At 39.8% G+C, this 72,089-nt stretch overlaps 1 long non-coding RNA gene across 1 annotated transcript; it reads left to right on the forward strand.

Annotated features, from left to right (window-relative positions):
* Positions 1-16,365: 16,365 nt before the first annotated feature.
* LOC131812652 (uncharacterized) lies at positions 16,366-53,732 on the forward strand. The gene is made up of 3 exons (XR_009346427.1): positions 16,366-16,542; positions 50,644-50,721; positions 51,306-53,732. It is a non-coding gene; the product is annotated as an uncharacterized LOC131812652 (long non-coding RNA).
* Positions 53,733-72,089: the final 18,357 nt, after the last annotated feature.

A 72,089-nucleotide genomic window follows, 5' to 3' on the forward strand; every position in this document is an offset into this window, starting at 1 on the left:
ATGGTAGTCACAGAAGACCAATCAAAGAGGGAAGAATGCTTGCTCATGTAATTCACAATAAAGGAATGTATATGTCAACACTTTCCACAAAATATTTCCTGCTTCTCACTTTTCCCCCACTTTGTTGTTACTAGACATGCTCACTGCTTTAACCAAAAATAAATAAATAAATAAATTGGAGTGAAACGTGTCATTTCCAGGCTGAAGATCCAAGAGGCAGGGTCTGATTTGCCACATCCCCTGCTATGGTTAGTATGGAAGCAGAGATGACCACATGGAACAAAGCCCTATGTCAACCTTTGCTGGGCATGTGTATGAGAAAGAAATAAATAATTATTGGGCTAAGCCACTGAGACACTGGGGTTGTTTGTTCTGAAATATAACCCAACCTATCCTTCCTGTTGTGGTATATAGGCTGGAATTAAAAATTATTCTAAATTAAGGCACCACCTTCTTAGAGTCGAGGAACAATGACAATCTAATTAATACTTAGAAGTTGACTTGTTGTTTATATAATCAGAACAATGGGAACTGAACAGTGCTGTTAGATGCCTGGAAAAGTGTAATGAACTGCCACTCACTATAATTGAGCATACTTTCCAGTGATTGCGTTAGACCCACCTGCCAAACGCCATAGCTCATTTATTCATTTACTCATTCATTCATTCATTCATTCAACAATATGTATAGAGTGCTTACTCATGATGGATCCTGCGGATACAATAAGGAAAAGACTGAGACCATCCCAGTCCTTACAAACTGGTTCTTATTATCTTAGCCTCCTTACTCTCATTCTTCTTGATTCCACGAAGATCACGTACTTTACACAAACACATATTCTTTATTGGGACAGTTTAGGCTACCACTTTCCTTAGTTATATTTTTGTTCTAAACATACACCATCAGTGCTTCTGAAACTATAATGTTTCTTTTCTAATCCATTCCAGACCACGGCTTTTGTAAAATGCTGTACAATAAAAACAAGTTACTAGAAAGACATTTCATGTGTTTCAGTGTCAAAGCAATGGTGGTAAGCTATAAAAGTTTCTAAACGATTACTTGCAACTCTGTACTTCTCTCCTTCCAGGTAGACAAAAATTCACAGACCAGCACTGGTCTGTGGACAATACTTTGAGCAGGACTCCTCTGGACAAGCAGGGAGAACTAATACAAACTAAGTTTTCTATTTGCTTTTGTAAAAACCATCTGCCTCTTAATCACCAAAGTGGTAAAGTTTTAAATGCCAAGTAACCTCTTCAGGTTGGCCCCCGAGGCCCATTCAGCTAATTGTTTGTATGATTATTTAGTTAGTATTATTTTAAACCAACTCACTTTTTTATATGGACCAATTTTTTTAATGTCTACTCCACACATGTAGAAAATCCATTTCACTTGCCATAAATAAATGCAACTGAGCAAAGAAGTGGTTTAAATAAGTTGTTACTCAAGTCTAGGGAGAGAGAGGGTGGCCTGCTCTGAGAACAGTTCAAATGTTACTAATGCAGAACTAAAACTTCCTACTTGACCTAATCAGGAGACTGAGAGGAAATTAAAGAGAACTTTTGCTCATTATGCATTTCAGTGCTATGTAATGCCCAGTTATGTTCCATCTAAAAGCATTTTAAGGATCAAACCATAGTTTCTTTATTCTTCAGAAAACAGGGCAATATTTTAACTCATCCCATATGAGGGCCATCCAAGTTGTCCACCATGACTGTGTCTGTCTACAGCCGCCTGTCAGGTGGTCCTAATCACATGGGTAACTGCACACAGGTATCAGATGTCACCACTTCCCCTCCTGATCACCCTGTCTTACAGACCACTGATACTGTAGACCACAGGCCCATTGCAATTCTGAAAGTAATACTCTCCTCAGATCTATACAGTCTTTATGAGCCTTTTTTTTTTTTTTTTTTTTTAAGCAGACTCCACGTGCAATGTGGGGCTTGAACTCACAACCCAGCGATCAAGAGTCCCGTGCTCTACTGACTGAGCCAGCCAGGCGCCCCTGTGAGACTTACTGGACTCCAGTTGTAGCATCTGACACACCATAGGCACCCAACTAACTTGTATTTTCTTCCTTCTTCCAATAATAACCAGTTTCTTTTCCTGATGAGATGAGAAAAAAAATTTTTGAAGGCTGGAATTCCCTCCTCAGGCTCCCTTGTAGCTACAAGGAGGAAAAGTAATTCTTACACACTTATTTTTTACTGTTGTAGTTATTTAATTACAATCCGCGATTTTTTTCAAGAGAACATTTTGCCTGGTACATACACAAAAATATTTACAGAACTTACCAGAGGTTAGATATTATGATTAAATTAGATAATTCACAAAATAAAAATGGCTTAAAACAACAAAAAAAATCATGACCCACAGTTATAATATTGGTCATATCCGATGGACCTCAGAGGTTTGGTGTGGTCTCTCAGTTTTCATGTATCCACAACTTTATCCAACTTTGAACATTACTCTGGCATTGGGGAGCAGAGAGTCTAAGGTCAGAAAAAGAGTCATTCCGCCAGTTGTGAAGTCTTTGTTATTTACTCCCAACTCCCTGGCTTCTGGGTACACATGCTGTGCATAGGAACAGTCTGAAAATTTAAATTTGTATGATATTCCCAGACACGTGAATATGAGCCAAATCTTACAACAATGGAGAGATCCTTCCACAGGCATTTCTTACCTAGTGTTGAACTTTATCAAAGAATTTTTCCCCCCAACTAACAGTTTCAAATAAATGCTAACCATACAGTGTCTCTTCTCTTCCCTCAGGATATACAAACCACAGAATTCCGATGACTCACCCCAAAATAGCTTATGAATATGCCAGGGGCGGAAGGGCATGCTGTTTGGTTCTCTAAAACTTCCTGCCAAACTGAAGAAACTGAACATACACAGATATTTGGGGACTAACTATGAGTAATAATGAGAATTTAATCCCCTTTAGTCTTCTGAGTTAGCAACAGCTTGCCTAAAATGTCCGGTTACATCCTGTTTGCTACGCATGTGACTCCTCGAAAAAATAATAATATAATATTATTAGCACAATGTTTCATTGTTAAGACTGCTATTATCTATGTCAGTGGTTCTCAAACATTGGCAGCCATTTGTACACTAAGGTCATCTCTTGGAAGAACTATAAATTCATGGTTTTATGAAATGAACATGTTATTATTGTGAAATAAATTGCAGGATTCAATGTATGGAATTTTAGGGCTCCACAAGCTCTTAAAAAGGAAAGGCAGTTACTTATATTGATTAAAATCTTGGATGTGAATCTCAGTTCTTACACCAGCTATGTCACCTTTCGTAGGTACTTGAGGTAAGTCCGATTTTTCCCTATGTAAAATGAGGATATTAGTACTATCTATGTTTAAGGCTAGGATTCTAGGTCCCTAGGGTGAGGATTAAATAGAGAATGTACACAAATAAGGAGTACTGTTAAGTAACTAAATTATCTAGTGCGATCTCTTTTCATGAATAATGAATCTGAAGACCAAAGCCATTAATGACCTTGGAACAGTCACACACCCATCTCTGCATTACAGAGCATTATAATGTTGTGGTTAAAAACAGCCCAATTCAGGGGGATATGGGGTATGGTGAGGGCTGTGAAGTATATAAGCCTGCCGATTCACAGACCTGTACCCCTGGCCTAATAATATAGTATATGTTAATAAAAAGAAAAAATTAAATTAAATTAAAAAAAAAAAAACAACAGCCCAGTTCAGGCCCCAGTTTTCCTACTTGCTAGCTGTATAACCTTGGGCAAGTCGCTTCATTTCTCGGTGCCTCAACATTCTTATCTATAATATTAAAATAATAGTAGTATTTTTCTCACAAAGTTGTTAAGACAGCAAAAAAATGTAACATGTCACAGTGTCTGGCATGTACACACTAATCAATAAATACTACCACACCAAAATTAAGAAGTTCTGGTTCTCCCAAAAACAAATTTTATTTTATTTTTTTTTTTAAAGATTTTATTTATTTATTTGACAGAGAGAGATCACAAGCAGGAAGAGAGGCAGGCAGAGAGAGAGAGAGGAGGAAGCAGGCTCCCTGCTGAGCAGAGAGCCCCATGCGGGGCTTGATCCCAGGACCCTGGGACCAGGACCTGAGCTGAAGGCAGAAGCTTTAACCCACTGAGCCACCCAGGCGCCCCTCAAAAACAAATTTTAGAGTAAAATGAATGTCAACAATGCCATGCTCCTTAAAACTAAATCCATAAAAGCAACCCAGACCTAAAATAAATAAATAAATAAGTAAGCAAGCATCCAACTCAAAAATGTGTCGGACACAGTTTACAAGGTGATCAGATTATTTGCAGATGCCTTTTCAGATCAAGGTACGTGTCTTCTTCAATGACGTTTGTGTGTCATATTTCCCGTCTTTTATAAAGGAAGGATACCAACGCACAACTTAATATTTCAAATAGTTGCAGGAGTCACTTTGATTGGAGTTTGAAAGGAATGCCAATATCCAGCTGCCCTTGACATGTGTGGAAGAAGTGTAACGCAGTGGGAGAAGTGCCAGACCCCCCTTTGCAGTCCAGGCTCTGCCATGTGTCCAGATAGACTCAAGCTGCTGGATCTCTGAGTCACCATCTATAAAATGGGGACAGTTTCTGCCTTGTTACAAATGCTACATGGAAACAAGTATGAGACATGTTTCATAAATGTAATATGTTCTATGATATGCATTCTTTAAACAGTTATGGCAGTTATTCAAAACTATTCTGCAAGAGTTAAGGGTCAGAAATATACTTTCCTTTTTTTTGCTTAGTACATACTCAAAGGACATAGAGACTCTCGTTTTAAGGAGCAGTACAGGAAAGAAACAGGAGAAAGACTTTAAGCCCAAAGACAGAAAGAATTTGAATGTTGCCCATCTTGACATGGGATAAAAAAGCATGCAAGACTATATGCTTCCATATCTCTTGACAATAATTAGCACCCATGGTAGGTACTTAAGACATATTTGTTAAAAGAATGGATGAGACGCAAATGAAAGATGTTAGGATTTACTGTGTCCAGCCCTTAGAGGACACCACTGTATCCCTACTCCCACCCATTTCGTCCCTAATTTGAAAATCCCAGAATTAGGCACAGCCATTGATGACCTCCAGGAGTTATATGCCTATAACTGCTAGCACCTGCACAAAAGACTAAGAAGGTGATTATGGTGTAGATACAGAACTTCTCCCCAGCTCATCATTTGTTATTTGTTTGTTTTTTAGCAATAGACCACCCTTTGTCTTTGCATTGTCTTGAAATTTTGTGAGTGATTTCAATCCTGAGTTGACACCAAGGGCTCAAAGGACCTGAGAAACCATACTTCCTACCCACAATAGACGTCATTTCCAAAAATGAGAGCAAAAGCACCTACATGACCTTTTCACTCCCCGCGTTTCTTGAAACACCACAAAAGAATGAATAGGAATGTTCTGTGGTTTGGGATGGGAGCCTGGACAGGTATGGCCTCTCACAGCAACTCGCACACAGTCCCAGAAAAAACTTGCCAAACAGAACTCTGCTAGGGGACTTCAGGGAGCACTGCGATTCAGACTGCTGCCTTCCGGTCCTATCAGACCAAAGATCAGTTGGAGATGCTTCAGGGTTGCACGTGTTTGCTGGCCCAGAACTCTTAGTGCGTCATAGCCTCACCTGACACTGACTCATCGTTGGATGGAAAGCCAAGGCCTAATTGTGTTGGTCATATGTAGCTTCCCACTTGCAACCAAGTGTTCCAACCCCTTGCAGAAAAATTTCACCTTGCTTTCCCACTACACTCTCAGATATTTCTAAGACAATAGACACCGCAGACTTCTGAATTCTCTTGCCACCCTGAGTCTGCTCCTGTCTCTTCTGATGGCTCCCCTCCCCCATCATGGCCCACCTCGGCATCAAACCTGATGAAGCTGCTGCAGGGGGTTGGGGCTCCTCCCTGTGGGCTCTCAATAAATATGCATCCAACTCAGTTGGGTCACTCTCAGAGATAAGAGGCAGCCCGGATGACCAGATTTCCTAAATACATCTGAAAACCCATTACCTGGGGTCAGGGTGACAGGAGATTTTTTCTTTACAGAAAAACCAATTTTCTCAAATGCACAGTGGTAAGCCTCAATACAGATAACTGTGTCTTACTTGAGCTTTATAAAAAATTCAACATATCTGGCACAGGAGCTTAAGATTCTGAGGCAGAAAATCTAAATGGGTAACAAAATTCTCCCGAAGTAATAGGTGGTTCACAGACATCAAAGAGTCAAACCCAACATGAAATATGTATTGGACAAAAATAGCATAGAGCCAGCTCTTGTTTCTTGATATTTCAGGCTGCATGTTTTCCCATCTACCCTGGCAGATTCCTTGTCTTATCAGTTTGTGTACACATTGTGCTTGCAAAGTGCTAGAAACATATGTATTTTGGATTTTTTTTGTTATAGAAATAAAGAATGGATGAATGTGAGATTAGTAAGAACTAAAGAGAAGAAAGGAAAAGGGAAAGAAAAAAGAAAGACTAAACCTGTGGCGAATCAACATTTACTCTATGAGCATAAGCACTTTGTGTTATTTTTGTGTGACTTAACACCCTAATTCTAAAAATGAGCCTCTGAAGCCCGATTCTGTGTACAGCGGGCTGCGTGGGTGGGAATGGAACACCCAGCCCTTGAAATCAAAAGAAAAAATTGGGGAAAGAAAGTTTCACAATACTGTTAAAAAGAATACCCAGGTTATTCAAGGTAAAAATACTGAACATGTGGTAGGATCAAACAAATCTCATTTACCAAAGACGGGCATAGTCAATACTTCTACAATTCGAGAAGGCAAGAGAGGCTCTGGTGGGCAAGAGCACACACAAAAAATACCTACATAAATAAAAGTAGGTGGGCCTCAAAGAATTTAGGAGACTTAAACAAAACAGAAAAAAGAGAATTTTAGGGACCAAACTGGGATTGGTGTCTTCTAGGCGCATGCATGTGAGATGACTGAAATGAATACAAGCCACCACCAGGGAATGAGGAGGAGATAGAACGAGAACCATCCCTCTCCCTTCCTGGAGAAATCAGCAACTCTTAATTGTAAATGATAACATTGCATAATAAATATTTTTTAAAGATTTTATTTATTTATTTGACAAGAGATCACAAGTAGGCAGAGAGGCAGGCATAGAGAGAGAGAGAGAGAGAGAAGCAGGCTCCCTGCTGAGCAGAAAGCCTGATGCGGGACTTGATTCCAAGACCCTGAGATCATGACCTGAGCCGAAGGCAGAGGTTCAACCCACTGACCCCCCCAGGTGCCCCATAATATTGTATAATAAATATTAATGATATCTATTAACAAGTAATAGCTACAAATCCACATTGGGTGGAAAATTATGGAGAAAGAAAAATGTTGGGCAAGAGTCTGGCAAGATCACTTGGGGATAAGTGTGGAAGGCACAGGCCACGTCAACCAAAAAGCAAGTATGTGGAACTGCCCTTGCCCACAGCAGAGGGGGACAGCTCTCTCCTGGGTGCTCACACAGCTCTGTTCACACATAAAAGCCCGAGCAAGTATTCTTATATATCACTGATTTTGTTGTTTTCTTTGCCAATTGTATCATCTCCTGTCATAGTATTAGCTTATAGCAGGTCCTTAATAAACAGTTGTTGAATGAAAAAAAAATTAACCCATGTTATGGACTCTGACAATGACAGACTTTTCAAGCAGCTTAAGTGGGAGTAAGTTCAGCTTTAAAAAAAAAAAAAAATGATACATGCTTAAGGAAAACAAAACAAAACCCTAGAACTGACTGTAAATTTGAGCCTGCACTGGACTATCCTAAACAAGGAAATTCAGTAAGAATAGTCTCCCAACCTGGACAAAGCTAAACTCTTATCTATTCTCTGCACCTGTAACCGCTTGATTTATAAATAGTTTGCCCTTTTACTTTGCTTCATGGTCAGCTGCACAGCAGAAGAAATGCCTAAGATCACGTTGCTGTTGTGACTGATCTTTGCAAGAACAGTGCAGTAGATGAAAGTGAGAGCATCTGTGATGTGACTTGCGAGAGAGAGAAAGAAAGAAAAGAAAAGAGAAGAAAAGAAAAAAGAAAAGAAAAAGAAAAAGAAAAAGGGTGCCTGGGTGGCTAAGTCATTAAGCATCTGCCCTCGGCTCAGGTCATGATCCCAGGGTCCTGGGATCGAGCTCTGCATCGAGCCTCACATCAAGCTCTGCATTGAGCCTGGCATCGAGCCCCACATCAGGCTTCCTGCTCGGTGGGAAGCCTGCTTCTCCCTCTCCCACTCCCCCTGCTTGTGTTCCCTCTCTCGCTGTGTCTCTCTCTCTGTCAAATAAATAAATAAAATCTTTTAAGAAAGAAAACAATAACACTGAAAAGAATTGGGGTACCATGGAAAGAGATAGCGCAAGAAAAGAAAATGATGAACTAGTTTCTGAGAACGTTTGCCCTTATAAGGCAGATGTTACTATATCTTAATATAAGTTGCAAAAACACACTACCCTAATTAATCAGCTCAACAGTATGGTACACAGCCTCAAAATTCGTCATTATGAAAACTATATGGTAGCACTTACTGGTTGATCTGTTCAATATATACTGACCTCCTATGTACCAGCTCTGCTCTATATGCTAGGTGTGCACAAGGGGATAAAGCAGGCAAAAATCTGTCAGAATGAGCCTAACATTCTAGTATAATGTGCATAATATAATGCTACATCAAGGCCAAGGGAAAAAAATCCAAGACAGCATAAAGGAAAGAAGATGAGCTATAGTGACCTGGCAGACACAGCTGGAGACCTCAGTTCTGATCCCGACTTCTTTTTTTTTTTTTTTTTTTTTTTTTTTTTTTAAGAGAATTTTGTGTTATTATTTTTTTTTTTAAGATTTTATTTATTTATTTGACAGAGAGAGATCACAAGTAGGCATAGAGGCAGGCAGAGAGAGAGAGGGGGAAGCAGGCTCCCTGCTGAGCAGAGAGCCCGATGCGGGACTCGATCCCAGGACCCTGAGATCATGACCTGAGCCGAAGGCAGCGGCTTAACCCACTGAGCCACCCAGGCTCCCCTGATCCCGACTTCTATAATGTCCAGCAGTCAGCTGCTCTTGCTGATTCTCTTTTCTACAGTTCTTTTTTTTTTTTTAAATATTTTATTTATTTATTTTACAGAGAGAGACAGCAAGAGAGGGAACACAAACAGTAGGAGCAGGAGAGGGAGAAGCAAGCTTCCCACTGAGCAGGATGCCTGATGCGGGGCTTGATCCCAGGACCCAGGGGTCATGACCTGAGCTGGAGGCAAACACTTAGCCACTGAGCTACCCAGGTGCCCAAGAGCACACTTTTGAAGATGTCACAAAAATATATCCTTATATCTGGTTGGAGAATAAAATACCCAGAAAGTTACTAGCCATAATTCTGCACTCACCCAGTTTTAAGACCTTCTGGTCTCAAAACCTGTGTGGACCTTAAAAACAAAAACAAAGCTGAAAATTTAATTTCCAAGATTCCTTGGTTACTGATGCCTCTCCCCTGGGCCCCACCCCTGACCCCTCATCCAGCACCTGACAGAAGTAAACATAAATTCTTTCTAGAGGAAAGCCATTAAACTTAGGCTTCAAAGAACTCCCACAGATAAGGTGGCAAGGTGTTTATATGCAATAAAACCAGCCTCCAGGCATGCAAATCAGTAGGAAGAATAAATTCTAACAAGTAGTCAAGATATTAAATAAGTGTACTATTTCAAAGAAATAAATAAGTGCAAAAACATGTAAATAATCATTGAAATTAGAAATGCACTGGGGAAAGTATCTAGCCAATATATGGGGTCATGTTTATTCTTGTAGGCTTGTATCAATGACCCATACTTTTATCCCATCTTTATTTTTGACAACTTTATTAGGTATAATTGATATACAACATTGATGTACTCATATTTAAGGTACAATTTGATGAGTTCAGACAGATGTAAACACCTGCGGTATCATCACAACAAATTTTGAAGTACACTATTATTGTGTATTGTATTGTTAACTACAGTTACTATGTTGTACAGCAGATCTCTAGAACTTCTACCACTTGCTGAAGATGTATACACATACTGAAGCTTTTTTTTTGAGAGAGAGAGAGTGCAGGTGTGCACCAGTGGAGGGGAGGGGCAGAGGGAGAGGAAGAACCTCAAGCAGGCTCCACACTCAGCGAGGAGCCCCATGTAGGGCTTGCTCTTATGACCCTGAGATCATGACCTGAGATGAAATCGAGAGTCGGTCGCTTAAACGACTGAGCCACCCAGGCACCCCTCCCATAATGAAGCTTTATAACCCTTGAACAATAACTCCTCATTTTCCCCATCCCCCAGTGTAGTCTCTGCTTCTATGATTTTGACTATTTCAGATTCCCTATCTAAGTGGGATCATGTAGTATTTGTTCTTCTATGACTAATATTAGTATAATGTCGTCCAGGTTCATCTGTGTTGTTACTGCTGGCGGAACTCCTTTTTGAAGACTACATAGTGTTCCATTGTCTTATATATTCCACGTTTTTTTAAGCCATTCACCTGTTGATGGACACATTGATTTTTCCGATTTTTGGCTATTCTAAATGATACTGCAGTTACATGGAGTGTGATCCATATCTTTTCTATGAAGGTATCATAAAATATAATGATTTCCTTAGAACGAAGTTCTTAAGTGGGGTCCATAATGCTTAGAACTCAGGGAGTCTGTGAACTTGAATAGAAAAAATTTCATATTTATTCATTAGTAGAATTTCTTTCCATTTTGAATGTAAACAACAGACAATAGTAGTTGTAATGAACTGACTTTTTCACAATTACGAATCTCAGATATTTTTATATCATATAACAGTTATTTTGCAGATATCACAGAATATTTTATACTCATCTCATTAGAATTATAGTACTCATTATAATAAACCTACAGTGACTACTCTGTTATAAAGTGATATTTTTAGTGTGTACATATTACCAGATCACGATTTTTAAATTTTTAATTTTTGGATACCCATGTTTCAAGATAATTGGTTTATTTTTTATAACTAGCTTCTTTGTAGTCTGGTATATTTGATTTTATCCATTTAAAAAACATTATGTAGAGACATCTGTAGACCTTATCTGACAGCCACAGTTGTCCATGACACAGTAAAGATTAAGAACAATACTACACCAAACAAACTCAGAAAAAAATACTATGACTCTGAAAATTTAAGTTTAAATTAATTTCCTTTTACTAGCGCAGAGGTCCAGAGGGGAAGGGAAAACTGAATGGGAAGAAATCAAAGAGGGAGACAAACCATGAGAGACTCTGGAATCTGGAAACCAAACTGAGGGTTACAGAAGGGAATGGAGTGGGGGATGGGGTGACCAGCTGAAGGGCATTAAGGAGGGCACGTGTGGTGATGAGCACTGGGTGTTACATGCAACTAATGAATCACTGAACACTACATCAAAAACTAATGATGTACCAGGTGGTGGGTATTATTGAGGGCACGGATTGCATGGAACACTGGGTGTGGTGAAAAAATAATGAATACTGTTATGCTGAAAATAAATAAATTTAATAAAAAAAAAACTAATGATGTACTACTATATGTTGGCTAATCGAACATAATAAAAAATTAATTTCCTTTTTATTTTTTAACTCTAAGGATGATCTTTATAAGTCAGCTAGACAAATTTTATTAAGGGCATTTTGTTTTGGCTTTCACGTTTTTATATAGATGTTTGTCACAAATTCAATAATGAAAGAGGAAAGAAATAAAGAGAAGAAGAAGCGGAAGACACGTTTTGCAATCTGTCAAGCTATAAGCTTTTACCTCCTGTCTTAGCAAAAACAAAAAAACAACCCGCCCCCGAAAAAACATTTGAATGCCTTTACATTCTTAGTCATTTCCACATCACTTATCTAGAAATTTCTACCAGGCATATTTTCAATCTCTTGAGGAAGTAAGTTACTTAAACTTACAACCTGGCACATAAAATAGAATTTTCACTTTCAGATGTTTGTCTGAGTTTGGGTATTCCATGGTTTGTCTAACAAGGCTGCTTTATCACATTCTGTCTTCAATCTCTTTCTAAAATGTAGAAATGAAATTTAAATATTTTCCCTTCACACTGATCTTTCACTCGATTTAGCTCCCTCTCTGGCCCTTTTGTCTAGCGTTCTATCTTAGTCCTTGGATTTCTGCATGTTTGTGTCTCAGGTTCAGTAAACTCAGCTGACCCACCCCACCCCAACCAGAACTTCAAAAGAGGCTGGGAACAGCCACACTTGTTCTAGCTGGAACATCATCATTCTAAGTCCCTCCCTGTTTACTCTTGAGATGTTTGGGCCTCCTTTCATCTCCAGTTCTCGGATTCTGGCACAATAACCCAGCTCTGACGTCAGCATCTAACCGCCTGGATTCCCGGCTGTCACTGAAAGTTTTATGCAGTGATGATTCTGGGGCTGTGCTCTCCACACAAATTTTGCAGTTTCTGCTGCCTTGAGGGAGAAATCCCCTTGTCTAGAATAAGACTTCCAATTGCCAGAGGATAGGGATGTGGCCAGCTATTGCTTCTTTTCATACAGTCCAGCAAGGCCTGTATACCATTTGCCACCACTGAAAAGGACTTTTCAATGACCCGTTGTATGATATCATTGACCTTCTCCTGTAACTAAAATAACATGAACCCTCTTGTCACACTTTCATATCCACTTCAGCAAAGTGACATATCCAATAGAAAAGTGGCCTTTTCTAAAGTTTTCTCAGGGGTTAGAAAGTGCAACGAATTACACCTCACAATCCAGAGAAAAACTTCCAGAAAAAAATGTTTCTTACTCATCTTTTTCCCCCAAATCCCTACATCATACAGCAGTAGACCAATCTCCCTCTCTGTCCCTCTCGCTCATTCTCTCTCTGAATCTCAGCTCATTGCTGATTTCTAATTTCCATGCAGCTAGAAAAGAGAATGAGGAAAATCACTATGAATTCATGTGAAGCAATTTCCCAAAGACATGAAGAGACTTACAGCACAATGCATAACAACATGTGTTATGCTCCCTTTTGTGTGGCGAATCATACACGTACCTGCATCTCTTTACTAAAAAAAGAAAAAAAAAAAAAAGCAATCAATGAGCAACATGAAAACTATGCACATGGTTACCTACAAGGGGTGAGGGGAGCAGTGACTATTTTTATAATTTTGACTTGAAATCATGTTAATATTCTGTGTACTCAGGGCACCTGGGTGGCTCAGAGGGTTAAGCCTCTGCCTTCAGCTCAGGTCATGATCTTAGGGTCCTAGGATCAAGCCCCGCATCAGGCTCTCTACTCAGCGGGAAGTCTGCTTCCCCTCACCCCCCCCGGCCTTTCTGCCTACTTGTGATCTCTCTGTCAAATAAATAAATAAAATCTTTAAAAGAAATATTCTGTATACTCAGAGAATAAGCAAAAATTTTTTTAAAATAAAAAAGGATAAGAAAGAGGAAAAAAACACTAAAACTGAAAGCAAGTTGAAACAAATGAATCCAATGTTATTTCAAAAAATAACATCAACAGGGGCTCCTGGGTGGCTCATGGGCTAAAGCCTCTGCCTTTGGCTTAGGTCATAGTCCCAGGGTCCTGGGATCGAGTCCCGCATCAGGCTCTCTGCTCAGCGAGGAGCCTGCTTTCTCCTCTCTGCCTGCCTCTCTGCCTACTTGTGATCTCTGTCAAATAAATAAAATCTTAAAAAAAATAACATCAACAAAAAACCTATATTACAGGGATGAAATGTCAGTGAACAAGCTACTCCAGGACCCTCGTGGCTGCAGCGTCTGACTCAGGGGCTTGGGCCATGCATAAAGCAGGGGTTGAAGAATAGCAAACATGTTCTGAATTCTTAGTAACAGGTTTGTTTTTGAGTGGTATAGGCAAAAGAATTCTGAAATTATTTTATATCTATTATAGGATTTAGAAAATAAACTAATAAATAATAAATAATAAATTAATGTATGGAGAACCATGGTTTTCTCACTGTGGAAGGAAGGACAAACTAATATGGAACAGGGAATACAAAAACCCTGTGAGCATAGAACCAAACTGGTAGTATGGGCTCAAGATTTTTAATACACATATTTCTATACATGTGTATGGGGACATATATATGTATTTGTGGAATTTATGTTTATGCATACATACAGCATGTGTTTATGTAATTTATATATGTGTACATGTATCGCATATGTGTATACATAGAGATTCTGTGAATAGAATTAAGATTCTATACGTAAACCTATACATATAGATGTAAATCTATATGTAGACATTAACTAAGATTCTATTTACAGAACGGCTTACAAGCTATCACAGTAGCAATGAACACCCCTAGTGCCCAGATCTTAATCTCAAATACCATTTCTCACTAAAGGGAACCAGGAATCCCAGTTTCCCTGATATGAGGCTTCATTTAACAGCTCAAACTGAAAATTTTTAATCTACTTTTAAAAGAAATAGTTATGACTAAGGATTAAAGATCTCCAAATGTTCTCCATGTTCTTTTGAAAGGTGTGTAAAGACCCTCAACTTTTAATATCTTAAAGTCAAATCAAATTCCTAAAGTCCTTTGGCAAATAACTTCTTAAAATCTTTAAAGTCCCTACCTTATAATTTGAAACAGAAATGAGCTATTGATATAAGTTTACTGGGCTTGGGGATAGCAAAAATGTCACAATGCTAGCAAACCTAAGACTGTGTCTATACCTATGTCACCAAAGAAACTGTCTAGGAAATAGATAAACTCATAGATAGGTAGCCTTCATGTGGAAAACACATTATTTTTTCTTCAGGAAACTTTTTTTAGATTAGATAGCAGTAACTCAGGAAGATCTGTGATCTGTGAGTTAAATCTGCCTTTAACACTTCTAACCTCTAAGCTTGAGAATAACTAAGTGACCTTTTTTTTTTTTTAAATCCAAGAAAGTTGACCATACAAGGAGAGTTGTACACCTTTTGTTCACCCCAGGCAACCTCCCGTTTTGCATCGTATTTCACTTAACTTTTTGACACCAAATTTACAGTTTCTTTACCAAGAATAGTAGTCTTAGCCAACCAGTATATTGTGAAGAGAGGCTTATCATAAAGGGGGAAAAAAGTATATGGTCTTCTCATAGTTTTCTTATAATGAAGTAGGACCATAGGTTTCAAGGGAGACCTACCTTCAGATGCTATCAGGAAGGAGCCATTCAAATCCCCACTAATCCCACAGCAAAAGACTCAACCTGCTTCCTATTTATAAAGTCAATGAAGAAAGGGGTAGCCAAAGCCCCAAGGGGTAAAATCCCCTACTTGGGAGCCAAAGCACTGCCGTAGGCAGTTAAACCTACATTCTACCTAGTATGACTACATAGTCAGTTTGCCAGCAGGTCGGGAAGCGTGGGTGTCCTGAAAACTCAAAACAGGAAAGAGACCATTTAGGTCTACTAGTTCATTCTTCAGAGATCAAAAGTGAGGTGAAGTGAATTGCTCAAGACAAAACAAAACAGCGGCACACCTAGGACTAAAACCCTACTGTTTGGTCTAGAGTCCAGAATTTTCTCTGGAACAGAATTTGTGTGATGCTGCATTTTTTTTTTTTTAATGTAAGCTGCTTTAATCAGCCAATAACACAAGTTATTAAGAGTATATAAAGAAACCGTTGAAGTAAATTTACCAATTTATGGAAATCATTACAGATGAAAACAAAGGCAAGTGATGCAATGTGAAGAAAATGAAAAAATTCTTCAAGCATGGCATGTTAGCCCTGAAAGAATACTGGAAGGCGATATCCTTCAGGGTTTTTACAAGAGTTTGTCGTTGTTTTGGTCTTTTGTGGTTGTGTTTTTCCGGGGAAGAGGAGAAGTCATTTTGTTTGGTTTTGCTTGTTTACATCCTTTGTGTGTGTGTGTGTGTGTGTCTCGCAATTTTTTGTCATTAACATATAATGTATTGTTTGTTTCAGGGGTACAGGCCTGTGATTCATCAGACTTACACAATTCACAGCACTCACCATAGCACACACCCTCCCCAGTGTCCATCACCCAGCCACCCCATCCCTCCTCCACCCCACCCCAGCAGCCCTCTGTTTTGTGAGATGAAGAGTCTCTTAGGGTTAGCCTCCCTCTCTGCTTTCCTCTTGTTTCATTTCAAACAGCGCCCCCCAGGTACCTTTTCTTTTCCGGGGACTCGGTGTGAAAAGCCCCATGGACTTGAGCCCCTTGTTTTATTCCACGGGAACTGAAGGCCAGACACCAAGGTCTTTCCCTTAGAGGCAGAGACGTTTCTTAACGAAGTAACGAAATAAAGATACTTTCTCAATGCGTTCTTATACTGTTGCAAAGGGAGGCAGAGGGAAAGGAGGAAGGGAAGGAAGTGGGGCGGGGTATCTATCCTCTGCGCCCCCTGCCCCAAGCCCTGGCAGAGCGCAGGCGGGCGGCGGGCTCAGGACGGAGACGGGGGAGTCCCAGGCCCAGCTAGACACAGAGAGGCAGCCGCCCATCACCTCCAGGAGACCCAGGAGGAGGTAGGAGGCCGCCGGAAAGCTGGAGATCCGCTTCGCTGCTTGCCGCTGGGGTGGGAGCGGGAGTGCAGCAAGGTGTGGGCTCGCCTGGGAGCGAACATCTGGAGCGTGGAGGCTGTGCTGCAGGGGGTTGCAAAAGCAGATCGGGTCCCCGCGGGGCTGTAGTTTACAGTAGAGTTAGGATCGCTTTGCGTGTGTGGGGGGGGGGGGGGGGCGCAGGATCGCAGGGGCGCTAAGAAAGAATCTCCGCAGGCCGATTTTTAGGGAATATGTTGTTGAGATATTCCAGACTGGGTTGATATATATGGCTAACCCGGTGGATTGACAAGACACGGTGCAATCTTCAAAGGGCTTTTGCAAAAGGTGTCTGCTCATTGCTAAGGTTTCAGAAATACCAACCTGCACCACAGTTGCTTTGGAAGAAGGATGAATTAAAATGACTTAGCTCCTAATGTTAATCTTGAACCCGAGGAACATGAAAATCTAGCTTGGTGCTCCGATTTAGGAAATGACTGCGCCTGAGTAAAGTTACAGGAAAGAATCATAAAATGGAGGGGTCCTTAAAAAAACCGATCAGGCCCAGCACTCCTTTTCCCCAAAAGTTAAATATTTAAAACAACCAAAACAATTATTTATCTTAAAGTTAATACTTTCCCAGGTATATTAATGACTCATTAATCATTTATATCACACAACACATTTTCATTGACTGTCATGTTCAAAGTAACACAGGAGATTGAAAAGAAAGAGGCAGGAGAGGGAGGGGGAGGGAGAGCGGAGGAGAAGGGGGCGGGAGGAGGGGGAAGAGGAGGTGGAGGAGAAGAAGACGACTGCAAAGAGGATCCTCTAACAATCTGCCAAGGGCAGCGCCTGGGTGACTCAACTGGTTGAGCATCTAACTCTTGGTTTTGGTTGAGGTCTGATCTCATGGGTCTGGGATGGAGACCCTGTGGTCTCTGAGCTCAGCAGGGAGTCAGCTTGAAGATTCTCTACCTCTGCCCCACTCCTGCTCCCTCTCTCTCTTAAATAAATCAGCCGCTGCTCTCTCTCAAATAACTAACTAGATAAATAAATCTTTTTTTAAAAGATTTTACTTATCGGGGCGCCTGGGTGGCTCAGTGGGTTAAGCCGCTGCCTTCGGCTCAGGTCATGATCTCAGGGTCCTGGGATCGAGTCCCGCATCGGGCTCTCTGCTCAGCAGGGAGCCTGCTTCCTTCTCTCTCTCTCTGCCTGCCTCTCAGTGTACTTGTAATATCTCTCTGTCAAATAAATAAATAAAATCTTTTAAAAAAAAGATTTTACTTATTTATTTGACAGAGAGAAATCACAAGTAGGCAAACAGGCAGGCAGAGAGAGAGAGAGGAAGGGAAGCAGGCTCCTTGCCAAGCAAAGAGCCTGATGCGGGACTCAATCCTAGGACCCTGGGATCATGACCTGAGCCGAAGGCAGAGGCTTTAACCCACTGAGCCACCCAGGTGCCCCAACAAATAAATCTTTTTTCAAAAATCTACCAAGAAAAGATCATTCTAGGTCAATGCACATTAATGTGCCAAGCGGACATAAAAGTTCTGTTTTAAAAAAATTAAGTGTGTGATAAAGTTATGACCAAAAAATTAATAAGGAAAGGAAACGTTATCCTTTATATGCTATGAAAATGAAATGATTGGAAAAAGTCTTGTCGGTGCTTCTCATCACACCATACTTCTAAATTTAATTCAGAAGGAATAAAGAATAAAGTATTTTTAAAAGTCATAAACCAACATGAAGCAAATTTAATTATATATTTACTACTTGAGAATAGGAAGGACTAAGCAAAATCTTTGAAAGAAATAACAATAAAAACCACTGACAGGCTTAACTGTAAAAATGTAAAATCTCTTTAGGAAAAAACAAATGAAATTAGAAGAAAAACTTAGAAAAATATTTGCCAGTGTAAAACAACAATATAGAAAAAGTTTATATCTTTACTATAGACAAAATATTAACTCAGTAAGATGGGTCCTGAAATAGAAAGTTGATCAAACATATTAACAGGCAAAAAAATTACAGTTATAGATAAACATTTGAAAAAATATTTCCATAAAACACTGAAACATAATTCATTGTCACAAAAACTTAAATGGAAAAAAAAGAAGACAGATGTAATATTTTATGCATCAATTTATCCTAAAACTTGTATGTTAATATCGTATGCTAAAGAAGTAGAATTAAAATAAGTGCTTATTTTCTGGAAATTGGAAAATAATTTCTGAGGGACCATTAAGCAATAAATACTAAGAATCTTACAAGTATTCTTACCCTGAACACAGTAATTCCATTTTAGCAACTTAATCTATGGACTAGTCATAGATTCACACAGATTTGTGAAAATAATGATTGTTGTTCAGAGACTTGGGAAATGCATAAGATAAAATGTAAATTGCAAAAAGTGGGTTACAATTAATAAAAGCCTCTTTGTACACATTACATACACCTATATGTGTCATAAACGGCCACACTGAAGGCTAGAGGAAATATTCCAGAATATTGAGGGTCATCACTGGGTCATGAAATTATGATTAATATCCCAACATTTTTATAAGGAACACAAATTGCTTTCTTTACCAGCAAAATAAATATAAAATGGAAAACAATACAAAAGAACAAAAATAAATTATCCAACATTCTCAGGAAACCAAATAAAATTCTATAAAAATAAAAAGCAACACTTTTAAATTCTAAAATATTATGCAATTTAAAGCTAAGGATTTTGCAACTTAATCCCTGAGAAAATGATTACTTTCTCTATAAAAAATCACAAGTCTAGCCTCCTCTTCCTCATCACCATATGTTATTAGTGTAAGTGTGTCTTCAAATAAGTGTCTTTTATGATTTCTAGTGACTTTTCACATTCTTTTTGCAGAATTATAGCAAATGGGACATGTTGTTAAGATATGTGAGACAATCATGTAAATTTGAATATGGATTAAATATATTAAAATTTGTTAAATTTGTAAGTTGTGATGATATGGTTTGCACATAAAACATATTCTTTCAATCAGCAATGCACAATAAGTATTTATGGGTGAAATGACACAATGTCTAGAATTTGCTTAAATACTCTAGCCCCTCCACAAACACAAAAGTGAAGGTCTAAATGAAACAAGATTGTAAAAATATTTATAATTCTTGAAGCTGCATAATAGGTTCATGAGAATTTATACTTTTTTCTCTCCTTTTGTGTATGCTTTAGATTTTTCACAATAAGTTTTTAAAATGTCAATGGAATAGTTTGGGCAGCTACTAATAAATATATTTGTCAAATAGGAAAACATCATCCAAGAGAAATCCAATAGAATGACAGCTTTTAAGGCAGTAGGATTTTTCCTCAGTACTTTTTATATTGTTCAGGTGTAAGCTACCACTGGCTTTTCAGTTACTTTCCCTCCCCAACACCTCCTGTTCTACTCCTTCCTGTTAACAACATTTGTCGCTACATGAATACTAGACGTGGGTCAGGAACCATGATGGATATTTTTTTCAAATTTCAATAATCTAAAAGCTGTTTATCCTATTTAAAAGAAACATATTCTCAGGGGTGCCTGGGTGTCTCAGTGGGTTAAAGCCTTTGCCTTTGACTCAGGTCATAATCCCAGGATCCTGGGATGGAATCCCTGCTCAGTGGGAAGCCTGCTTCTCCCTCTCCCACTGCTTGTGTTTCCTCTCTTACTCTGTCTCTCTCTCTCTGTGTCAAATAATAAATAAAATCTTTTTAAAAATTCTCTAATTTATATATATATATTTTTATTTTTTTATTTTTTATAAACATATATTTTTATCCCCAGGGGTACAGGTATGTGAATCACCAGGTTTACACACTTCACAGCACTCACCAAAGCACATACCCTCCCCAATGTCCATAATCCCACCCCCTTCTCCCAAACCCCCTCCCCCCAGCAACCCTCAGTTTGTTTTGTGAGATTAAGAGTCACTTATGGTTTGTCTCCCTCGATCCCATCTTGTTTCATTTATTCTTCTCCTAATTATATTTTTAATAAATAAACAAAAGCACATTATTTCATTTGTATTATTTTAAATAAGTCAATATTTCCATCAGTTACAGGTGGAAATAATTTATTTGTATAACTGTAAAGAAATACCATCCAAAAACCTGGCCCTACCCTGCTATTCCTTGTTGCCACAGCTGGGAGCCAAGTTTGAAAAGTCCAGAAAGAGGAGATAGAAGGATACAGTTCTCTTGTGTTATTTCAATATTTGTCTTTTCTCCGGCCATAGATTTGAGATAGGAAGCAGCACAGAAATATATTATTATAGGAGATGAAACCTCTTGATTATGAAAATCTCTTATCACCTTCAAACTTGATACAAGACTTCTGCCCACATTTGGCAGTTTGTAATCTGCCCTGTCCCAGAGCCCTAAATTAGTGGAGCCACCACGGATGAGAAGCCAACACAAGGGGATTTCAGGCCATCACGCTTGTGTGACTCTAATCCATCTTCTTGATCCTTACTCATCTCTGATCGCCAGGCTCTATGCCCCGCCCTCCATCGTGGCATGTACCACCAGAAGTCTTGATGCTTATGATTTTTCCTATCATTTGTACCTTCAGTTTTCCCCCAAAGACATTTATTTATCATCCTGCTTTCGGTGACTCGCCTCTGCCTGAACCTTGGTTCCAGTGAATTCTCCATGCCTTTCAGCTTTTTTCTTTTTTAAGCTTTCCCACTTTCCTGCTCCTCCTCCAGCTATTCAAACAACACCCCAGCGTCGTCGCTGGGCACAGGTACCTGATGCTTCCAGGGCTAGGGGGTTGTGATACCGTTCACGACCAGCCCTAAGCATGTGATTCTCACAAACTGTCACTTTGACAAAGATTTGTAAAATAAATGCTCATAATATGTATTTGCTGGGGTGTTTTTACCATCACCTTGGCCAGAGAGAAAGGATGTGGGCTTTGCAGTCATAGTGGACAATGAAGCTATTTACTTTTCGGTGCATTTTGAAAGGATAGCTTCTCTCATACCCACTTGGTGCAGATATCGTTTCCTGGAAACAAGGAAAATGAGTAACACTTAAACTTGAAGCTAAAACCAAAAGCTTTGCTTGAATGAGTATTTTCTAATTATTCTGCAACCCAATCTTAAACTAGAAAAATTACCCAGACTAACTAAATCAAAACTTTGAGTTTTACTTATTTTCCCTCAGTTTGCATTCAAACATTGTGTGACTTAAAACTTTTTTTTTTTCAACTACTCACTTATTCAACAAAACAGCTTGTTCCTGTGGACCACTCTATTCAATTCAACCAAATTAGCTAGGCATCAATTATGTTCAAAATACTAAAATTAGGGGCGCCTGGGTGACTCAGTGGGTTAAGCCACTGCCTTCAGCTCAGGTCATGATCTCAGGGTCCTGGGATCGAGCCCTACATCTGGCTTTCTGCTCAGTGGGGAGCCTGCCTCTCTGCCTACTTATGATCTCTCTCTCTGTCAAATTAAAAAACAATAAAATAAAAATTTAAAAAATACTAAAATTATAAATGTGTCATAATAATCATAGATGACAGTTACTAAGTACTTAGTCTGTGCTAAGCACAGCAATTGTCATGCATTGTTTTTTAAAAGATTTCATGTATTTATTTGGGTAAGACAGAGCAGAACAAGAGAGAACACAGGGTTGAGGATGAAAGCAGAGGGAGAGGAAAAAGCAGAGTCCCCAGCTAGCAGGGAGCCTGACATGGGGCTTGATCCCAGGACCCTGAGATCATGACCTGAGCCAAAGCCAGAAGTTTAACCGACTAAGCCACCCAGGACCTGTGTCGTGTATTATTTAACCCTGACAGCAACACTACAAAGTACGGGGGTTATTATTTTCAGCTGCTAAACTGAAAATTCCTTAGTATAGACATTTAGAGATATTTTAAAGTATTATCGAAAAATGAATTACAGGGGCACCTGGGTGGCTCAGTGGGTTAAGCCTCTGCCTTCAGCTCGGGTCATGATCTCAGGGTCCTGGGATCAAGCCCCACATTGGGCTCTCTGCTCAGCAGGGAGCCTGCTACCCGCCCCACCCCACCCCCCCCCCCGCCTCTCTGCCTACTTGTGACCTCCATCTGTCAAATAAATAAATAAAATCTTTAAAAAAAATGAGTTACATTTTTAAACTAAAAAATGACAGGCTGCCTGGGTGGTTCAGTTAGTTAAGCATCTGTCTTCAGCTCAGGTCATGATCCCAGGGTCCTGGGATCGATCAGCATGTCAGGGTCCTTGCTCAGCGGGAAGTCTGCTTTTCCCTCTTCCTCCGCCTACTGCTCCTCCTGCTTGAACTCGCCATCTCTTTCTCTCTCTGTGTCAAATACATAAATAAGTAAAATCTTTTTAAAAAACGACATAAGAAACACATATAGGCAAATATATAACCTTGGAGGCAAATGACCAGAAGACTATATCTCACTCTGAGTTCACGATGGTCTTTGCCACTGATGTCCTATCATAAGAGTTTCATCATTTGTTAGCATTTCTTCCAGGACATGGAAAGGTGTGAGGGAGAGGAGAAAGGAGAGAACAATCCAATTTAAAGTTTGTCAGCTGCTAGATGCTCTGGTAAGAAGTTGGTTAAGGGATAATCAGAAATGACTGATTTGGCCAAGATTTTGAATTCACCATAATCTCCAAAATCCAGATTTACATATCAAATTTGGACACTGAACTAGAAAGCATTCACTTTTGGACACCTATAAAAGCCAGAAGATTTCTCTACATTATCCTATTTAGTAATGACATCTAGATGACATAGCAGGTTTTCATACCCCTGTTTTATAGGTAAGGAAATCAAGTCTCGCAAAGTAATGTGCTCAAGATACCAAAATTGCGATGTCTCTGGGGAAAGTAGCTGAGATGACTCGGAGAAATTGAATTTTGAGATTATGTAGATGTTGGTTCAAATTAGAGCTCTGATATATTCCTGCTGTGTAACCTTGGACCAGCTCCTTACCCTGTCTGAACTTCTGCTTCCTTAACCATAAAATGGAGATAATGATACCTAATACATAGACTTATATAATAATTAAATGAGGTAACGTATACACAGGAGATGAGTTCTTCAAATGATAGTTTGAATTGATAGTACAGATGATAGTTCTTCAAATTCCTCCCCAGTGTGATTTATGTAGTAAAGGGAAAACCCAGGTCTGCCTCAGTTGGGCCAAGACTCTCCCTCAAATGGCAGTCACTGTGCCCTAGAGTAAAAATGTAGAGAAGGACAGAAACTAAAATGAAACTTATGCGAGGAAAGGAAGGAGCTATGGCCAGAATAAGGAGGGTCAAGGAGCTCTCCACATCAAAGCTTCACTCATTTTAAGCAACATAAACCACATTTCTAAAGGAGTTTTCTTTAAAGATATGGGTTGAAGTAGCTCACAAAATCAAAGGAAACTTGAATAGAACAAGGCTTTTTGCACAACCAGGAAAGAGGACTCAGTCATGAAGGCAGATTGGACAGTTTCTTCAGGATACAACCAAGGAAATGAAGCCTCCAGCCATTTTCACTCCTTAAGCCACTCACTAAGTTTCAAGACCCTGGGAGAGAGAATCAGTTAGTCTGTGCTGAGTCCTGTATTTGTCCCACGGTTAAAGGAGTCTAGTCACCTATGGCAGCCAGGTTACTTCAAATGACAGGGAAGGCAGGATTCACCAAGGAAAATTGGAATCCCTGAAGAGAAGGAGTATGGAAGCCTGAGCAGGTGGAAAGAACAGGGTTCACAAGAAAGTATATGTAGGTGATGGGAGAAAAGTCACAAGAGGAAGCCTCTTTTATACCATTGATCAAAGTTTTATAAGTGTTCCTTTGCCTGGGTGCCCCATGACAATGCGGGCTCCTTAAGGGCTGGGGGCTTCTTTGAATATCTGTCCTTAATGATTCCCATAATCAGCAAATCTTAGCAAATCTTAGATGCGTAGAAAGTTCCTATTTCACCACACCAACGTCACCATGGAACAATTATTGGTTGGATCCCATAAACAAAAGAAAAATATTCATTTACAAATAGGGCACATAGATGAATAAAATGAAGGATTAGATGTTGAATCTAAATAAAAAATTTGTTAATAATAACAAAATTAATAAATAATTTAATAATAAATTAGTTAAAAGTTCAAATTCCATTCTCTAGAATTTGTGACTAATATACGTGAGAAAGAAAAAAGATCTTTAAAGTCTGGTAAACAACAGACACAACTTTTACTGTGTACTTTGATATGCACAATAAACTTATCCCTTCATAGTGAGGTTTGTGGGTTTTTTTTAAGATTTTATTTATTTATTTGACAGACAGAGATCACAAGCAGGCAGAGAGGCAGGCAGAGAGTGAGGAAGGGAAGCAGGCTCCCTGCTGAGCAGAGAGTCCGATGTGGGGCTCAATCCCAGGACCCTGGGATCATGACCTGAGCCAAAGGCAGAGGCTTAACCCACTGAGCCACCCAGGGCCCCCATAGTGAGTTTTAAAAGAAAGTCAAAATTTCATTTAAAAAACAAATTCGAGCGGCGCCTTTGTGGCTCAGTCAGTTAAGTGACTGCCTTTGGCTCGGGTCATGACCTCAGGGTCCTGGGATAGAGCCCTGTGTCAGTCTCTCTCTCGCTCTCCCTGTTCTTGCTCAATCTCACTTTCTGTCACATAAATAAATAAAATCTTTCTAAAAATGTGATCCATAGAGAAAGATGCTGGCCCTTTACATCCATCCATGCCAGGGTGAGGACATACTTTATCCACTACCATACCCCAACAACCTGCAACTCTGAGTTGTTTTCTCATAGGAGCATATACGTTTATTGATTTTCCCATACCTTTTGCACATTCCCTTAGTAAGACTATATTTCAGAAGGTTCGAGATAGAGCTTAAAATGTTGGAATACAATCTAAAACATGGGCCTTAAAACTAAATGGCTCATGTGGGAATCCAACTCATATTTATTGACTATGGACACTTGCAATTGATAATAAATGACTTGCCCTTGGTGATATTATATTGCCCTGAACTAACAAAGTCACCTCTCAACTAAGGGTGACATCATAAATGCTCTCTGTCTGCAATAGTTAATTTTAATGTGTCCATTTCGCTAGAGTGTGGTGTCCAGGTTTTGGCCAACCGCCAGTCCAGATGTGATACTGTGAAGCTACGTTTTAGATGTGATTCACATTTAGTCTGTAGACTTTGAACAAAACAGGTTACCTTCCATAATGTGGGCAAGTTTCATCGAGTCAGCAGAAGGCCTTAAGAGCTAGAACTGAGGCTTCAGGATAGATATAGATGTATATGCTGTTTGATCTGTTTCTCTGGAGAAGCCTGATGATACAATATCTTAGAGTGTTTCCAAAGGTTTTGTGAATGGAAAGTAGGTGACTCTCTTTTTTAAATTTAAAATAGTGCAATTTAGCGATTTTTCTCTGATTCTATAGCTTATAAATCTATAAATAGCACATTTTCACTCACTTCCTTGTTTAAAACCCACAAATGGTTTCCCAACCTCCAAAATTCTTAGCATAGTCTCCAACGCCCTGTGTGATCTGCCCCAGATAGGCTCATTTGAGCAGATTCGCAGACATCACTTCCTACCGTTGGATATGACAATCAGTGGTACAAAGAATGCCTCAGTCTCTCCCTGGTGAACAAAGGACTAAAGCACTTATCATAGATGCTCTTAATAGTCTCAGTGGGATATCTGAGTGGATTGTCCTATCACTTGCTAGATTATTTCTGTCCAGACAACAGGGGCCTGCCCTCAGATGCAGATTACTGTCTACTCAGAACTACTAAGTGCCAATGACGAGGCTTTATCATGGGCGCTCATTTCCCAGACCCCTTTCTATAACTCAGTCTATTTTGACAATACAACACCCCCATAGGTGTGTTACAATCCACTGTCCTGGTCTCCTAAGGTACACACCCTGATCCCTTTGATGGAACTCGAGAAACTCCGTGGTGCCTATGAATTATTAGAAAGGACATCTTTGTATCATTAGAAGCACATTTACAGAACTATCTCTCAGGTTACTGCCACAGAAGGCACCTTATATCTACTTTGGATCCTTCTTTATTTTCTTCAGTTTGAGTGAGAAATGTTTTCTAATTCGGTCTAATGTTCCCTTGTGGGGTCTAGAGCTCCCTGTGCCTTGATTAGGTTGTCCCATTCCTAAATAATATGGCCATATGGTTTGTCCCTATTTCTGAGTCATTCTGCACCTTCTCCTAAACCTGTCTAATAACACTCTGTTGTCAAAATACGGAAGAACTGAGGTTATCCCATTCCCACCCCTCAACAAGCAGGGTTGAGAGATAAGCTACTTACTTTTGGGGAAATACGCTAATAAGAAATTCCATAACAGAAAGAGAAATCTGTGGAAATTTCTCAATAAAATTTAGTAATGGAATGAATGTGTAGAAAGTTACAACTATACCTGCATCCATCAGCTGGCTGTGCCACCATATCTTAGGCTATAACACACACACACACACACACACACACACACACACACACCCTCATTATCACCACCATCACAACAACAATGCAAAGGGACAAGGAAAAGGGACAAGTGTCCCATAATCCTAATCAATTATAATCACAGGATTATAAAAAGAAAAATCTGGATTGTGTGACTGTAAGTATTAAATGAATCAACAGAAGAAAGAGGTTCTGTGTAGGACCTAGAAAAAGAGAAGTAAAGCAAGAAGTGGTCAGTGTCTTTCACGCATCATCCAAGGGGGAAGTGACTTGAACCTTGAGCTTGGACCTACCATTTCTCTAGGCAGATAATAAAGATAATAGCTCCCACCCACAGAGTTCCTGCTCTGTGCCAGGAAAGTTCTAAGCCCTAGGCATTTACAAACCCATTGAAATGCACAGCAGCCTATAAGTAAGTGCTGTTATTTCCCCCATTTTCAGGTAGGGAAAACTGAGACACAAAAGATGTATTTATTTCCCTGGCCCCAAAACCAGGAATGGAGCTGGACTTGATTCTAGATACAGGCATCCGGGATCTGCTCTCTAAGATTAGACGAGTAAAACTGGACAAGACAGCTTTCCTTTCTGTTTAGGACGAGGGAAGAGAAAACTAGTGTTTGTTGGGCAAATGTGAGTTGCTGAGTATTAGGCCAAGAGTGTTACATATACTGTGTTGGAAACAACCCCTGAATCAAACCATCTGATCCTCATTTTATGGAGGTATAATGGGCCTCAGAGAGGTCCCTGGAGAATCAAGTACTTTCTTGAGGATTACTTGGGGAACTTGTCAAAATCAGACTGTGTTGGTTTCCTTTCATTCATCTTGATACTAAGCAACAAACAAATGTAGTATATTAAACAGATCCCGGCAAGAAGATGCAATCTTGAGATTATGGTCCATGTGTTTATCTGATATGGACCAATGAACCATTTGATAGAACATGCCACACACACACACACACACACACACACACACACACACAAAACAAAAACAGGAAATTCAGTTCAGCTGTCTTCTGAACTAAGTCAAATTTAGTTGAGCGTGACTTAACAGATTCCATTCTGCTGCTTATATGAGTCAACAGAGAGTGTTATGTTTAATGAAAAAGACGTCTCAGAATCTGCAGAATTGAGTACATTTTAAATCATTCCAATTGTTTGGTTATTACCATAAAAACTTGTTTAGATGTAGGAGAGAGTTAAAATAGAAGTTACAAAAGCTGGAGCCAAAATCAGCATCCAGGAATCTCTCAAGTACAACAACTTACCCTGAGACATTTCCTTCAAACAAATTTACATTTTATTTTAAGGATAAAAGTAGTGGACCTTCTAGAAGGGTCTATGGAAAATAAAGATAAAAATTGAAGACTAAAACTTACTATCCTATGGTGATCATGTTAATATCTGAGGCTGAGATAGTATTTTACAATGCATACACGTTAGATAATATTTCTATGATGCTCTATATATACTTCTGGGTCTTTCTCAGTTAACATTTAATTCAGAATCTTTTCCTATGCTATTAAATATTTTTTGAAATTTAAAGATTGCATAGTATTTATAGCCTAGATATACCACAGGGTATCTTCTGCTGTCAGACATTCACTTCTGTTGTTAGAAGCTTGCACCACAATAAACCAAAGAATCAAAGGTAGCGAGAGTATTGACACATTACTCGGAAAAACTGAAAATAAGGAAAAGAATCAAGCATGTATCATGCCTTTCCAGCATGAACTCTTTTAGAGTAATCAAATTGTCAGAGAGAGAGAGCTTTTCTTTACAGAAAATTTCCAGTTCATGCAAAAGGATTGGTTGAATTAGAAAAAATACCATTTTGTAGGTTCTAATGAAATAATGGCTCTAGGCAATGATCATTAATAAATGTAATAACTAATAATTGTGTAAAAAGTCAATAGGAACCTTGATAAAGAGCGCTCTCCAGAACTACAAATCAATCTTAGAGTCACTGAAAGTGGGGCAAGCAGAAATTATGTGCATACTGATATAATACAACAGGAAGTAGAAAACACCACACACACAGTATTCTTGCCCCCCTCAAAAAAACCTGAAAATGAGCCTGACTAATCAAGCCTCATTCTAAGTGCTAGTTTACAGAAAATAAGAGAGAAAGAGAAAAACATTAAATGATACCATGAGGCAGACATCAGCTAAGTCTGACATTCTACAGGACAAATGACCTAGTTTATTCAGCAAATAAATAGCAGGAGAAAGAGAAAGGGGGGACTGTTACACGTTAACTTCAGAGATGTGACACCGGTATGTGCAATGTGCAGACCCTTCTTATGGATTCTAATGTGAGCAAAACAATTATCAAAAGACATTCTGTAGTCAAGGAAGAAATGTGACCATAAACCTGTTTAATTCCCTTAGACTTAATAATGACATTTGAATACTTTTTGAAGCTTTTATCATATAGAAACATTTGCAAATAAAATAATAAGAGGTCTTTCATTTGCTTTAAAATAGTTCTGGACAGAAAGCAAACAGAAACAGATGAAATAAGAGTGGGAAAATATTAATAATTTCTGAAGCCAGGTAATGGATACACAGAGATTGATTGTCATATTCTCTCTACATTTATATTGGCTTTTCCATAATAAAAAATTTTCCTAAAAATATTTTCCTAAAATATTAAAATGAAAATCTTTGTATATATATGGAAATAAAAATCTTCACATATATATGGCAAAGTTATATATAAATATCATTTCTGTAATATAGATATCATATATAGGTATGCTTCAGGATATTTATCTATCTTTGTTTGAAATTTTTCCTAAAACCACAGAGTATATTCCTAGAAAGAGAATTGTGAGGTCAAAAGGCCAAACTTATTTGAGGTTCTCAAAAAAAGTTTTAGGTGCTCTCCAGAAAGTGTACACCAATTTATGACCCCACCAATGTCCATCACCAGACCATTATCAAAATTGCATATATGTATTTTGAAACATTCTATTTTGATAGAGAAAGGCTATCTTGTTTTAAGTAATCCTTTACTTAGAAAATGAGTTGAAATCTTTGAATTAAAATTAGCCTCTTGTATTTTGTCTTCACTGAATTTTCTGGTTAAACCTTTTATCCATTTTTTACTGCAGTCAGAGACTTTGGGCTTTGAGCTATAAGAATTTTTTTATATACTAAAAATAACAGCCCTTCTTAATCTGATGTCAAATACTTTCACATCTATTGTTTGATTTTTATTTTGTTCATTTATGACTCTTCAAAAGTCAACTTTCATGTAATCAAATCTATAAACATTTGTGCTTTCTTTCATTGCCTTTATGCTTAAAAATTCCTGTCCCCTCCTAAGATGAGGTAAATACACATCTTCTTATAGATTTTTAATGATTTTTTGCTTTTTCATTTTTAATCCATCCAGATTTCATCTTGGTAAGTGGTTTATGGTGTTAATTGGCATTCTTAGTCTTTTTCAAATAGTAAGTGATTTTTTTCTTCATTTTTTTCTTTTCTTTTTCCTTTTTTGGGTTTAAGACACCTCCTGACACATAATAAAGCTCTCCATATACTCTTGTATGTTTCTGACCTTCTTGATAACACAGCTCCCTCTTACTATTGAATTTTGTGCCTACACCATATGATTATGATTTTACACAGAGATATTTGCAAATGACATATCCAATAAAGGTTTAGTATCCAAAATAAATTTTAAAAAACCTTTACAACTCAACACTAAAAAACACAAATAACCCAATTTAAAAATGGGCAGCAGACATGAACAGATGTTTCTCCAAAGAAAACATGCAGCTATCCAATAGACACATGATAATGTGCTCAACATCACTCATCATCAGGGGAATGTAAATCAAAACCACAATGAGATATCACAGCACACCTATCACAATGGCTAAAAGAAAAACATAGGAAACAACAAGTGATGACAAGGATGTAGAGAAATAGGAACCCTCGTGCATTGTTGGTGGGAATGCATACTGTGGAAAACAGTATGGAGGTTTCTCAAAAAATGAAAATTAGAATTATCATGTGATCTAGTAACTCCACTATTAGATATTTACTCAAAGAATATGAAAACATTAATTTGGGGTGCCTGGATGGCTCAGTGGGTTAAAGCCTCTGCTTTCAGCTCAGGTCATGATCCTGGGGTCCTGGGATTGAGCCCTGCATGGGGCTCTCTGCTCAGCAGGGACCCTGCTTCTCCCTCTCTCTCTGCCTGCCTCTCTGCCTACTTGCGACCTCTGTCGTCAAATAAATAAAATCTTTTTAAATAATACTCTTTAAAAAAAAAGAAAGAAAACATTAATTTGAAAAGATAAGTGCACCCCTGTTTACTGCAGCATTACTTATAATAACCAAATTATGGAAGCAACCCAGTGTCCATTGATAGATGGATAAGTGGATAAAGAAGATGTGGTACATATTTTTAATGGAATACTGGTCAGGCATAAAAAAGAATAAAATCTTGACATTTGCAATAACATGAGTGGATCTAGAGAGTATAATGCTAAGTGAAATAAGTCAGTCAGAGAGAGACAAATACCATCATTTCACTCATAAGTGGAATTTAAGAAACAAAACAAAGAAGAAAAGAGACTGACAAAACAACAACAGACTCTTAACTAGGTGGTTGGGGGTGTGAAATAGGTGAAGGGAATGAAGAGTACACTTACAGTGATGAGCACCAAGTAATGTGTAGAATCAATGAATCACGAGACCATACAACCTGCAACTATTATAACACTGTGTGTTAATTATACTGGAATTAAAAAATTTTTAATAATAAAAAAGTGATTAAAAATTACTTTTTTAGGGGCACCTGGGTGGCTCAGTGGGTTAAAGCCTTTGCCTTCGGCTCAGGTTATGATCCCAGGGTCCTGGCATAGAGTCCTGCATTGGGCTCTCTGCTCAGCAGGAAGTCTGTTCTCCTCTCTCACTCCCCCTGCTTGTATTCTCTCTCTCTCTGTCAAATAAATAAATAAAATCTTTTTTAAAAATTACTTTTTTAAAAAAGAGATAAGGTTGTTAAACTAAGGAAATGAGAGAAACAAGTAAAGGGCAAGAGATATTACAGCAGATTCATTTCAGTGTATATCGTCTATATCACTCAATATTTTGTCAGCAGCTATACAAATTCTGTGAGTTCTAGAAGCAATAGCAAAGCCCCTAAGTTGGTGTACAGAATGTTATTTTATTTATTTACTGCTGTATGTTCTTGGACAAAGTAAATAACTTCTCTTATCCTTCCCTACAAAACAAAGATAACATCTATAACATGAGGTTCTTATAAGGTTCAAATGTAGGTGAGAGGTATTTTTATTACTTTTTTAAGAGGGGGTGGGAGCAGAATGAGAAGGAGAGAGAGAATCTCAAGCAGACTCCATGCCCAGCATGAAACCCAACATGGGGCTCGATCTTACAACCATGAGATCATGACCCAAGCAGAATCAAGAGTCAGACCCTTAACTGAGTCATCCAGGCACCCTACAAAAATATTGATAATGCCCAGGATAGTGTGAAAAAAAAGGGGGGGGGGACCACTAATCCATTGGGAAGATGCTAGAGATGTTTGCCATGTCTTTTTCAGTAATTTCTGCAGTAAAGATGTTTACTTTTAGGACAAATGGGTATTATGTAACCTGCCACCTATGCTGAAGAGAGTTAGAAAACACACAGAGAGTCTTCTTTAGTTTGTGGCATCATTAATGGAATTAAAATTTTTGCAGTCAACTTCGACTCTATTTGATCAACTTGCCTGAAGTGTACAATGGACTCCTCACTTGGTGCCTTTTGGACACTACCAGCATGGCTTCACCTGTACACTGAGGAGTTGAGAGTAGAAGAGAAAAAGCCCCCAATATAGTTGTAAACAAATGGGACAAAAACAAACAGCCGTCCTTAAACATACTTCAACAAGTAAGCTTTATATATCCCTCATCTCTAATATCAGAAGCTGTGATCTGTGCCTTTAAAAAGATGGAACCAGCACTCACCAGCGCAGGTAGGACTGAAACACAGCTAACACCTGGGGATGGTAGCCAAGCTTCCAACAGTGATCTGGAGTGCCTGCCCTCCCCACCTCCTGCTTTAACAGCATGGTGCTTACCTATAGCTGAGCACCCCACTGTCTTTGTCATCAAGCCTCAGGTTTCCCCATGCTGGCTTTTCTTTTCTGCCAGCCAGTCTGTCTCCTTGCTGGCTTCCCCAACTTCTGCTGTCCTCACTTACTGTGTCTTGCCTTCCTCCCTAGGTCAACAAGCCCTAGCACGTGGGACACAAGGAGGAGCAACCTTTCAATAAATATACTTGATAAGTAGAAGTGAGTCTCAAATGAACAGAATTAAAAAAAAAAAATGCTACTAAGAAGGTAAAAGATGCCAGACTCAAAAATGGCAGAATGCAGCCTTAAGGCAACCGCAGCCATAAATTAGAGGAAAGTTGAATCCTAGTGGAACAGACTCCCTGACGGCTCACGTTTGCATTTCTCTTCGATCAGAGAGAATAGCTCAAGTGAAAACCATATATGCTTTCCCACCAATAGTGTAAGAGGGCTGGGGCGCCTGGGTGGCTCAGTGGTTAAGCCGCTGCCTTCGGCTCAGGTCATGATCTCAGGGTCCTGGAATCAAGTCCCGCATCGGGCTCTCTGCTCAGCAGGGAGCCTGCTTCCTCCTCTCTCTCTCTGCCTGCCTCTCTGCCTACTTGTGATTTCTCTCTGTCAAATAAATAAATAAAATCTTTAAAAAAAAATAGTGTAAGAGGAGGGTTCCCCTTTCTCCACATCCCCTCCAACACATGTTGTTTCCTGTCTTGCTAATTTTGGCCATTCTAACTGGTGTAAGATGATATCTCAATGTGGTTTTAATTTGAATCTCCCTGAGGGCTAGTGATGATGAACATTTTTTCATGTGTCTGATAGCCATTTGTATGTCTTGATTGGAGAAGTCTCTGTTCATGTCTTCTGCCCATTTTTTGATGTGATTATCTTTTTTGTGTGTGTTGAGTTTGAGGAGTTCTTTATAGATCCTGGATATCAACCTTTTGTCTGTACTGTCATTTGCAAATATCTTCTCCCATTCTGTGGGTTGCCTCTTTCTTTTCTTGACTGTTTCCTTTGCTGTGCAGAAGCTTTTGATTTTGATGAAGTCCCAAAAGTTTATTTTTGCTTTTGTTTCCTTTGCCTTTGGAGACATATCTTGAAAGAAATTGCTGTGGCTGATATCGAAGAGATTACTGCCTATGTTCTCCTCTAGGATTCTGATGGATTCGTGTCTCATGTTGAGGTCTTTTATCCATTTTGAGTTTATCTTTGTGTACAGTGTAAGAGAATGGTCGAACTTCATTCTTCTACATATAGCTGCCCAGTTTTCCCAGCACCATTTATTGAAGAGACTGTCTTTTTTTCCACTGTATATTTTTTCCTGCTTTGTCGAAGATTATTTGACCATAGAGTTGAGGGTCCATATCTGGGCTCTCTACTCTGTACTACTGGTCTATGTGTTTGTTTTTATGCCAGTACCATGCTGTCTTGGTGATCACAGCTTTGTAGTAAAGCTTGAAATCAGGTAACATAATGCCCCCAGTTTTATTTTTGTTTTTCAACATTTCCTTAGTGATTCGGGGTCTCTTCTGATTCCATACAAATTTTTGGATTATTTGCTCCAGCTCTAAATGAAACAGGTTCAAATAACTTCTCAGCCCCGCTTGGCTTCTTTCACTTTTAGTAATGAAATCTCCAGAGGGGTTTATTAGTCTTCATATGAGAGCGATCAAAAGAAGAAAAGAATGGCATAATGGCCGTGTGTGTGTGTGCACTATCCTGAAAATCTATATACCATCTAATACTTTAATTCATCCATTGTATTCCCTGTTGAACTAGATTCATACTTACATGTGTAAGATTGAGTTGAATGTAAACAAAACAGTCCTATACAACCTTCTCTAAAACCACCAAGCACAAACCAGAGCCCCAAGTCGTCTGCCATCCAAACAAATAAAGCCGTAGCCTTTCTTCTCATACTTCAGTTGTGAAATTAGAAGTGCTTCTTTTTTTTTTTTAAGATTTTTATTTATTTATTTGACAGCGAGAAATCACAAGTAGATGGAGAGGCAGGCAGAGAGAGAGAGAGGGAAGCAGGCTCTCCGCTGAGCAGAGAGCCCGATGCGGGACTCGACCCCAGGACTCTGAGATCATGACCTGAGCCGAAGGCAGCGGCTTAACCCACTGAGCCACCCAGGCGCCCTAGAAGTGCTTCTTCATTGTCTTTCCTAATTCCTCAAATTCCTACTAAACGCCTACCATGGGATAAACAAAGCCAGGCATGTGTCCATCCATTTTTTGTCATTAAATGACATAAAATCCATGGTATTACATTTTGAATTCAGCAAAGAACACAAAGCTGAGAGAAACCAGACAGCTATGATGAACAGAACTTAAATTTTAACTCAGGTCCTCTGATTCCAAGACCTTTCCACAAGCTTAGCTTTTCTTTCCTGAAATCCTTGCTAAATTCAGTGAGTAACTGGATATAAAGTTTTATCATCAGTAATAATAACAACAAACACAGGAAGTATCATTATAGAGTATACTTTAAAAAAGTCAGATTGTTTTCGCTTGTATTTAAAATTGGAGGGGCACCCGGGTAGGGCAGTCAGCTAGGAGACCGACTCTTGGCTTCAGCTCAGGTCATGATCTCAGGGTGTGAGATTAGGCCCCACATTGTGCTCTGTGCTCAGTGGGAGTCTGCTTGGGATTCTCTCTCTTCCTCCTCTCTGTCTCTCCCTCTGCTCGTACTCTCTCTCTCAAATAAATAAATCTTTTAAAAAAACTAATAAATAAAATAAAATTGATAATAGATTTCCAAGTAGGAAAAAAAAAAAAAAGAGCAAAATCCAACCGTTCTCATCAACATGTAAAAGCAAAGTGAAGACAAATGTCCAGACTTTGAAGACAAGCAGACATTCCTGAAAAGCAGCTTCAGCTCTGTCTGTATTTACCATCTCTGTTTCTCTGGGTGAGTCACTTCACCCCTCTAAACCTCGGCTTCCTCATCTGTAATGTGATGTTAACATCTTCACTCAAGGATTAAATCAAATACCACATAATTACCCTGAGCATAGCCAGAAAACCATAGTTGGTACAGTGAACTTTCAGGTTTTTAGAAGCAAATTAACAAGATTTGCAGAATGAAGACTAATCAAGTTAAACACATACATTCACATACATAATACACAATTATATATGGATGTGTGCCTGTGTAAATTAGGTGAATGTACACATTATTTAGAAAATATGAAAATTGTTGCCTCTGGGATCAAACATGCAGTACAAAGTAGCAGATGTGTCTGCTCAGCCTAGCTCCTTCTCTTCCTTCAACCTTGCCATCCCCACCCCATCCCTCTCTTCCAATCCAGGTCAGGATTTGACCTCTTCTTGATCTTCTCCAATGGTTGCTGCCTAACCTCCCCATGTATACAGTTCACCTGTGGAGGTGACAAGTGTCCCAGGTCCCCCTGCACCCAGGAACTTAACAGGTACCCACAAGGCTTGGAGCAAATATGATTACATTTACAGATTATTTGGGATTATTTGTGACTTTTCAACACCTTGTCCCACTCCAGGTCCCTACATACAAAACACCACACATCACCATTATCAATTTATATTTGTTTTTGACTTTATAACTTATATTTATATTTGACTCTTGCATCTTCTTCACCGGGCCTTCCAAATGGCCCTTCAGCTTATGTGTCTACACTCTTAATGACAGGGGGATAATTTCCTCTTAAAGATGTACCATATTTGATATTTTGATAACTCTGGAAAATTCCTAATATTAGACCAAAGTCCCCCTTTTTATGATATTAATATATGTGTTTTCTTCTCTTTAATGATCCTTTAAAAATCTTATCTAATCCCTTTTCTATGAAGTCAGATGAATTTCTGTTGGAGTTCTTTTATAAATCAGGTTGTACCACAAGGGCATAACGCTAAGTGAAAGATGCTAATCTCAAAAGATGATAAACAATATGATTCCATTTATATGACATTCTGTAAAAAAGCAAAACTATGTAAGGACAGAAAACATACTTGTGGTAGCCAGGGGCTGGTGGCACCAGTATCAGACCACAGACAGGTGTGTAAGGGAAGTCTTCTGAAATTATTCTGTGTCCTATTATGTTGGTATGTGGGTAGTTACAATAATCTATGCATGTATTAAAACTCATAGAACTGTATGTTTAAAAAGGTAACTATTACTATCTGTAAATTTCAAAAAGAATTATTTATTGACCTCTCACTCTGTGTGTGTCCTATGATTCTTTCATTTTAATCTTTATAATGACCCCATGAGAAAAGTAACATGATTATCATCCCCATTCTAAAGGTAAAGAAACTGAGACACAGAAGCATTATAACTAACTTGCCCAGGGTCATAAAACTTGATAGAGGCAGAGCTGGAATTTAACCCAAGTAGTCTGATCCCAGAACTGAATATCTACACTGTCCTATGCTGTCTCTGAAAGAAAGGGAAAAGGAGGGGCACCAGGGAGGCTCAGTGGTTAAGCATCTGACACTTAATCTCAGCCAGGTCTTGATCTCAGGGTCGTGAGTTCGGGCCCCACGTTGTACCCCATGTTGGGTTCCATGCTGGGTGTGGAGCCTACTTTAAAAATTTTTTAAAAGAAAATGAAAAGGAGCTTCACTTACCCTCTGTCAATGAAACCACATGATCTATTTAAGGAGTAGAACATCAGAGAGAATTGTATCAACACAATTAACTTGCAAATACCACTAAGATCAAACATTTCTGGGCCACAAAAAGTCCTAATTGCTGTTTTAACAACTAATATTTAAACTTGGCAGTTTCCAATTTTTCTTGCAGTGAAATGTCTTATTAATCTACTAAATAAATTGTAAAATCAATTTTCTAATGCCTGTGTACACTGGTGGTAAAATCTTTCCCTAACTGTCCCTTAAGGAATCCTGTTTCTGATGTGAAGAAAATGGAGTACATCAGTTGGAGGCTCAAATAAATTGTTTACAGTTTCAAAACTCTTATTCCACTCCTTCTGCCTTCCCACTCCCCAAAGCTAAATCCTTCCGGATATTTGTTAGAACTAAAACCTCTTAGTAATGAGACAAGCAGATAAATACACCCACGTTTGGTGCCTTGTGGTCATTCTTACACATTCATTTAGGTTTCTCAGTGCCTGCATTCTATATGCCCACAAACTCTATTCCATTCACTTTGCAAAAATAAAGCTATCGCTTTATTTTTGGTAAATGGTATGCTTCAAATTCAGTAGCAGCTGCAGCTGGGAAGAGAGCGAATTATGATGGCTTTTTAAAAATAAAAGTTACAAAGAGGGCCTAAACTTGGTAAGCACAATCTTGAGATAATACAGGTTGCTTAGTTTTGATGTAAAAATTTGGTTCAAGGGGCTCCTGGGTGGCTAAGTTGGTTAGGCATCCGACTTTTGCTTTCCACTTGGATCATGTTCTTGGGGTCCTGAGATCCAGCCCCACATCAGGCTCTTTCTCTCTCTCTCTCTTTCAAAAAAAAAAAAGTAACTAAATAAATTTTTAAAATTTTAATAAAAAATAAAAATTGGTTCAAAAAAATCTGCTTTGCAATTTTTCTGTCCAGTACTTGCTCACGGCGGTTGTAATCACTTCAGCTCCCTACCCAGGACAGATTACCGATGCGGTCATGTACACATTCGCCATTTCCAGGCAAGAATGATCTGAGGTCTCTGTAATATTTCTGTCTCAGATCACCTTCCCTGAAATACTCAAGAGTTTAATGAGCTATTCTCAGCCTATCACCATCATCTTCCGAACTTCTGTAGGCTGAATTCCCTTACTCTTCAGGGACGGCTCTTCTAATAAATTCAACGCCTTATGTAACCTACAATTAAGTTCAAGCAAAGTCACATCAAAAAAGGAATGAAAGAAAGACTGTGGAACCTACTCTGTCATTGGAGTCCAACAGTCCCGGCCCCCCTCATCCTTCTGTCACTTCCCATCAGCCTACTACAAGACCTATTACTGAATCTCTGGTCACCTTTTTTCTACAAAAGGGCTTCAGCCATATTTATCTTTCAGGGCTACAGTTAGAATCAAATAAGATGATGCTGACCTAACTGGGCTCTCTCTAAGTGATAGTTATAATTATAGTCAAGGAGAGAAATCCTACAGATGGAACAGCATTTGTCTATGGCCATTTGCAGCTTTATTTCACAATAGTTCCTCAGGCAAATTTGCCTACTCCCTGCCTCAATATCAAGTTTGATCTTGTTACAAACTCATGGGGCTTTCAGTGTTAATTATTAGTTATGAGCACAGCTCCCATGGAACACAATGGATTTTGGTTGATGAAATTAGGCTTGGGAGAGAAATATTTCAGAGATCAGAAACGGCTTTGCAACCTGAGGCAGCTAGCCGGCAGATTGCACAATCGTAATTCACAGGCGCGAGCACACACGCCCACACACCCAGGAAATGTGGGGGTTCTTGTGGAAATCAGTAGCTTATCTATTATGTGCACTCCGGAGCTGTAAACAAGACCATGTGAGGACTCAGCTAGAATGCTTCCTCTGACTCAGTATTAAACAAACTTCCGAACTGTTAGGGAAGGAAATAAAGCCACTGGACCCCCAAAGACATCCACGACAGAGAGCCAGGGATCATGGGAGTTGTTAATATTTAATTTCTGTCGGAGACAGATACAAGAATTAAAGTAAGTTTTGTCATAAAAACAAAATGTTGCTTAATAACCAAAAGCGAGCATGAATTAGAGTCAGTTGTAATCTTCATATGGACTGCCCTATCAGAAATTTGCATGACCTTTGCGGAATGGCAGGATTTTTAAAAACCTTTGGTGTTTTACTCCATGAGACTCCTAGCACAACTTTCTATTTGGTGACAATAACATTAGTGTCATGGTCTATAATATGATGTTAGCTCAGAATGAATCAGAGACAAAGATCTCACCAGTGGTGGAAAAAAAAAAAAAAAAACCCTAGGTTTTTTTTTTCTCATAGATTCTCGTAGACAGCACAACATGATATAGTGGGAAAGACATGGGCTTTGAAATCAGGAGTGCTCTAACCCTAAGTTTTCTAGCCCTGTGATCTTGGGCAAGTCACATCTCCATACTGAGATCCTATTTTCTCACCTGTAAGATCATGACACTGAGGAGGCTCTTGTTAAGATCAAATCAGATATTAGATGAGTAAGCATTTTGACAAGAGTGATACGAATATGAGGTATTATGACTCACTGCTTTATCCTGTGACTGTCCTCATATCATCTGAAACAGAGTTCAAGTTTAGAAACACCCTGGCATTGTTGTTGCTTGAGGTAAATAACAAGCTCTAAAGCTTACTTCCCTTTTGGGCTTCATGACATTTTGATTTTTAGAAAGGAAAAAAGATGGCTACCGCCTGTAACCGGAAAGCTGCTGTTACAGCTGAATCCAGAGGATACAGATCTTACGTATAATTTCATTTCTGAGTTTTAGAAGACTGAATCCAGAATTCACCAATTATAAAATAAGAGGAAATGGTGAAAGCACCCTAATCCTTACCAATGCCCACAAAGGAGGATGTTTTATTAAGTGTTGTCTGGGTGCTCAGACAGTAAAGGACATTTACCATTTCCGGCAACCCAAAGCTTGACCTCACACTTGGACTTCTGAAGGTAAACTTCCTGAGAGGAAATTAAATACAGAGAACCCCTCCCAGTTTGACATACCAAAAACACCATAAGACTAAATTAATTTTTAAAATTTTACTCTCAAAGTATCAACTCCAACAGAAAATACAGTTTTTTTTAAATTTAGAATAAGAAGTGAAAGCAAAATCAAAGATATTCAAAATATCCTTTTCTTCTTGCCTATGTCCCTATAAAAATTGGCCCTAAAGTAAGATGAACTTTCTTCCTTCTTTCCCTATAATATTTTTACTTAAACCCTAATCGCCAAGGCTTAAAAATGAAAACATTCAACTGAAAGGAAAAGAAAGACCTATAACAGCCACATTTACATATGTGACTTATGTAATTCAAGTCAAATATGAAAATTTTGTACCCAATTCTCATTACTCAAGCCACCCAGGATGATTCAGGTTTGCTTTCTTCTCTGAGGTATGTTGCACCTTTCAAGTTCAATGGACACTCTGAAAGGTCAAACAGAGTCCATCCTTCAGGCAGACGAAACACTGTTCTATTTTTAAAAGACCTCTAGAGAAGGAAATTCCACAAGCTTCCCAGCTACACATTCCAGTGTCTATCAAATTGCACTGTCTGAAAAATTTTCCTTCTCTCTTATCTAAATCCCTCATTCTGAAGTTTAAGCCTGTTGCCTCCTGTCTGGTCCCTGATGGAGATGATGGAGATAGTCTCATCATCCTTCATAGATCAACCTCCTTGCATGAGGCTCTTCTCAAATCCCGCAAGCCAGAAGCCCCTTGATTTCTTTTATTTATTTATTTATTTATTTATTTATTTTTAAATTTTTTATTTTTTATAAACATATATTTTTATCCCCAGGGGTACAGGTCTGTGAATCGCCAGGTTTACACACTTCACAGCACTCACCAAAGCACATACCCTCCCCAATGTGCATAACCCCACCCCCTTCTCCCAACTCCCCTCCCCCCCCCCCCAGCAACCCTCAGTTTGTTTTGTGAGATTAAGAGTCACTTAGGGTCTGTCTCCCTCCCAATCCCATCCTAACACTCTTTGTCGCAGCTCTTAAATCGTTGCTGTTCCTCACCTATCATTTTCTGCCAAGTTTTCTTCCTTCCACCTTGTATTCACTTCACATACCCTTTTAAAAATGATACTTATAAAAAGCAAAGGAAATCAAAATTTGCCAGTAACTTTACTGCACTAAAGAAACCTTATTTTTTATTTTGTTTGTTCTCACCCCTCCTCCGGACACATTCACACATCCTTGTAAATGTTATGTGCAATTTTATTGAATGTACTCCCAGTTTTAAAATTTCTCCTTCAGTTTCACACCCCAGAGCATGTGTTGAGTGAGCTAGCTCATTGTCATAACATTAATAATGCTGGTGCAAAGGTCAGGAAGAATTTCCTCCTTCGTTCAATAAAATTAAATGATGGATTATGTAGTACTGAAGCTCTCTCTTACGTTATAAGAACTGAAAGCATTTGACATTGTCCTTGACACCTCGCAGGTCTTAACAAGACACACAGCCAGCTTATTAGAATGAAAAATATACTTTCTAGATGATCCCCGCATCTACCTCTACTGTGCAAACCTAGGTTGGTTGAGAGAGCTGGACCTCAGGGGAGGGCTGAAGCCAGGAGTGGAGAGTCACCTGGCAAACGTGTGGAGGGGCAGGAGCTGTGGCTACATGGTCACACCTCCTAACATCTACTGGGAGATCAGATCCCCTGAGGACAGAATGCTCAGTCCTAATGGGAATTCATACTTGTGTGCCTTCCAATTTATAGTTTTCTCTTTCAAGAATGTTTCTCCCATGGGGCACCTGGGTGGTTAAGTCGTTAAGTGTCTTCCTTCAGCTCAAGTCATGATCCCAGGGTCATGGGATCGAGCCCCACATCGGACTCCCTGCTCCACTGGGAGCCTGCTTCTCCCTCTCTAACTGTTCCTTCTCTCGCTGTGTCTCTCTCAGTCAAATAAATTAAAACTCTTAAAAAAAAAAAAAAGAATTTTCTCCTCTCCCAGTCTGTGTATCTAATCCAGAAAGTTCATTGTTCAAGACTCTGACCTAGGAATACTTGACTTAAGAGGTTGTCCCTGATACCCTAGACTGAGTCCCTCTTTAGAGCTTCCCACAGCAACTTCTGCCTGCAGCATTTACCACCTTCCTGTTGACTTTGCTTTCTCTACCATTATGGGAGCAGAGATTTCTTGGGTAGGGACTATGTCTTCCTCATCTTTCAGTTTACTCATGCTCATATCGCTTCTACCACCTGAGTGGCTTATTAAATGAGTGAAATAAATATAAAGAGGTATTTAGTAGAGAATGAAGTCACTTCATTCTCTAGATAAGGATAGCTTTCATGGAGGAGTTGACATTTGTCTTAGACCTTGAAGAACAGTCAGGATTGGGGCATGCAAATTTAGGAGAAATGTTATTCTAAAGAATTACCTGAACAAAGGAGCATAGGGAAATAGGATGTTTGGAGAACAGTTCAGTTTGGCTGGAATATAGGGTCTGTTGTGGGAAGAAAATTTTTTTTAAGATTTTATTTATTTATTTGTTAGAGACAGCACAAGTAGAGGGAGCGGCAGGCAGAGGGAGAGGGAGATGCAGGCTCCCTGCTGGGCAAGGAGCCTGATGTGATGCAGGGCTTGATCCCAGGTCCCTAGGATCATGACCTGAGCCGAAGGCAGATGCTTAACTGACTGGGCCACCCAAGCACCCTGTGGGCAAAATTTTTTAACACACCGACAAAAAAAAAAAAAAAAAAAAGAGAGTATATTTGGTCTAAAGGATATATCTTTATAGACAAGGAATAACCACTGAAGTTGTTTTTGTTTAAAGATTTTATTTATCTTTTTGAGAGAGAGAGAGAGTGAGCAAAAGAAAGCACAAGTCAGGAGAGAGACAAAGGAAGATGGATAAGCAGACTCCCCTTTGAGCAAGGAGCCCGCGATGGGGGGACTTGATCCTAGAACCTTGGGATCATGATCTGAGCTGAACACAGATGCATAACCAACTGAGCCACTCAGGTGGCCCACCACTGAAGTTTTTCAAAGAGATACATGACAGAGTAAAATCTATATAGGAGTCGAGTTTTAGAAATGGTTGATACCTGTATTAGACTAACCCTCCCACAGATAACAGTTATAAACTCCAAATTAGTATAAAAAACAATTATTTAAAATTACTTGAGAACAATCAAAAGGAGTCCAAGATAGAGAGGATTCAACCCTTTGCAGAAGGCAATTGCACAAGGTGAGACTTAATCTTAGAAAGCTTCTCTTCTGAGAGCATTTCTCAATCCATGTGGTTCAGGGTGGCTAAAATTCATAAAGAAAGCCATTGTCTTTCTGACTTAAGGAGTTAGAGAATGAATCAGGGATTCATCAGGGATGCCTAGGTGACCAAAAGGAGGGAAAAACAGAGAAGAAAGCCTCCAAATCTCTATATAAACTCCCCTCAAATCCTTGACCAACCACTGAACTGTCCATACATGGAGGAGGATCCAAATAGCCCAGCAGAGAGCAAGCCCTTAAAAAGGCTGAAAAACTGAACAGAGATTTCAGCTGAATGACCACCCCCCCATGCAAAAAAAAAAGAAAAAAAAGAAAAAAAAATCAGCAATCTTCAAAGGTAAAAGATCCCAAAATCCCTATAACAAATTATCTGCAATGCCTTATATATGAAGTCACTAGAAGAAAAGGGAAATGTGACCTACCATCAAGAGACAAGGGATGCCTGGGTGGCTCAGTGGGTTAAGCCTCTGCCTTCGGCTCAGGTCATGATCTCAGGGTTCTAGGTTGGAGACCCACATCACAGTCTCTGCTCAGCGAGGAGTCTACTTCCTCTTCTTTCTCTGCCTGCCTCTCTGCCTACTTGTGATCTCTCTCTCTGTCAAATAAGTAAATAAAATCTTTTAAAAAGAGAGAGAGAGACAAAATAGTCAAGACAAAGCAAACTCTGAAATGATGTAGACATCATAATTAGCAAAAAAGAATTTAAAGCAAGAATCATAAATATATTCAAAGACTTAGGAGAAAGTAGGATTCCTCAAGAGTAAACAGATATGGCAACAGAAAAATGAAAGCTATAAAAAAAAAGAACAAAATGGAAATTCTAGAGTTCTAGCAGTGAATGGAGAACTCCCAAATGAACCCAAAAACTGAAGACTGAAGATTTCAGGAGGAAAGTGGGAGGGATGGTGGCGAGAGTGAACATTAAGACTGATTTGCTAAAAGAAAAAAATACTGAAAAAAATGACCCTTCGTTTTTCAGAGCCTTTATGATGATGGACCAATGATATCAAGAGGTTTACATGCACATGCATATAATCAGAGACCTACAGAGAGAGGAACAAGAAAATGAAGGGGAAAATATTTGAAGAAATAATGGCTTAAAACTTGAAAAATTGTTTAAAATATTAACCAACATAGCCAAGAGTCCTGGTGAATATGAAGCAGGAAAAATATAAAGAAAATTAGACCTAAGTACATCAAAAATTGAACTAGTGAAAGCCAAAGATAAAGGGAAAATCTTGACTGCAACTAGAGGAGAAAGAATGTATTACACAATGGTACAAATCATGCCTGACTTCTCAATACTCACAATGGACACAAAACACAAGGGAGCATGTGGAAGTAAACAAAAACCTATCAAACCAACATTATATATCCAGTGAAAATATCCTTTGAAAAGGAAGATGAAATGGACTTTTGGGGATGAACAGAAACTATAAAATTTACTACCAACCAGTCTTCTCTAAAGGAAATTTTTCAGGGGCGCCTGGGTGGCTCAATGGGTTAAAGCCTCCCAGGTCCTGGGATCAAGCCCCGCAGCAGCCTCTCTGCTCAGCGGGGAGCCTGCTTCTCCTTCTCTCTCTGCCTGCCTTTCTGCCTACTTGGATCTCTCTGTCAAATAATTAAATAAAATCTTTAAAAAAGTAAAAGAAATTTTTCAGGTTGAAGAAAATGACATCAGATGAAAGCTCAGGAGTCATAAGAAAGGATGAAGAGCCATTAAAATGGTAAATAGGAATAAATAGGAAAACCACCTTTTTTCTTCTTTTAATTGACTTAAAAGATAACTGAAAAATTTAAAGCCTTCCAAGGATTGCAGAACATCTGTGGAAATTTTTAACATCGAGATCAGAACCAAACAAAAAAAATTCATCAAGGCACTTCACTTGAATCTTCAGAACACTGGGGACTAAAGAAGATGTTACAAGCTTCCAGAAAGCAGGGGGAAATCATTATGAACAAAATTACCTCGGGATTTTTCAATTACACTGAAAATAAGAAGATATTACTTTCAAATACTTGAAGGAAATTATTTTTAACCTGTAATTCCATATCTACTCAACTAAACTATGTAGAAGGCAAAAATAAAGACTTCTTCAAACATTCAAGGACCCAAATAAAAAAATTACTTCCTATGCATCCTGAGACTGTTGAAGCAGTCTCCAAGAAAGAAAGCATGATGTATAAGAAATAGAAGTTTGGGTACAAGAGGATCACAAAGAGAAATCTCAGGAGAACAGCTGTACAGCAGACGTAGAGATAAAACAGACATTTCATGGAGATAAATTTCAAAAGCACTCCATTTTCAACCATTTTCTGGGCTACTTCAGGGACCTTTTCAAGTTGACAGCTTAAATCCCTGCGGAAACTCTATTCAATTATTTGTTGCATTTTTCTATTTCTCCATTTATTTCCTTGGCACATACCAAAGAAGCAGCAAAGACAGATAGCAGAAGATAGGATAGAAAATAGAAGCTAGAGATATATTGTAAAGTAAGGATTTTTTCTTAGCTTGAATTTTCCCAAAAGTAGTGCTGGAGGCAAGAACTTGAAAACAGGAGGCAGAAGTGAGGAGAGAGCAAGGGAAAGTGGAAAAAAGCAAACACACCACTTCATCTTTAAGATAACTACTGTAGGCAATTGGCGCTCAGTCATGATTGGAATTTTCTTTTTTTTTTTTAATTTTTAATTTTTTATAAACATATATTTTTATCCCCAGGGGTACAGGTCTGTGAATCGCCAGGTTTACACACTTCACAGCACTCACCAAAGCACATACCCTCCCCAATGTCCATAACCCCACCCCCCCTTCTCCCAACCCCCCTCCCCCCAGCAACCCTCAATTTGTTTTGTGAGATTGAGTCACTTATGGTTTGTCTCCCTCCCAATCCCATCTTGTTTCATTGATTCTTCTCATACCCACTTAAGCCCCCATGTTGCATCACCACTTCCTCATATCAGGGAGATCATATGATAGTTGTCTTTCTCTGCTTGACTTATTTCGATAAGCATGATACGCTCTAGTTCCATCCATGTTGTCGCAAATGGCAAGATTTCATTTCTTTTGATGACTGCATAGTATTCCATTGTGTATATATACCACATCTTCTTGATCCATTCATCTGTTGATGGACATCTAGGTTCTTTCCATAGTTTGGCTATTGTGGACATTGCTGCTATAAACATTCGGGTGCATGTGCCCCTTTGGATCACTATGTTTGTATCTTTACGGTAAATACCCAGTAGTGCAATTGCTGGGTCATAGGGCAGTTCTATTTTCAACATTTTGAGGAACCTCCATGCTGTTTTCCAGAGAGGTTGCACCAGCTTGCATTCCCACCAACAGTATAGGAGGGTTCCCCATTCTCCACATCCTCGCCAGCATTTGTCATTTCCTGACTTGTTGATTTTAGCCATTCTGACTGGTGTGAGGTGATATCTCATTGTGGTTTTGATTTGTATTTCCCTGATGCTAAGTGATATGGAGCACTTTTTCATGTGTCTGTTGGCCATCTGGATGTCTTCTTTGCAGAAATGTCTGTTCATGTCCTCTGCCCATTTCTTGATTGGATTATGACTGGAATTTTCTAAAGAGTATATAGAATGCCTTTTGGAATTGTTCACCTAAGAATAGATTATTTTTATACACCACTCCTATCTCATATTAGTTGAAATTTACTTGAGGATATATCAACCCCTATGTGCTTCCAGATCAAGCATAGCTGGTCTTTGAAAATACCTAGGGGCCAAATAGCCTGTGCTTGAGAAAAGATGTCAGCCTGAAATAAGCTATTGAATGTGCGCTGAAATCAGAGGCAGATCTTAGAGGAGGTGAGTCAAGAATCCAGAAGCAATTCACACAGTCTGTCCTTTGTCTCCCTCAGAAATTCCTCTGCCTCTAAGTCTTCAAGGTCAGCCACAATTTCTACACCACTTCATAGGTAAAGTTTACTACAGCAATCTCCAGTCTTCAGTGCTGCAACTGGTCCTGAAGTCATTGATATCTTACTACCTCCTCCCTATACCACCTTACTACCTCCTCCCTCCACCATCAATATTAAACTTCCCTCTCCTCCAACCACTACTCCTACTTGTCCAGGTTCCTAGCCTCGTGGGGTGATGTAACCTGCATCCCTAGCTGGCTGAGCTCTTGGCTATCCTGCTGGTGTCAGACCATGTTGGCTACAATTGTCATTCAGCGTTATCGCCAGGCATGTAAATGACAAGACATGCCCTTGCCAGTGCCTTAGTTACCCCACTTTGCCCAAGGCTTTTCCTCAAGTCTCCTCTTCCTAAATCACTCCCATTGAGAGTCTAGTACTATATATTGTAGCTTGGGTTCTACCAGAAAGCAAAGCCCTAGTCAAGGAGATAATCCCAGAGTACAAGTGGGAGACCAGGGAAAATTAGGGAAGGGAGAAATGTCTACATAAAGTTGCATTTCTGACATCATGGCTCTTGGATACTGGGGTTTAATTTTGGTGTCTAAGGAACATACAGAATGTGTTTCAGAGCTGTCCTCTAGAAAGACAACTGGGGAAAGCATTAATCCATAGGTTTCCATCTCTCATTGATTGAGGATTTCTCTCAAAGTTACCTTTCATAAATTTGGGGGCTCCATGTGGAGCTTTACAACTAGGATCTCATTACAAGCTGTAGCATGGATGAAGTCCTTGAGATACATGGCGTTCATATGAGATGAGACTCTGTTGTAATATGAGACAAATCTAGGTTGGAATCAGAGTTGAGACTGAGAAGATATGGTTTTGGGTCTTAGAGGCTCTGATGGAGTCTATCTGAACTTCTAAGGAGTTTGGACTTAAATTGGTAAAACATAAGTATATACCAAAGAGTTTTAAGAAAAAGACTGACATAATTAGGTTTGTATTGTAGGGAGATAACACCTGAGATGCTGAGGAGGATGAATTAGGCAGAGAAGGGGATGGCAAAGTAGTACAGGAGAATGTTCTGGAGATTCTGCCTATGGGTGATTGTGCATGAGAGCAGTGTCCATGAAGAAGGAGGAAGAAAGGAATTAATGAGCTACTTGAAATATTGAATCAATGAGGGAAATTTGGGAAAAGCTTCCCACTGATAATTTGCTCAAAAATACTATTTTAACAAAGTATCAGCAACCAGACATTACCTGTCAGTTAGTAGGGAGTGGAGAGTTTGTTGACATAATCAATGTGGTTTCAAACTCAGGCCAATGAATGGATCATGATGCTAGACATAGGTATGTGCATAGGAAAAAGAGAAAAGAACTCATGTGTTAACTTTCTTTTCCCAAGGGGGTGGGTAGAGGAGAAATTGATGTGATGTTTTACTTTCATTTTCTAAATTATCGTTTTTGTGGAATTTTTATCTTTCACCATGAGATAATAGTATTAGGTTCTAGAATCAGGGGCAGGGGGAATGAAGACATCAAAAATAAAAAAGAAATAGAACTTCTTCCATATACACACATGAAAAAAAAAAAAAAAGATTGAGAGAGAGAAAATCTTGTCTCTTACGCCCAGAAAATTTAATGTTACATACTTGAAAGGGAGGTTTTTTTCTTTAAATAAATAATATAAAAGAAAGTTTAAAAAATGTATGGAAAGAATAAACTGCAGGAACAAACCACCAAAATGTTGAAAGCACCAAAGTCTATCCATTCATATGATGTATTAATATATAAGTGATATAAGATGAAATAAGTTAAAAAAAAAAACACAACCTTTAGTTTTGGGGTTTATCAGTTCCAGTGTGGTTTTGTGCTCTCCTCTGCATCTCTTCAGCTGTTTTTGAACACTTAACAGATTCTATGCTACCTTTTTTTTTTCCCTTTGTGGGATTTGTATTCCTTCAAAGACCTAGCCCCATACTTTTCTTTTTTATTTTTTTGTCAACGATATTTAATGAGCAGCTACTATATTATCACTGTGGTAGGGGCTGTGGATGTTATCATCCCTACCATAGACATAGTACTTACCCTTCTGATAGTAATTACCTAGCTTTGTACCTGACTTTAGCACTTAGTTAACAGTATAACTTCAAGTAATTCACTTAATCTTTCTGAGCCTCAACTTTGTCATTGTTAAAGGGTGGGGAGAATATTGCATGTACAGGATAGCATTGAGATGGATATTATTCATTTATTCATGCATTCATTAATTCAATAAATATTTGTTAAGTGCTCTCTACATCTAATATGTATGTGTTTTGTGAACCAAAAATAGTATGTCTCTAGTGTAAATTTTTATTGTGTATATGTAATAAACTGAACTAGCATTTTTTACTTTTACTTGCTGGTCTGTTTATTTTGTTTAAAAAATCTTTTTTAGCCATGATGTTCTATAAATTCAAGCACCAAAATGCGTCATCTTCTAGGTCAGAGTTGCTAACCATTTTCATGTCTAAATTCAACAAATCTGTGAATCTGAGAACAGAGGATAACATTTTACTCAAAGTGGTCAGACACTCAGCCAACAAAACTGGAAAGTAAACAGAAGCAAGAAGAGAGCTAATGAATAATGAGAGCATAAAGGAAAGGAGGAAGTTTGAGGGATGGTTTTGAAATGTGCTTTCGTGAAATCACATGTGCTCCCTTTTTTCTATTAATATTTTGAATGTGAGGACTACGGGAAGAAAGCCAGATACCTCGCTGATAACCAAACTGCTTGTTGATTGGACTTCTGTGGACCATTTTATAAGGTAACTCAGCATGAGACGTTTGGAATATTTGTGTTCTGACATTCGCATTATTTGCTTTTGAGACTAAATCCCACACATATCTTTATAATATTTAATATAAGCAATAGTCATGGCAGAAAACCAATGGTACAGAAGCTGCCCTTACTTTGGTGAGAACATCAAACTTAAAGGAAGAGAAATATTTTATTATAAAGCCCACAATTTTCACCCAACCTTACTCCTTGACAGATCCTGGTGGGATTAATTACACATAGACATTTTTCATACCATTTGCTACCTGCAATCTAATATTAGCTCTTCTGCTTGATGAAGCCTTCATCATACATATATGCACCTCCATATATATTTTATGACCTCAAGGAATTTGAGAACTCTCCCGTCTGCTGCCTGTTCCCTTTATCACTATGTCAACATCATAACTGATAACCAGGAAAAAGAAGCAAACCTGGGTAGAAAATGTAGAAAAGGAAGAGTTAAAAGTCAGCAGACAGACCTAGTGACTTTGGAAATGAGTGGAGTCTCTGACTCACAGTAAAAAGTACAGCACATAAGTCCTTGACTCCAGATCAAATGTTTTTCCACAGGAACAAGGATTCGCAATCCTGATACTGCTGTACATGGACCCTGGACTTGGCGGATGGTGGGAGCCCATTGTCCCACTGGTGGTGTGGAAACATTCCAATAAGCAAGAGGGGGCTGACATGATCCAAGTGGTGATGGATTGGAGTCAGAAACGTCAGTAGGAACTCACGTTTAGGTGGAAAAGCTAGTCTCGTCAGACAAATGCTGGTGAACACGTCAGTGGTGCATAACCCTTTAGTATGTGTTCACAAGAGCCTTACATTGTTGTTCACATGCGACTTTAATAATCTACCCTCAGGGCTGGCAAGCTGTTTCTGTAAAGGCCTGAAAGCAAATATTTTAGGCTTTGTGGGCTCCATGGGCTCTGTAAAGACAATGCCATTCCGCCCCTTGTGGGACCTCAGTAGCCATCAACAAGCCCATGGGTGAGAGAGCAGGGCTGTGCTCCACTCAGACAGGGCACCACACCTGACCTGTAGTCTGCTGATCCCTGATCTCTTCTACAGAATCAGAAAAGTGAAAGAAAATACATGAACAGGACCACATGTGCTGTATGAGCTCAACACTGGAAGAAGTACTTGTAGAGAAAAATGTTAGCAGAAACTACTCGGAAACATTAACCAGATTTTTCCCTGGATGGTAGAATAAGAACTTTCCCCGCTTCTTATTCCTACCATTGCATTTTCATGTACTCAGAGTACGAAAAAGGAACCCAAAAGCCAGTCTCTGAATTCGTACTTTCATCAGAAAGCCAGAGATTCCCAGGTCAATTTAAGATTTGGAAATGTTCTTCTTGGTGACAGTTTTTTGAATATCCATTCAAAAAACAACAACAAAAAAAAAACTTGAGTTAATCTTCATTCAAGTCTCCATATTTGGACATTCAGAAGCCATCTTTTGCAATATTGCTTGCTTCCAGTCAACTCAGATTATGGTTTTGAATCTATCGTTAGTTATTCGTGAAATGTTTCACTTCTTTCAGAGCTTCTGAAGCTTTAGGAGGATCGCCTACAGGCACAATATTGGAAAATGTTGCCTGCACTCCTCAAGCTCTTCTTAATGACTCGTGTTCTTAATAGCCTCTGTTTAAGTGACAAAAGAACCAGTGTTGTTAGGAGGGATGTACAGTGCATTACACAAGTTTACCCTGGCAAGCCACAGGCCCTGATCTGGAATCCTGTGTCAGCACTTTTTAGTCCCACGAACATGGATACAGATGGGTGTGCAGGCTGCTCCCGGCTCTTCCCGGGGCCAACCAAAACATGGAAAACAAAGGCCTTTATAAGCTCAGTGCTGACCACAGTCCCTACAGCATTGCTAAAGTCACATTTTTCCTTTGACTTTCCATCTAAAGAATACCTCTCACCTGAGAGAAATCAGATTGTATTCACAGGCCAGGACTCCAGCTTGTTCTAATGAGGGTATGTAATTGCTCCCTCTGGAAAAGGGAAAATGGAGCCTTGGTCTTTCTCTAAGAACTTAAAAAACAACCCAATGAGTCTTTGAACACAGGACACAAACCAAGGACAACTAGTTAGCCTGGAGGACAGGCACGCAGTTGGCTGACACCATGCAAAGAACAGAAAATAAGGCCATTATCTGAGACCATTCAAGGAAGGGAAAGATACACTTTTTCAGCTTCGCCAGCACCTCGAAGAGCCCCAACTTAGCCACCATAAAGTCATCCTCTCCTGTCTTGCACACCATCCATTATTCTCTCTCAGAAGGAATTTTGTGCTATTATAAGTAATCATCCTATTCTGGTTGAAACCTCTAGTTGCCTTACTAGAAACATGCTCTTTGTGAGGGCAGAGACCACAGTCCTTTTGTTTTTAGTTTTTGTTGTGTGTGCTGTTTTCTATAATAAATACGTGATAAACATTTGTTGAATGCATAGATGAATCACAGAATAATTGTAGAAAGACCCCGGATTACTAATCAGACAGTGTGTGTTCTAGTCTGGCTCTATCAACTGTGAGATATAATAATTAGGTTCCCACCATGATGGGAACACCCACCCCAAATCTTAGTAACTTACCTGGAAAAGCACTAACTTTTGCCCACATCACAAGTCTGCATGTTTGCTGAAGCTCTGCTAGGCTTGGTTACAACCAGCCTTCAGGTTGGAGTCAGGCTGGCTCCCCACATCTCCGCATTCTGGGACAATCTTCTACTTGGAGCATGTTTTCATTGTGAATGGCAGAGGCATGAAGGGGAGAGAGGAAACACACATACCTCTTCAAGCCTCAGCTTGGAACTGACACACTGTCACTTCTGCCTACTTTCCATTGACCAAAGCAAAGCATATGGCCAAGCCCAAGCTCAGAGAGCAGGGAAATAGACAACAGTCACACAGTATTCCACAGCGAGGAAGAGGAGGGAAGGGAGAATTGTGGACAAATAATATTGCCTATAACATTAGACAAGCAAAACGCATAGTTTCAGTTTCTGGGGGAGGGGGAGGGGAGGGGAATGACAATTCTAGTCCTGATAAACACAGGGCTCTTCTGAGGGCCATATGTTCTTATGTAGACATTATGCAATTAAAATTGTTTAAGCAAGAGCCTGACATTGTGTTGGCACCAGATAATGATTGGAAATAACAAGTCCATTTTCTTCTTCCTCTAGAAAAAAAGACGACAATCAAAATATAATACAATCGTTGCTTCACATAAGTTGTGTATAGAATATTGTGGGAACAGTAGATAGAGTTATAAAGTTGGCCTGAGTCATGTTCGTGATGTTCTTCAAGCTACTTTAAAATTAAGGAAGAACAGCCGTTGTGGAGAAGAGGGAAGTGGAAGTGTGTAGGAAGAGAGGAGGCGTTTGCTTTATCAGGAACATTTCCTTTTTAGAGTAAAGAGGAAAGATTTGAAACAAATACGGCAAAAACCAAAGCTGTCATCTGATAAATCTGGATATTGAAAAAATGGAGTCTGTTATGTTACTTTCAGTGTATGTGTGAACTATATGATAATCAAAAATTAGAATTTATAAATTATTATAAAATCAGTGCCTGGCAGACGAACAAGGGAAGGAAGATATTCTGGGCAGAAAGAGGACACGTGGTAGGAAAAATGACTTGGTCTTTTTTTTTTTTTTTAAGATTTTATTTATTTATTCAACAGACAGAGATCACAAGTAGGCAGAGAGGCAGGCAGAGAAAGAGGGGGAAACAGGTTCCCTGCTCAGCAGAGAGCCCGATGTGGGGCCCAATCCCAGGACCCTGAGATCATGACCTGAGCCGAAGGCAGAGGCTTAACCCACTGAGCCACCTAGGGACCCGGGTCTTAATGGATAATAGAGCGTGAGGGGAAACGGTGGGAGAGAATGAGACAGAGGAACAGGAAGGGACAGTATTAGTGTTATACAGCTGCGATACAAACACTGGGTGACTTAGAACAGAAGAAATTTATTGTTCCACCATCCTCTATCTGAGGTCAAGGTATCAGCTGGGTTGTTTCCTTCTGAGGGCTCTGAGAGGAATCTGTTCCATGCTTCTGTCCTTGCTTCCAGTGAGGGCCAGTCATTCTTGGCATTCCTTGGCTCATACATACACCACCCCAATCTCTGTCTCCACCTTCACCTGGCATTCTCCTTGTGTGCCTCTGTCTTCACATGGCCATCTCCCCCCCGCATCCCCCTCTATGTCCAAATTCCCTCTTCACATAAGGACTTGTTGTCATGTTGGATTAAGTCATGTTGGATTAAGAACCCACCCTACTCCAGTTGAACCTCACCTTAATTTAACTAATGACATCAGCAACAACCCTATTTCTGAAAAAGATCACATTCTGAGGCACTGAAGATTAGGATCCCAACAGATCTTTTGGGGAGACACAGTCTAACCCAGATTTATGATATTTATGATAATAGCCAAAAATGCTACTAATCTTTGGCTATTATCATCAGCAAATTTTTGTATTTCCTATGAAAATTCAAAGGAAGAGCATAGTATATTGTTAACCAATTGAAAGATCTCCTCAGGGAACCTATGTCTTAGCTGACTTGAAGGAAGGAAATGACCAGAAGGACGATGTTTTCTGTGTTTCTTCCACGTTACTCTTCTTGTGCCTCCCAGGAGAACCCCCACCAGGCTCTGCTTCACAGCAGCCCACATGGGGTGACTCACCATCCTGCCCCATCAGTTCTGTCATCTGAAGAAAAAAGCCTCCGGCTACACCACCACTCTCTGGACTGCGGTGTTTGGCCCTTAAGTTAATTTTCAACCCTGGGCTCTACAGAAACGAAGTTGCACACCAAGATCCGGCAGCAGGGATCTGCTTCCTGGTTTATCTCTGTTTTAGGAAACTTCCTAAATGGGCTCTTCATGACGCATGGACAGAATTTTCCATCCTTCAAAATCTGTTTTCCGGTTTACAGCAAAAAAAAAAAAAAAAAAAAAAAAAAAAAAAAATGCCAGTGAGTTCCTTCAAATCAGTGCTTAGACCACTTGGCCCATTCCTCGTCCTAGCCAAATGCTTTTCCCCTCTAACTGAACTATGACTGAACTGTCTAGCTCTCATCAACTTCTCTATCCCCCATTTCACTCCATTCTCTCCTTGGCTCCCTATTTTGTGAAAAACCACGTCCTTTTGTTCTTTGAGCATTCCCATGCCCTTTTTACCTCCAGGCCATTTCACAAGGTTCTTCCTCCAGCTTCTCAAATGTCAGCTTCCTCTGAAACTTCACTCTCATTCTCAATTAGCACTTCTTGGGAGAGGTCGTCTGTACCCTTCTTCTCCAGAACAGCTTCTTCAGATTCTCAGATTTCTCGTGTCATTTATTTCCTTTTAGAATTATTTGTTCATTTCATTAATTCTGGCTGACTGTATGTCTCCTTTAGAAAATGAGGAAATGTGTCCTCTGTACCTCTGTACCTGGCACTTAATAGGGGCCTCATAAATGGAAATTAAATGAGAAAAAATAAAACTTTGGGCTCAGGCCTTCTCCACCAAGTCTTCACAAGTTTAGGCTCTAAGCAGGAAAGGTAAGGCCACTTGCTTTAGCGGCCCGTTAGTGCCGGTGTCCCAGGTCTCTGATTCTGTTTGCTGGGTTACTGATACCTTATTCTGAAGTCCCTAATCTTGGCTTTTGGATTTAGTTCCAAAATTCTGGATTCCAGACCCTGTTTACAAGAGACAGGGCCTGAGGAGATCAGCTGGGCTTCTCCCTACCTCTTCCTGCACTCGAGGTTTTGTGGGCTGGGAATGATACTTTCTGCTCCTACCTGGCTTAGTTAATAGCCACAGAACGGACCCCAAACCTCCAAAAGCCCTCCTTGTCTGACTCGGTTCCTGTCCTCTCTCTCTCTCACGCCCATCTTTCCACTCTGAATCTTCCTTCTTTTTATTTCCACCCCAGTCAGACCATGACAACAAACATAAAGGTGTGGTTCCTATGAACACCACTTTACAAACACCACTTTTTAAAAGCTAATCATTCCCACTCCCAGCAACCTCTATTGGAGGCTTATGCAAAACTGCTAGTACACCGTTTCACTAAATACAACGAATCACCACATTAACAATTAGGATCGATGCATTTGCTGACTCCAATACAGACAGGGGTTACCCCTGCCACATTTTCAAGTTTGGGAACTTTTAGACACCTTTCAGATATGGATGAAACCATTTATAGCCTTGATAGTGGGGATGCCTTGAAGACTTCCCTCCGCAAACCTAATCTATCACTTTCTTTAAAATTCAGTGTCCGGAAAGCATTTGAGAAAAGCTTCAGTGAGTTGCCTGGATATTGTCCAAGCTCTGGATACCATAGTTAGTCACACGGAATGTGGAATGGGCTAGACGTCTTGGAATTATTCTCGTTAAACTGGTGTAAGCGATTGACCCAAAAGCTTTAATAATCATTATTTGTTTAACAAGTTCCTGTGAGGAAAGCTATGCAGTTGTCTTGTGAAGTAGCTTCTTAAAAGGCTTTTATTTTGTCTGGATATGATAAGAATCATTACGTGGTATGTCTAGCTGATGACTTAGTATTCTTTCAGCGCATAGAAACTTCTATGGGAAAAAGAATTAGACAATAAGCACCAATGACTTAATACATGCCATGTTTCCAATTCAATTTGCTTTGATAAAAATCAAATAATCCCCAGGAACACAAATATTTATCTACAGGGATTGGACAGTCTGTTAAAATTGGCATTCTCAGTCCCTCCACAACATTCATTTGTCCTTTATACGACCCACACATTGTCAAGAGGTTAATAATGTTGAAAAATTCCTGTGGTGTTTTTAGTTTTTGTGCTATCTGACAGAGAGCATCAGGATCCTTAATTTTGTTTTCAACATAGCATATTCTTTATTCACATTGAATGTTCCTCAGTCTTAATCAACAAAATAGGAAACAGATTGTTAAATTCTGAAGTCATTGTAAATTCATAGCATTTTTCCTTTGAGCAAAAATATTTTACATGACTACAATGAAATATGAAAAGAATCTGTATGATCAGGAAAAAAAAAATTTGTATGGTCAGAAGGGTCAACAATTAAAAGAATAACAATGTGTCCTGAGTGAAACGGACCAAGATTCTAAAGGTAAACAGGTATTATTAAAGAGTTTGGTAAAGTGAGTTTTAAATGTGTTAGTGTTTATATTATAGAATATATTTCAGAATATGATCTAACCCTAAATATAATTATATACTACATTGCTTGTGTGCAAATATTATTCTTTCCTATTAGCATTGTGTTAGTTATGTTATCCTAAATACTTCAGCACCAAAGTAAAATATACCTTAAAAAAGATAAGTTAGGGGTGCCTGGGTGGCTCAGTGGGTTAAGCCTCTGTCTTCGGCTCACGTCATGATCCCAGGGTCCTGGGATCGAGCCCCGCATCAGGGTTCCTGCTCAGCGAAAAGCCTGCTTCCTCCTCTCTCTGCCTGCCTCTCTGCCTCCTTGTGATCTCTGTCTGTCAAATAAATAAATAAATAAAATCTTTAAAAAAAAAAAAAAAAGGTAAGTTATCTATTCCAGTAAAATCATGGCAGATAAACCCTTTGATCAACTATGTCAAGTATATGTTAAATCATAAAATCTCATAGGAGTCCCTATAGAGGACACCTTCATACTTTCAAGGTTACTATCTTCTTTAAAAGATTTTATTGATTGATGGAGAGAGAGAGAGACTATAAGTAGAGGGAGGGGCAAGGGGAATGAGAGAGAGAATCCAAACCAGACTCTGAGCTGAGCACAGAGCCAGATAGATGCAGAGCCAGATAGATGATTGATCTCAGGACCCAGAGATCATGACCTGAGCCAGAATCAAGAGTCGGACACTTAGCCAACTGGAGCCACTCAGGCATCCCTCATGGTTACTATCTTTTATACATTAGATTCCTAATGTATTTCAAATAGGATTGGAAAAAGTAATTATTTATAGTGAGATAGGGCAATAAATGAGAGTCATCAAATTCAAAAGCATTCATGGGCTTCACTTCCTCCAATAAATCTCAGGTGTTTAGAAGAAAAGTACAGTGAGAAGAAAATTCACATCAAAACAGCAGGTAGAGAAGTAAGACTCCCAATTTTAACCTATCAGGGAGGTGGATGCCTCTAAAAACCGTAGGTTGTATAGCTTCTTATTAGTCTGTATGTTAAGCACATTGTTGTTAAAAAGCAAAGCAATAGACCACCATTTTTTCCTAAAGTGACATGTAGCTTGGAGATGTTCCCACTGTCCCCAACTTCTTTTTTGGACAATAATCTCCTCCACTACCTTTACTTACCTTATCCACTGACCCCCACCCCCATCTCTACCACTATTTTTCCATGTCCTTTGCCTCCTTCAAACTGATCTTGTCCCCTGAGCCCATTCTGACCAACCCCAACCAGCCTCATTCATGCCTATCTCCACCTTTACCCCTACAGCTTCACTCTCACGCATGGTCCCTCTGCTCAAGGCTATTTTGCCTTGGGTCCATGTTCAGTGGCTGGTTGAGTGTGTGTGTGTGTGTGTGTGAGAGAGAGAGAGAGTGAGTGAGTGCTTGTGTTTTGGAGTTATTCTCCCTGTGCTCAAACCCCAGCTCTGCTCTTAAACTGCTGTGAGGTGGGTCAGTAATGCCATTAAGTCACAGTGACCCTTTCTGTAAAGTGAGGATTATAATGGAATTTACCTAATAGGGATATTGAGGCTAGAAGGAGATAATGGAAGTAAAGCACTCAATACAGTGCTGGTAAACAGTAAACACATAATAAATATGGGTTTTTATTATTCTTGTCATAGTTGTTATTTCACCCACACAGAGGTAATTCTCTTCAATGAAAGAGGAAAGTATTTTATATGACTTTGTAACACCCTGTAGGTATGACAACTGCACGTTTGAAATCAGGTCAAATGACCCAGCAAATCACACGCACTCATGCAGCAAAGAAACAGAAGCAGTGAAATAAAAACAGCCCCAGGTGATTTGGGATGGGAAAATCTCTGTGTCCCCAAGTCCTGTGCTTTGCTCTTTTCATAGCTTGAGTCCTCGAATGAAAGTATGCCCCGTCTACACAGTGAAGTTAATTACTTATTTGTTTGGGGTTGGATTCTGAATCCATAGGCAGATTAGAACAAGTTTTTTTCCCCCCCCTGCATGAGATGCATAAACAGAGACACCTATGCAGTTGTTGCTGTTAGAGAAAACCTTATCTTCTCTTCCAACAATTTGTTGTGAGGACAATATCAGGGAAAAAAAAAAAAAAAAAAAAAAAAAAAACCTTCCCAGTACTAGGGTGGGAGGGGTCAACAGACAGAACCCAGTGGGTGAAACAGACGTGTTATCATGTGAAAACTGGTGCTGGGAGGAAGTTGCTGATAGAGCTGGAACCCCTGTTGACAAGGAGAATGGGCCAGAAGCTCTGTAATGTCCAAAGTCTTCAGTAATTGTCAGTAATTATATCTGAGAACAGACTGGACAAACACCTTCAAGTCTGTTAACTGGATTGTTTTGGAAAATCCCAGCTCCACTCTGAGAATCTCATCTGCCTAATTCTAATCTTGTCAATATTTTCAATGTGCATTTGAATATAAGAACCAGAGCCTTCTGAAACACTGCCATTTGGGTCAAACTAGGGAAGGACCAAGAGGGGAGTGGGGGAGGTACGGGACTGCAGATTGGTGGAACAAGAAAACATCTCCAGCAGAGACTGGCCGTCACAGAATGCCTTTCTATGGTTTTTAAAGGGAATTTCCAGGATGGAAACACCTCATAGACAAATGTAGGTAAGTATTGCAGTACATTCCAAAGTCAAATACAAGTACTTTTTGTCATCTTCTATCCATGCCCCTGTTCCCAAGCATTTATGCAGATAACTGAAAAATGACAGCATAACACATTTCTTTCCTTGGCTCTCCATTTCTCTGAAGGCAGACAAGCTATGATACCGAAGGCAAACACACCACGTAACAAAGGAGATAATTGTGTCTCTCGGGTAATCCAGTGATTTTCTCCTGATGGTTGTGCCCTTTTGGTGCCCTTCCCAACACTGAAAGGAATCAACACACGTGCACCCACGGGAATAGAATGGCTCCAAATGGCCTTTTGTTCCCACATTCCTAATTCTCATAGTCCTCACACTCTTCTCCTGGCCTTGCTTCATTTTCAAAGTGAAATATATATATCCCTACTGTACCTTAGTTTGATAGCTGATCTATTGTTGTCTCTCATTATGTTTTTTTAAGCCATCACTACTGATTATCCATTAAGACTGTGTATTGGAGGGACAAATATCCATCCCGTACTGGGGTAAGAAGAAGGGCCTGAAAGGTGAAAAAGCCTATGGGTCATTATCTAATCACCACCAAATGCAGACACACCATAATTTATGTCAGTGTGATATATAGCATACAATTAAGGCAGAAATTATTGAGGCCAGGTGTAGACACCCAGTTTCTCCACATACTGTTTTGTCTACTTTGGTGTATGCTTGAAATTTTCCATCATAAAAAAAGTCAAAAATTTATATGACATCAGAGAGACAAACTCAGAAAAGAAAAAACAAATGGGTCTGAACAATATTCTCTGATGTCGGATTACTGTAGGCCTCATTCCTCTGCTCAGCAGACCTCCAGTGTTCCTCTTTGCAACCTTGGGAAGCTTGTGGGAGGAAGACGGGTGTTTATTTTTAGTGTGAGTTACTTTAGTGAGTGCCCAGTTTTCTTGTTGAGGTGGCCCACACAGAAATGCTATGTATTTGATTTTTCAAACCACATGGAGGTAAGGAAATAAAAAGGGTAAAGACTTTGGCATTGGACAGAGTAGATTTAAACCCTCTTAGGGTTCAGCCTGGGGGAAGTTACTAATTTCTCTGACCTTTCATCCCTTGTAAAGTGGAGTTCATATCAACCTCACAAGGTTATTATAGGAAAAGTGTCGACTCATACGTCTGGCAAATAATAGATTCCCAATGCATGTTCATTTCCTTTTATTTAAAGATTTTTATATATTTATTTATTTGAGAGAGAGAGAGAGCTAGAGAAAGCATGAATGGTGGAGAGGGGCAGAGGGAGAAGGAGAAGCAGACTTCCCACCCAGTGGGGAGCCCAAACTGGGGCTCGATCCCAGAACCCTGAGATCATATCCTGATCCAAAGGCAGACCCTTAACCGACTGAGCCACCCAGGCCCCTGTCCGTTCATCTTGTGATAGTTTCAGTTGCTAATCATAAAACAAGTGGAAGAAACTCCAAAGGCTTTCTAAGATATAACTCTGAAATCTTTTTAGTTCTCCAAAACACCAGTAAAATCTTGGCCTAGCCAGTCACTGCACATCATTAATAGCAGGGCTATTGACAGACAAGGATCCCATGTCTTTAGACAGATTGGACACCAGGTTGTGTGGCATTATTAGAAAGGACAATAAACTTTCAGTTAGCGACATGAATTCTCATCTCCACTTTCTCACTAAGAGATTTTGCCTTTAAAAGGGACACTTAACCATCTCTTCCCTTGGAGAGAAAATCTTTCAAAAGCATTTTTAAGCTCCCAACTTCCTAAGACACAGAGAATGAGAAGCCTAGAAACTGACTCAAATATATGAAATTAATAATTTGCTGTGTCACTATCCTAAATAGAGAGACATTGGTTTGGTTGTCCTCAGCTATGAAAACCACCCTTATTAGACTTTGACAAAGTAAAAGCACTATACAAATATGAGGTTTTGACTCTGGATCAAACCACCTTCGCCAGAGGCCACTGCAAATAATAGTTGTGTTGTGTGATTATTATTGTTCTTACGATGATGAAAGCAGGATTAGGACTTTAATGCAATAAACAGGTGCAAATCAGCTAAAACCCAGGACAGAGAACAACTGACATTGTGGGACGTCAAGTGTCAGAGGCAGCGGGCCCCTGGCCTGGCCCTGTGCTTACTGCGGCCTTGGCAAGCTACTTCATGTCGAAGAGCCTCAGTAGCTTCATTGCTGGGATAAGGCATATCCTTCTTTAAAAGTTGTCAGAAGTTACATGAGAAAATGCTGGAAAAATGTCCCTGGCATTCTTAAGTGCTTAAGAATCTATTTTCTTCCTAGATTATGCTGAGTGAAATAAGTCAAGCAGAGAGAGTCAATTATCATATGGTTTCACTTATTTGTGGAGCATAACAAATAACATGGAGGACATGGGGAGATGGAGAGGAGAAGGGAGTTGAGGGAAATTGGAAGGGGAGGTGAACCATGAGAGACTATGGACTCTGAAAAACAATCTGAGGGTTTTGAAGGGGTCGGGGGTGGGAGGTTGGGGGAACCAGGTGGTGGGTATTGGAGAGGGCACGGATTGCATGGAGCACTGGGTGTGGTGCAAAAACAATGAATACTGTTAAGCTGAAAATAAATTTTTAAAATTATTTAAAAAAATAATCTATTTTCTTCCTGAATTTCTACTTTAGAAATAGGATACCAGCTCCTTGCCAATAACATTAATTTTTCTGAGTTAAAATTCAAAAATTTTACATTTCATATTTACGAGTTACTCATTGTTATATGTGTATGTGTAAGACAGAGACAGAGACACAGAGATGACACACTTATAGGGTTTCAAAAAGCAGCAAAATCTTGACAGAAGAGCAAGAGGACAGCAGTCAGCAGAGCTGAGCAATCACAAAGGCAACATGGGACTCATGGACAGACCAGACAGATTTAAGGATTAAATGACTCTCAGTAGGAAACTGTTTCCTTCCATCAAAAGTCACAGATGTCTCAGGGATGCCTAGGTGGCTCAGTCAATTAAGCATCTGCCTTTGGCTCAGGTCAGGATCCCAGGGTCCTGGGTTCAAGTCCCTCATTGGGCTCCCTTATTGGGCTCCTTCTTAGTGGGGAATCTGTGTCTCCCCCTCCTTCTGCTGCTTCCCCTTGCTTGTGCACACATGTGCTCTTTCTCTGTGTCAAATAAATAAATAAATAAAGTCTTAAAAAAAAAAACAAAAACCTATGGACGTCTCTAAAATCCTTGCCACCACAGCCCCAGACACAGGCAACTTGTGCACGTATTTTGGTCAAGATGATTTGCAGAACTAGGGGGTATTGTGCTGAGTGAAATAAGTCAATCAGAGAAAGACAATTATCATATGATCTCATTCATATGTGGACTTTAAGAAGTAAAACAGAGGTTCATAGGGGAAGGGAGGGAAAATGAAATAAGATGAAATCAGAGAGGGAGGGAGACTAACAAGAAGAAACTCTTAACTATAGGAAACAAACTGAGGGCTGCAGGAAGGGAGGAGGAAGGAGATAGGGGGCTGGGGTAACTGGGTGACAGGCGTTAAGGATGCACACGATGTGATGAGCACTGGGTGTTATATGCAACTGATGAATCCTGACCTCTATCTCGGAAACTAATAATACACTTGATTTAATACAGTAATACAGTAAATAATTATATATATATATCATAAGTTTTATATATATAATATAAATATTAATACAGTAAATAATACACTGGCACTTAAGTGAAATAAAATTAAAAATAAATAGAAATAAAAAGTCACATGTCTCTAAAGCCTTTGCCACCATAGCCCCAGTCACAGGCAACTTGTGCGCGTACGTTGGTCAAGACGATTTGCAAATCCCCCTTGAAAAACACAGGCCTCACACCTCCAGCGTATCCCATATCTGAAGAATTCAAAGCTAAGAGCGAGCCTGCACAACGCATGTGAACACAGCTGAAGCATCTACATTTGAGATGTTACGTCTTAAACAAGTGCCGGAGACAGAATCCTCTTCAGTGGAAAATCAGCTTTGACTCAAGAAAGTGACCTGTAAAACCCTGGACAGTGCAGGATGTGACCCCAGCACTCATACTGACACAAATCAGCAGGTGACTCAAAACCCAGGGGACAGGAATAAACAACCCCACAGACAGAACAACCCAGAAGACCAAGCATTCCCCAGACCATATTTATCATCATCCTAATGGTTTGGACTAGGGGACAAGCCACTTCTGGTATCAAAACCACTCCATGTTGTGTGTTAGCTTTGCTCTATGTGAATTCAATATGCAGATGAATATATATATTTTTCATTTTTAGGCTGAGTTTTTCTCAAAGATGGCTGGCAGTTTTGTTTAAAAAAAAAAAAAGATGGCCGGTGTAATACACCACCACATTTACAGAGAAATACCTATAACAAACGGTGCCGAGACACCCTAATCCCATTTGAGAACACCACCTTTTATGTGTACACAATAGGTATTGACTCTGGCCCCTAGAATTTTCGGGCCTCACACCACAAGATGGGATTTAGGGCACTTACATACGTTAGCTATCTTTCTGTAGCGGCTCACTATAATGGTTGGTGCTCCCAGGGCTTTCCTAATTTAGGACAAAAGATTATTTCACTGTGTCTCTGTGCCAAACTGAAAAAGCAACTGGTCTACCTCAACATTTCTTCAGCTCATACGTCCTTCTCAGTGCCTGACTCCTTTTTTCTTTTCTCTTTCTAGCCTCAGAGTTCCTTTCTCCAAAGCTATTCATCTTTTCCTCACCTCATATCAACAAGGAAATCATTTAGCTGATGAGATTGTTTGCCCCAGTTTACTCTGTGGTAAAGACAGACCTTCCGTATTGTGGAATCCTGGCCAGAAAGACAGCTCGGCTACAGCCACCGCCTCCTCATTCTTGGAGGGGGAAAACCCAGACATGTCTCGGGACCTGCAACTGCCCCAGCCTGAGGAGACAGGAACATCCGAGACAAGAGAGGAAATGCTATGGACAACAAGCAGAAGCCGCACAGTCCACCACACCCAGTGGTGGAATTTGTTCCCAGTAAACACACATTGCTCTAAGTACCATTATTTATTAGAGATGAAAGAGAAAGATCATCTGCTTCTCAATTCAGTTCCACTCTTCATAGGATACACATGGAAAGTGGGTATCTGCGCTTCTGTGATCCAGAAACTAGACTGCGAAGCCCAGAGCTACCTAAAGTTTACTCTGTTCCATGCACCTTGTGTACCATGTCTCCCTTGAAACTCCAAGATGGGCAGTGACTTCCGATCAGACCGGAAAATCATGAAACATGAATAACCTGTGGAACACTCTTTGGAAATCAAGTCAACATTCTTTAGGAATGATACAGCGTTGAGAATTAGCCTTATTAAGCAACATTTAACCTAAGTGAAATGATAGTAAAGAGAATAGGAAGAATAAAGAAAAAGAACAGTGGAAGTACCAGCCATAATCCACATCCTGAAGGGGTCCTTCCTGTCTTAGCCCAGCCTGTCTCCCCGTAGTTGAGGATGCTATAACCATCAGAACTTGGAGAAATCTCCCGGGTTCCTCTTCTTCTCTTGCATAGTATCTCTGAGCTCAGTCCGAGAGCCATGTATCCACCTCTCTCCAGCTCCTAGCTCATGGTGAGCAAAGCATTTAGTCATTCCTCCCGGCCCATATTCCAAACACCTTGCCATGCTTCCCTGGGTATGGTCTTCAGAGTCAGGACCCCATTTTTTTTTAAGCTCTTCAGTGATAACACTCTGTTCTTTCAATGATGGATCTGATTTTTCGGATCGTCAATAGGTATTCACAGCCAGTCCCTCTAGGGAATAAAATTGGTCATCAAGCCAGCTAAAGCATTTTCTGTTAAAAATAAAGTGTGTGTGTGTGAGAGAGAGAGAGAAACTGGGCCAGAAAGATGTTTCCACTGAAACATTTAAATATGTTTTATGCCAGTATGTGTGAAAAATTTCCAAGGGTCACAGCTCTGAAGGACAATTCACATTTGGATATAGACATTGTCCTCTGTTTGCTTTAAAAGATTGATTATTTTATAGCTACAACTCATAAAGCCTGTGGTCATAAAACACCTCCCTCTATCTTGGAGGCAGGCTACACTTGTATAAATAATGTTATCAGGTTCTAACTCAGCTAAGACCACTGCTGGCCCTAAACGTGGCTAGACTCCACGCTGCACTCATGTAGCCAGGACCACAGAATCTATTCCCAAAAACAAGTATGACTTCTAGCTTACATGGGAAAATAAAAAAGGAAATTTTATCCCAAAAGAATAAATATTAAGAAGGATAAGAAGTGACTTAAAAAATCAAAATAGCTTTAAAAATAGAAATAAGCATAATATTGGCTTGGGGGCATTTTTATCAGTTACAGAGGGCTTTTAAAGAGAGAAGCAGCAACTCTATCTTGATTCCACATCTGCTACTTGCCAAGGTGTGGTCATCCGTCTTCAACAACCCGGCTCTGTCACCATTTAGCTCCAACCGACTTAACTGTGCCCTTTTGTCACTTTCCAGGCCTGCTCCCCAAATCTGTTGTTTGCTACTTTAGAAGCTCCTTATCTCCTACAGCTTAGTATTCTATGCCTACTACTTCCACATTTTGTTTACCTGTTCCCTTCTTAATCCCCTAAGAAGTGGGATTGTGGTTTTCTGAAATAAAGACTACACTTCCAGTCAGACAGAGATGGATTCAAATCTTGGCTTTTAGTGGTGACCTCAGAAAATGTAATTAATCTTTCTAAGTTTTCCAAATTAAAAAAAAAAAAAGATTACTGTAGGTTGTCTTAAATTATTTAACATATGTTCCTTAAAAATTTTTTAAATGACTACATAAGCCAAGTATTTATGAGTTTGTTCAGTGTGTTTTGTTATTTTTTTCCCCAAGATTTTATTTATTTATTTGACAGAGAAAGAGAAGGATCACAAGTAGGCAGAGAGGCAGGCAGAGAAAGGGGAGGGGGGGAAGCAGGCTCCTGCTGAGGAGAGAGCCCAAAGTTGGGCTTTACCCCAGGACCCTGGGATCATGACCTGAGCCACAGGCAGAGGCTTAACCCACTGAGGCACCAGGTGCCCCTGTTCATTGTATTTTGTATGCCTACATCATATATATAAGTTTTATGAAGTGGGAACATAGTCTAATCTTTCTTGTTGTGCAGTCTGCTTTGTTTCCCTTTACATTACCAGTAATGCCGCCTTTGCCTGTAGATCTTTGCAGGGACCAAGAGCCACATAATCGTAAGCATATGCCTTTCTGTTGTGGTTGCTGAAATGCTGGCATTGTGTCTGACACTAGAAGGTTCCTCTCCATTTTGGTTTCACATTTGCCTCCCTCTGCGTGCATATATTGGCCCTCCTGCTGTCCTCTAGAGCAACACTGATGAATCTAATCCCCTCGTCATAGGCAAGCCACCTACCCACTCTTCACCTCCACTGTCGTCCACCCCATGGGAGAGTATCTCAAAGCTATCTTTCAATTATTATGGTTGACATTAGCAGCTATTTCCTCTTTTTATATAACCAATACATTTTCTGTGCATTGTTTCAGTCTCTGTAACATTGTCAAAAGCTGTCTTAGCTTTTGAAGTCAGACCGGTAGGGTTCAAGTCAAAAGCTGTCTTAGCTTTTGAAGTCAGACCGGTAGGGTTCAAATCGCAGTCACTTAACAGCTGCATGTCCTCTCTGAGCGTCTGTGTCTTCCTCTGTAAGACAAGGATAATAGAAACCACTTTGTAAGGTTGTTCCAAGGATTATATGATTCCCAGGAATACCTACAAAGTGCCAAGCTCAGTAGTTGGCACGAGGCAAGCACGATGTTGGCTGCTGTGAGGAGGAAGAAGATAAAGATGTATGTGCTTGGGAAAATCACTGCCGTCTTTCCATGTCTCAGTTTCCTAATCTGTGAGATGAAAAGGAAAACGGATAAACGCTGACAACAGTGGTAGTGATGATGACACAATCCTTGAGCCCTTGACACTTTTCAAAGCACATCCATACACAGTGGGTCCCTGGGGAGCACTCACTGGTATCCCCTGCTCTCGGCATCTCCGACTTGCCGGCACAGCCCAGCAATGTGCCGCAGAACATAAATGCTGACTCTGGCCCTGGGCCTCCATTTAGCAGAAAGATCCAAAGTCCTCACAGACCTTATCCCTCCGCCAGTATCTGACTTGCTATCTGCAAAATAATTCAGGCCCATAAATCTAGACTCCCAAATGACACCAAGAGACTGGAAAGAAAGAGACAGGCAAAGAATAAAACAAGGCAATCGTCTCTGTGGAGCAACTACACCATATCACACTACGCTGTTGATCATTGATACCATATTACGTACCCTATAGACCATCAGAATGTCAATCCCATGGAGTACTCACAACAACCTAGGTGGAAGGTTTTATTACCCATATTTCTGAGAATTCCCTCAGAGGAGTTCAATAGGAGTGCCAAGGTCACACAGCTACTGACTTTAAAACCAGGATGGAAGTCTGACCAAGCCCAAAGTTCAAGCTCATGCTAAAGTTCCATGCTGCCTCGTGGAGATTTGCAGTCTACTAGGATTGCCAATTTTTTTTTAAGTTTTGTTTTTTTTTTTTTAATTTATTTGACAGAGAGAGATTACAAGTAGGCAGAGGGACAGGTAGAGAGAGAGGGGAAAGCAGGCTCTCTGCTGAGCAGAGAGCCTGATGCAGGGATCAATCCCAGGACCCTGATATCATGACCTGAGCCGAAGGCCAGAGGCTCAACCCACTGAGCCATCCAGGTGCCCCTGTTGGTTGTCATTTTAACTTCTCCACTAAATCTTGAGCCCATTGAAAAGTTCTGCTCCCTAAATGGTGCCAAGAGCATGAGGTATTTTATCATACATAACTAGCCTATAGGTGGCGCTACTTTTCACTCATGAGTGATCCAATCTGGCGCCTCTCCCGAAAGCTTCAAAGCAAAAATGTCACTGTATTTTGAGGGCACACAGAGATGACTCTGCCTCAGAAGTCTATCACGTTAAGTGATCAAGACAGCTGTTGAGCAACAACATTTCTACCATATTTACAGAATAACAGAGAACAAACACGTCTGAAGCATGATCATTGTTCCATACAATAAATATTGTCATTGAGTGAGCTCAGGCCACTTATTTTGTTCTTGTTCTTCCTCATTTGTCACCAACACACTTCTTTGCTCCCTGATTTGACGGCGGCTAGCCCTGAGGGCACATGAAGGTGAAGTTAGCATAAAATCCGTTGCTAGAAAAGTCTCCAGTCAGTCAACAGACTTGCTTTCCTGTTTAAAGGAAGCAGCACGAAAATGAGAGAGCAATGAAGTCACGGTCTGGAGACCCCAAGGATTTCACTGCCTTTGGCAAACTCCACTGATCTAGAATACTTGGCTTAAATAAGTGAAATTGCAATTATATGTTAAGACCCATCTACGTTATCTTCATTGCCATTTCAGTAGACAGTGACTAGATGTCAGGCAGGGTACACTAACTATTATTGTATTGGGGCCTCACAGATAATCCCGAGAGGTAGGCACAAGTGTTATACCCACATTTAATGAGGAAGCTGAGGCACAAAAATGTTATGTAACTTTCCCATTGTCAGAGAACAAAACAATGGTAGCATGAGGATGCACACCCCAGCACCCAGACTCCAACGTCCATGCTTTCTCAAAGCAAGTTTCTGATTGCCTCTGGAGAGTGGTAAGATACTCAGGTGCATGCCCATAAACAGGAACTGTTTAGTTTAATAGTTTTCATGAGATTTCTCAATCCATTTAAACAATCCTGTACTAATCAATTGGTGTGATGAAAATGAACACGATCTCCGTGTGCTAAGCAAACCCTAGCTACGGAGAGCACATGAATTTCCTCTGTAGGGTCACTTGGTTTACCTGCTGGGTTGATCACACACAACACTTGAGTTGGAATTACACTGAGAATTTCTGGCATGGGTGGAGCTACCTGGTGGTAGGTGTACTTAAGGGATTACATTTGATTCTCACAGTGACTTATACTGGAAGTCTCTGACAATGAGAGGAATAGCTGTTAGAAAGGAAAGGTAAAAAGAAAGCTGTCCGTCCGTGGAACAGTTTGTTACTGGTTTGTTTCAGAGCCTAGAATTCATAAATCTTCCCCTCCTTTTGATTTCACAAAGGTCCTTCTCTTTCCAGAAAGTTCCTCTTCTCGGAGCCAAGGACCGATAAGGAATGAAGACAGAACAACAGGTGCCTTGTTGTCTCAAGTGGCTTATTGACATCGCTGAGATTTTTCAGACTGGGTAGTACCCATTCAGCTCATTATGCCCCTCACAGCAATAGTCTTCTTCTTCTTCCCTGTGGGAAGAGAGTGAAGTAGGGTGGAGTGAGAAACATATGAGTCTCTCTCTCTCTCTCTCTCGTTCTCATTCTCATTCTTTTCTCATTCTCTCTATTTTCAAGTTTAATGCAGCTCAATTTATGTTCCACAAGGGAAGATCCCATTACAGGAGCTATGTATGTGGCCACAAGATACAACTGAAAGACATAGGGGCATAAAGGCTTGTAAAAAGGCACCTAGGACACCACACCCTGGGCAATGGCTCCCTGTGTTAGAACTATCTGCCAAGGACACATGACAAATGGCACAGCCCTCACTAGGGGTCAGAAGGTCGAGATCCCAGCATGGCTCACCCTGCAGTCTTGGGCAAGCTCCTTTTCCTGTTGAGGCTCCACTTGTCTCACTCTTATAAGGGATAAAGCTTCACCATAGGGTTAGTGGAAATTCATGAGATCTCGGGCAGGCAGACACGCTCTAGGTCATTCTAGGGGCCTGTGTCAACAATGGTTGTGGGCTGATTTTCCAGAGTGCTGGTCTTGCCTCTCACTCTCACCGGAAGCTTGTCCTTGATCCTTCCACCTCTTCCCAAGCCCAGAAGAAGTCAAGATTTGCCATTGCCTTGGGTGTGATCCCAGTCAGTCTTACTAATCAACATGACTTCCTGTTTCTCTACAGTGAGAAAAGAGGAGGGAAGCAAGGTCTGAGGGGCGTGGCCGGGGCCGCACCAAAAGAGGACCTCAGCAGGGACGAGAGCCTGCTCAAGCTGAGTCAGTCCTGTGTTTTTTTCCTGTTAAATGATTCACAGGCCAAGGCAAATCAGCCAGAGATAGGTGCAAACTCTTCTCTGTCTTTCGTGAGCTTCCAGATGAGTTGGTGATTTTTGTTTTTGTTTTCCTGTCTCACTGCACTTCCCTTGGAAACAGGATTGTGCTGTTTTCATTCCAGGTTGAGTTCCCCCCCTCCCCGTCATTACAGTGTCCTGGAGTGGAGGGGTTGTCATATCCAAAAAACACTGTGCTCATACATGACTTTGAAACCACTTACAGGGTTATTTGAAATGTTATTCATATTCCTTACATTTCTTGTGTTTTTTGGACTCAAGTAGATTAAATTATAAACAAAATTTCACAGCATATTATAAATAATGAAGTCTGAGTTTTGTAAAAATCAAGCTCTAGATGTGTGAACTTCCTATATGTGTCTTAAAAGGTTTATTATTGTACATACCCAAGACCTTTTTCAGTTAT

The sequence above is a fragment of the Mustela lutreola genome, chromosome 12 (genome assembly GCF_030435805.1).
Source record: "Mustela lutreola isolate mMusLut2 chromosome 12, mMusLut2.pri, whole genome shotgun sequence".
Taxonomy (NCBI): domain Eukaryota; kingdom Metazoa; phylum Chordata; class Mammalia; order Carnivora; family Mustelidae; genus Mustela; species Mustela lutreola.